This window comes from Centruroides sculpturatus, unplaced genomic scaffold, assembly GCF_000671375.1.
Source record: "Centruroides sculpturatus isolate CEXI.00-Female unplaced genomic scaffold, Cexi_2.0 scaffold456, whole genome shotgun sequence".
In the NCBI taxonomy this organism is placed as follows: Eukaryota; Metazoa; Arthropoda; class Arachnida; order Scorpiones; family Buthidae; genus Centruroides; species Centruroides sculpturatus.
In genome coordinates this window covers 1-72,089 of record NW_019384609.1, presented here as the reverse complement: position 1 = coordinate 72,089, position 72,089 = coordinate 1, and the positions used below count along the sequence as shown (strand labels likewise).

General features: G+C 30.9%; 3 protein-coding genes and 1 pseudogene across 8 annotated transcripts in view; 1 reads left to right on the top strand and 3 right to left on the bottom strand.

The window, feature by feature from the left end:
* The window catches only part of LOC111625207, a 2,578-nt pseudogene extending 1,303 nt beyond the window's left edge, over positions 1-1,275 (top strand).
* Positions 1-2,247, bottom strand: part of LOC111625190 (ras and EF-hand domain-containing protein-like) — a 13,109-nt gene extending 10,862 nt beyond the window's left edge. For all 4 annotated transcript variants that reach the window (XM_023368261.1, XM_023368260.1, XM_023368259.1 and 1 more), the window contains exon 1: positions 2,060-2,247. The gene's annotated coding sequence lies outside the window, so the exon portion shown is untranslated. The remainder of the gene's footprint in view (positions 1-2,059) is intronic.
* A 2,215-nt stretch (positions 2,248-4,462) lies between these two features.
* LOC111625189 (probable ATP-dependent RNA helicase DDX46) lies at positions 4,463-31,928 on the bottom strand. Its single transcript, XM_023368258.1, has 17 exons — positions 31,498-31,928; positions 31,006-31,068; positions 30,821-30,922; positions 29,945-30,110; positions 29,744-29,864; positions 27,597-27,772; positions 22,912-23,112; positions 17,877-17,959; positions 13,693-13,857; positions 12,393-12,620; positions 11,453-11,556; positions 10,446-10,608; positions 9,922-10,071; positions 9,586-9,849; positions 9,326-9,502; positions 9,048-9,239; positions 4,463-4,808 (listed from the first exon to the last, which is right to left on the bottom strand). The coding sequence occupies exons 1-17, from the start codon at positions 31,780-31,782 to the stop codon at positions 4,761-4,763; spliced, it is 2,688 nt and encodes an 895-aa protein (XP_023224026.1). The 5' UTR covers positions 31,783-31,928; the 3' UTR covers positions 4,463-4,760.
* Positions 31,929-40,061: 8,133 nt separating this feature from the next.
* LOC111625188 (probable ATP-dependent RNA helicase DDX46) lies at positions 40,062-72,058 on the bottom strand. Of its 3 annotated transcripts, none has more exons than XM_023368256.1 (10): positions 72,014-72,058; positions 71,356-71,385; positions 52,116-52,280; positions 49,300-49,362; positions 46,425-46,478; positions 41,838-42,351; positions 41,346-41,408; positions 41,161-41,262; positions 40,283-40,448; positions 40,062-40,202 (listed from the first exon to the last, which is right to left on the bottom strand). In XM_023368256.1, the coding sequence occupies exons 2-10, from the start codon at positions 71,370-71,372 to the stop codon at positions 40,078-40,080; spliced, it is 1,269 nt and encodes a 422-aa protein (XP_023224024.1). In that variant the 5' UTR covers positions 71,373-71,385; positions 72,014-72,058; the 3' UTR covers positions 40,062-40,077. The 3 variants fall into 3 exon arrangements, with proteins under 3 accessions (XP_023224024.1, XP_023224023.1, XP_023224025.1); XM_023368255.1 differs by lacking the exon at positions 72,014-72,058 and adding an exon at positions 71,478-71,954; XM_023368257.1 differs by lacking the exons at positions 46,425-46,478; positions 72,014-72,058 and having other exon boundaries at positions 71,356-71,953.
* Between the last annotated feature and the right edge of the window lie 31 nt (positions 72,059-72,089).

Sequence of the window (72,089 nt, the reverse complement as noted above, 5' to 3'; positions counted from 1 at the left end):
TAATGGCAAGAAGTCGCACGTGAACAGTTGCTAATTGTTTCTTTTTTTAAAAGAGGGAATGGTTAATGACCCTTGACCTATTTATGACGATTTTGTAAAGTTTATTATTAGATTTCATGGTTAAATTCTACAATTAAGCAATGATTTTCGCTTCCTTGACCACTGCTAGTGTGAGATCGTCGAGTTTTATCCTTGAGTGATAGGTTTTGTATGGATCGATAGAAAGGTGTAGTCATTCAAACAGACCACTTCGTGTACACACAAATGACATAATTTGAAGTAAATGTAGGGCGAGCGTTCGTCGAACCGGAGCATTCCACCATGTTTGAATGCGAAGAGGCACACGTTTACTTTCTCGCAGCGGTTGGGGTGACGTTTGCTAGTATATTGGCCATCTGTCTATTGAAAATCCTCGTGAGTGCCATTAGGTTGTTTATCATCTCGCGCTTCTTCCCTCCTAACGTGAAAAAGTTTGGAGAATGGGCAGTGGTCACTGGGTCGACTGGTGGTATAGGAAAATCCTATGCTAGAGAACTGGCAAGAAGAGGGATGGACATCGTCCTGGTCAGTAGAAATTTGGAGAAGTTACGAAACACGGCACGGGAATTGGAAGAAGATTTTAGAGTCAACGTGGATATCATTCAAGCAGATTTCACCAAAGGTTGGGAGATTTACGATAGGATTAAGGAGGAACTCAGACATAAGGAGGTAGGAGTGCTTGTTAATAATGTAGGATTAATGGCTCCCCAACCGTGTTACTTCTTATCCCTTACCAATCGTGATATCCTCGATATTATACACGTTAATATCACTTCGGCTATAGTAATGGCACGTGTTGTCCTACCAGACATGTTGGAAAGAGAGAGGGGTGCCATCGTCATCATGTCGAGTCTCATGTCCTTGTTCGTTACTCCATTAATTAGTTGTTACGGAGCTGCCAAAGCCGTTAGCAATTCTCTAGGCATAGGACTGTCGTACGAAAAGTTACGCGGGGTGGTTTTTCAAACTCTGGTATTATCTTGCGTTACCACCAATTTGTTGGACTATAGCCATAGAATGTGGAAATGGAACCCTTTCGCCACCAATGCGGATTCGTACGCTAGCAGCGCCATAAATACCCTAGGTGTTTCCAAGCATACTACGGGATATTTCGGACATTCCGTGCAACTATGCATGAAAATTGTACCCGACATACTACTAAGGTACATGTTGTACTGGTCTAATTTGTTCATGTACAAGAAGCAAATTGCTCGAGTGCGCCCGGAACAGTTTTAATTAAAGATGTTGGATTGTAGAGTACATTCCAAAGCACCCCAACACAAGATTCAACGTACTGGAATATAGTTTATCATCATTTCTAACCAGCTATTAGTGTAAATTCTCATTAAAAATGAAAGCTGCACAGCTATCGTGGCACTAATCCATTGCAGATAAAAATTGTTCTTGCAGTATGAGAGATTTTAAAGAATAGATCTTGTTCTACTTATTGTTTAAACTAGTGCAAACAGGAACAGCACATGTTCCAGTAACCTACTGTTTATATCACGCCATATTGCCTTACTAATGACTTTGTACATTTTATGTACAGTACAATTAGCTTTGTAGCAGAGTGATGCAGGTGAATGGGAGGATAATGTACATGTGCCACTGAAACTCAAATTTGTATTTAAGAATGTGTTCGAGATCACCAGGGGTAGTTGTTATTGTGATGATTTTCATATAATTTAATGCTGTTTTTTGCCATGTTTTTTTGTGAATAAAGTCCTATCTGTATGCATTAATTTCCATTGTTTCCTTTCTTAAACAATAATTAATTACAATTAACAATTATGTAGAAGGAAATTCAAGTTTTTTCTTAATTATTAACCAGAATTATAACATAATTTATTAAATTATTCTTGCTCTCTAGGCTTATAATATAAATTAGAATCTTAGATCAGTGTATTAATGTAGATAATTAATGTCATTAGGTAATAAATATAAAATCCGGATGTATTCAGGTGGCAAAATATCATAAAATTCTAATAAAGTTAAGTTTTAAAAATATTTATAGACTTACTAATTGCTACTAAGTTATCTTTCTGATTTTCTCCATTAATTATCCATCGCAGAAAGGTAAAATTTTGGAAAAACAGTCCTTTCTAGCATCAAACAAAGTTGTGTAGTAGTCTGTTCCTGTACATGACAGCTGTATACATGCAGCTGGTATAACTAATTAGAGAGGAAACAGTAAAAATTATCACAACAGACATCCTCCTAGTACTTTTATCTACTCCGCAGCATGGCAAAGAGTAGTTTTGGTTGAATTTATTTATCAAAAAGTCGTTATAATTTATTCTCTGTCGAGTCATTCGTACTGATTTTCGATGGTCGACGGCATGGAGACTGAAAAATCTGAGCTAGTTGCCTACAATATAATTTATTTAGTAAAAACAAATGGTTCTAATTCATTCTGTTGTTGATTTAAGCAAAAATTTAATAATTATGTAAAAAAATGAACTTATTCTAAATGATAATGTGCTTCTAAAGCTTAGATGATAATAGTTCCTTCCTGATTTTGTTAAATACGTCTTATGTTTTGATCTGTTTCTAAAAAAAGCAGTTTTATGAGCAATATCTTAAGACATTGTTCATCACATAAAATCCAATTACCATTGACTCTCAATGCAACAGACTAATAAAGAGAAGCAATGTATGATAAATGAGAGTTATTTGTTGTATCTGATAGTCTGGCCAATTAGAAAACAAACTTTATGAGAGAGATAAGACAGCCGGATGACCTGTACTATGGTAAATAGGAGGAAACCAAGCACCACTTACAAGCTGGGATGTAAACAGTGACTGTTGACAGACTGTCTAACAGACATTTCACACACTAACAGTCTGTCTGATATTGATATTTCAAGTCAAAGGAATGGAATTATAGTTTGATACTGAGATTTGGTCCATTACTTCCAAAATTAAAGACCAAGGTCTTCAGATAGTGAATATGTGAACAACTAAAGTATCGCCCATAAGTCAGAAATCATGAGTTCTGTTTATCTTTGTTTATTCTTTTACAGGTAAAGCTTGGCACTGGTAAGGAGAAACAAATTCAAGTTATTCTGATGGCAGGAACGTGCAATTGGCATGGAGTTGCCAAAAACAGGTTGCATCCAGACTGGTGTGCGATTGGTGGGAAGTCTGTATGAGCCTGTTAAACTCTTTGGCAACTCCATGCCAATTGTAGGTCCCCACCATCAGAATAACTTGAATTCGTTTCTCCTTACCAGTGCCAAACTTTACATGTATAAGAATAAACAAAATAAGCCCAAACTTCTACAGTAATTAAATCATTTAATGAGTTATAGCAATAATTTTACGTAATTACTTACATTAATACAAGTTGGCAATGTAACTACCTACTTTTATTACAAATTATTTTGAACATAATTAATAATTAGCCTCATTACAGTCCAAAATTATCCAAAGTTAATGATTTTATTAATGTAGAAAGTGCGCACACCATTAAAATCCAAATGAATTTGTTATGTAATCAAATTAGTTTGAAAGAAAAATAATTTGATAGTAGTAGCAACTAGAACAAATATAATAATACTTTATGATTCTAAAGGAAAATTACAACCTTTATAATGTATCTTTTGTTTAAGCTCACACACAAAATGTTGTATAAACTTGAAAATAGAATTAATAAAAACTAGATTAACTCAAACGAAAATAATTTAGTAATAAACTGATGACCTAATTTTTAACTACTTTTAGTAGTACTGAGTCTTACATTGTGTGTTTAAGCACCAAATCACATGTAAGAGTGTAACGCAAGCATCCGATGTATTCACATGCAGTAATATATCAATCGCACCTTCCGTTGCCATGGAATACAAAACTTCAGCATTACCAAAAGTAGTTAAGACCAGACTCCTGCACTTTTCTTATGTATTCTAGGAATTAAAATCTAGAAATTTTTTAACAGAAATAACAATAATACTAAAATTCTGATTGTTAATAAAAGTGTTATTATACGGCATGCACCTACGTCAACTTCTTTAAGTTATTATATATTAGTTCAGATAATGTTGCAGTTGCAATGGCAGTTTTATGTATAGGAAATTTAGTCTTGTGCATTAAGGGGTCCCAAGCATTCACAAATTCATGCTTGTTGATACATGAACTTGATCCAATACTTAAACTCTATACTAGACATTGTACAATACTAGCTACAGGATAATAGGGCTATGTAAAGTCCCTATTACCCTATAATCTACAGTATTTCACCCAATAAATATTCAAATTTGTCACTAAGGATTTTGTGTTGAATCAAAAATTCTGAAACTGCGAGACTTAATTTATCTATAACTGAAAGGTATGAAAGATGCATTCTATAAATCTTCAATATTCTTAACTGAGAATTTGTAAATTCAAACTCATTACAAGTTTATTCAAGACAATTATCTCTACAATCTGTCAAGGATGAACTATTTTATTGAATAAGAGACATAATTACATATTTTCTAATCAACCGAAAACTTTATGCCAATCTTTTAAGATTTAATTAATCGTTTAAGACAGAAAAAAATAAAACAAAAGTAAAAATCAGTTTTGGAAATGTACACTGGTGTAATTTCTTGTTTCTGTTACTTTAAAATAAAAAGGTGTCAGAAGGGTGCAAAAGAATATTTACACGGACAAGCTCGGCAAAATTAACGGTGTGATCATCATCGACCGAGTCAACAAATCATAAGAAAAGAAATTCAACCGAACTAAAGCACTTTGTAACGTCCTCTGTTGATGGGTTGATACGAATGTTGCTGCAAAAGAAAGAAAAAAACAATATAAAATGTAATTTGCATTCTTGCTCTAATTTTACAAATGAATTCATTAAAACTAAATTATTTTTCAGAAAAATTAATTGATAAAGCACATATATTAAAAGTAAATTAATTGAATGTACCAGTTACAAAAATTTCTATATTATTATCAATTTAATAATACTTCTTGCCCTTTTAATTAGTTAAAATTATAATATTTGTGCTATCACATATGATCACTATTAATATTACAAGTCTAAAACACATTTGGGCCTTATTTGGCTATTTAACTTTAAATGTATTTTTCTTATAATAAAAAATTGAATCCTGTTTTTACTGATGATACAAAACTAAATTCCGCCCCAATAAAATTAAAAATTGAGGGAAATTTAGTTTTTTAAAAGTACAATTATAGTTAAATCATTAAATTATGTTTAACCGAAGAGGGTCCAAAATGCATATTATTGGTTAATAAACTCCTTTTATTAAATTGTGTCGGTGTGATAGGTCCTACAGAACAATCGTATGTGATAGCGCAAACATTGCTTATTGGAGAATAAGCAAATTTTAATTCAATTAGAAGATAATTTTATGAGAAATATTCTTGAAGGTTTAAAATGCTTCTACGACACGTAAGTATACCTTTTCACCTTTGAAATGGATACATTAATTTGAAAGTGCTAAGACTAAAAAATGAATTCTTATTTTAACTAGAAACAGCTCCAACAGACATTTCATCCATTAATTAAGCATGAAAATTATGGTTTGAATTTCTGTGCTCTCTAATAGGAAATCCAAACTATTTATAATTTAATACAGTACACTTTTTCAGACATAGTTAAAGACATTCTATTGACCACAATCTATACAAACATAATTTTCACATTCTTTTAATCTAATTTTAAAATGTTTACAATTTTTTTCATGGAGTAATAAACAGTAATTACCTATTTTATATAATTTAATTCTTTGAGTTAAGATATCTACTATTTATCCTTTGTTGTATCAGAAACACGATCTAATTTTGAATATAAATTACAGTTGTTTTGCCATGTGTAGCAAGTATCCAATCGGTTACTGCCAAATATGTTCCATTTTGCTAAAAAAAATTGTCAAAGACCCATTTGTGCTAAATCTCTCAAACATTATAAAGAAGAAAATCAATTATCTAATCTTCTTGTCTGTTTTTTGTTAAGTACCACATATTTAAAGCAGGAATGCACAACCTTTTCTGAAGAAGGGCCAGGTTAAGATTAAGTTTACTGTCCAGGGGGCCGGACCATTTTTACAACCCTCTTTGTTGACAAGGAGTCTAAGTCTAATTGCTTTAGCTACGCGGGCAGTGTTGACAATCACACTGGCCGCGGGAAGTTTATGGCTTGATGTGGTTTGAAATAATTATTAAATCCAAAGCTTTTTAGTGTACTCGGCTTCCTTTTAGTCGTATGACTCTATTCCAACTATTAATTTTCTTCGTCCAACGTAATAATTAAAAATTTTGGTGCAAGACATGTTTTTTCTATTTTTGGTCTATGGAGAGACATTGTTGTAAATAATTGGTTGTTATAGCTTTTGTACATTCCTTTTTGAACTCTGGTTGGTTTTTTCTAGTTTGAATGACATTAAAGTGTCTTTTCAGAAAAGAATGATTCAAATTTCCTGGGAAGTACCACACCCTCTTCGACTATACCAATCAGAATCTAGAATGTAAACAAATTCTAAAAAATCGTTATTTTCATAGTTTTTCAGCACTATTTGCACTTATTTTTATGTTATTTGATGCTATTTAGACTAATAAGCAAGTTTTCCAAAGCATAAAATTGAAAATTTCCCGCCAAAATAGAAACTTCCTGATGACATAAAAATGGCACTCTAACATCACTTATTCTATTTGATTCTTCTAAAAATCATTATAATATTATGTGTTAGACTTAAAATATTCGATATCCAAGTACCTAGCAAAGTGAGTTTTGTGGGAAAAATTTTACAGCTAAATGTTTCAGATAAAACATTAATGATTTTATTAAATAGTCAACCAACATAAAAATTAGAAAAATTAGAGCTAAAATACAGAAAATTTAGCTATTTTAGTTCATTTGTTTACAAGCCCACTTTGATGAAAGAAGCTAGAGTGGGCAACAATTTTCCCAGACATCAGATTCTCGGTCACTTTTATTGGATAAAGCAGAGTCTTTCAAGCCTAAAAGTGCCAATCTCAACTTAAAAGGAGTGTGAGTAATAATTTTATTGTCCAATAAAGTGGAAAAGGTTCTCCGTAGACTTAACATAAGAAGGGTTTGTTTCACTGCATTAAGGTAACAGGACCCACATCGCAACAGAGCGAGTAATCCATAGACATACTTGAAAGAAGAAATTTGGCCTGTACCTTCCACAGGCCACATAAACATTGAAAGCGGGTCATATGCGGCCTCCTGGCTGCAGGTTGTGCATCCCAGTTTAAAGTTTAATTGCATTACAGTATTTAATGTTTACAACTATATTTAAAGGTAAATTCATTTACTCAAAATATAATGTAAAGTATACATGGAGAGCAAGTCTCCACATTATGTATAATGTTACATGTTGTGAGGTGTTTTTTTACAACCATTTTGGATATACAGTTTCCACTGTAGTAAAGTGTTGATGTGATTACCTTGATGTCGATATGAATTTATTTTTTGGGGAATAAAAAGAAAAAGTAAAATCTATCCAAAGGAAATAAAGATTCTAAAATACATCTGGAACAACATTCATTATGTAATCAACAATTGAGAAAAACATTTCCACAAAGCAGGACATTATGTAGAAAATTTAATCCTCACTAGTATAGTAATATATTTTGAAATAATTCTGTAGCCGGTTGATTGCTTATTTGACAAAATGCTTACACCCATACACAAATTTTATTCCGATTTTAGTGAAGACTAGATTGTTGTTGTATTTTGGAAATATAAAAAATAATAATATAATAATAATAATAAATAAAAAAAAGGACATATTTATCTATTATTTTAACTACAGACAAGCATCTGCTCTCTTTGAAACTGTTAATGTTCTATTTCTTCAAACTGAAATTTTATATACAATAACTTTTGTTATGCACAAGTGTTCCTGAAGCGTCGAAAAGGGAAAGAATATGAAGACTTCTTCTAATTTGTGAATATTTTTGTATTGTCATGGCCATTGTATTTATTAATAATGAGTATTGTTTCCTGTAACAAACTGCATGCTATAAATAAAATAAAACGACTTCAGATATTTAAAAATACATAGTAATTCATACAGACCCAAACTTTAATTCTTTATTGTAAATCTTAAACAAATTAATGGAAATCAACCAGATTTTCAGGAAGCACGAATCCACTTAAGCTTAACACACCGAGTGCTGGAACTGGTCACAAGGTGGCAGCAGAGGCACAATTTAGTCTCTTTTTCTTTACAGAAATGCTGAACACTGCCACATTTGTTCAGAATTTGTCGAACAATTTCATGATGTAGATCTGACACAGGATTACTTTGAGCAAGATGAAGCAACTTGCCATACATCAGAGGAGTCAATGGTAACAATCCAGATGTTTTTTTGAGAACCATGTCATTGCTAAGAATCTGTGGTTGCCACAATTGTCCAATCTTACCAGCCAAGATTTCTTTTTGTGGAGCTATCTTAAGAGTGTGTCATAAACCATTGATGTCTTAGAAGATAATGATAGGAATGAGATCCAAAACACTGATGATGCATTATAAACCATATGCAGCAATGTGTCGACATGTGTCTGACAGAAGGCAATGGCCACTTTAATACTTGCTGTGCACATCACAGCAAGTATTCAACATACATGGTATGTTGAATACTTGCTGTGATCAAAGTGGGCTTGTAAACAACAAGAATACACGGCAAGTATTCAACATACACGGAGGTATATTTCCTGGAAATTAAATCTATTTCCATCCATTCAAGATTTATAATAAAAAATTTGGGTTCAGGTCAATACAAACCACCCTGTATGTCTTTTGTAAATAACAAATTATAACAGAGAATCAAATACAGGTAACAGATTCTTTCCAAATTAATACTTTAGGAAGAATCTGTAACCTCAAATATTCAAATATTGACTGACTTAAACTGAGCACAAAGTGTAATGAAATTGTCAATAACCTTGCTCAATTTCCTACAGAAACTATGAATTAACAGCATACTCAATGTAATATAGAACACTTTTTTGTTAAAATTACACTTACCATTTTAATTAACTCCTCTTTAATAAGACGAACAATTTCCACTTTAGCTTTTGAAACTGCGAGTTCATTTGTGCTTTCGATGGCCAGGTACAGTTTTCTGTCTCCGTCTTTTGGATCTTTCCCAGGTGGATAATATGTGCCACGGACCGTAATACCAGCTTCAGAATATTCACTGATCTGAGCCAATGCTTCCTAAAATTTAGAAATGAAAACATAACTTGTTTTTTAAAACTGGAAAAACATTTTATGATTTTTCTAAAGAATAATCTAATCCTTACCTTAGAAGTAACTTTCCATCTTGCTTGTTGAGGAAAGTCATTAATTTCCAATTCTTCTTCATATTTTCGAAATGTTTCGACGCCACCGTCTTCGTCCTTGGCTTCGTCTTCCGATTTTGGTTGATAATTTAGTTTCGCATGAAGTTTTTCTGCGCGCTGTTCTGCTAAAGTTTTTGCCTAGAAATGTAATGATTTTTAGAGACTAAGAACTTTAAACAGTGGTCAATTATTTGCAACTCTTTATTTCTAGATATACTTACAGAGATGACAGGCGACGACAACTGTCCTTTTAAAACTGCTTCGGTTGCCTGTTGTGTCGCCCCTTTGGCTTCCAATCCAAGGTTCTTTTGGAGACTAATTCTGGATGCTAGACGTTTTGCGAGCTCAAGTTTTTCTGCACTACCAGCAGAAGGAAACAACACACCCGGTAATCCCGGTATGGTTGTACCTTGGCTGGTTTTCGCAATAGTGACTTCTTGTACACGTTTTTTCGGCGCTAACATGTTTTCTATTTCTTGATCAATCTAAAAAGAAATAAATAATGATAAACTGACATTTCAATTAAAACTGTTGATTATAAATTAAATTTTACTTACATCAGCTTCTGCATCTTCATCATCAGAATCTTGCAAACCAAGAGCAGCTTTCTGAAACTTCTTTTTCTCATTTGCTAGTTGGGCCTCAGCTTCATCAAATTTGAAACCTTTCCCTGTAAAACCACTGCTGCTTCTGATCTTCTTCCCTTCCTATAAAAAAAACATTAATAATAATCATCATCATCATAATCTATGACAGTTATATATGCTTCATTATATATGTTACTTCATTTTTACAATGATAAAGTGTATTTAAGTTAATCAAAATGACAGCAAGAGAACTGAAAAACTTCATAGTGCATTTTCAAAATGCTTCAAAATTTAATCACATAAAGACAGTAGGTTTGAACTTTATGAAGTATTATATATAATCTAACTATTAAATTCAAGATGTATTGTGTAGTTTCTTAAACAGCAATTCCCCAACCTTACTCACTGTTAAATTTAACAAAGTAAGTAATACACCTTTATTTAAAATAAGAAAATAAGAAAATTTTTCAACTTTTAGATCTTAAACTACTTACTGCTTCTTGTTTTGCTTTATATTCATCCCAAAGTTTCTGCAGATTCTCAGGAATTTGATTTCCAGACAACTCAAGAGCTTTTATTACATCACCAGAATATTTTCCTTGATCCGGCGTAATGAATGTGTAAGAGTAACCTTTATTGCCTGCTCTTCCAGTTCTCCTACAAATAAATAAAATATTTGAGAAATGCAAATATTTTATTTTCATATAGTAGTAGAAAGATAATTTAATATATTAAATTTTTAATGAAGAGTAAATGGTTTTTCACCTTTACATGTTTCCCAATGATATAAAAGAAATGAAAGTTTGAACATTCATAAATAGTAATTAACTAATTAGCATATTATTTGATTATATATTTATAACTTTTAAAACAAGATTTGTATCTCAATATTTAATAGTTTACTTTGTAACATACATCATGACAATGAGAGAAAATTTAACACGTGTATTTAAACTACAGTATATAACAACAAAAAGTGATAATTATTATTACTACTTGTGAAGCTCAGACTAGAACAGAAAATTTCTTTGAAAATGACTGACCAGGTTTTTCTTTAACATATTACAAAATGACAAGAAAATGTCTATTTGTATAGTGTCATTTTGTTTAACATTGAATGTCTACTTTTATAATGTAAACACAAATTGTCCCCAAGTTTCATTCAAGACCCATGAAAAATAACGATAATAAACAGGTATGATTCCAAATGTCATGTTATAAAATACATATATAAGTGACTCCTTTTTGCATTTACTAGCCTTATTAATCAAGTTATTAATGCAAAGATGATATTTTAATTAATTATGATATTTTATTAGCAAAACATTCATTAAAACTATGTTTGAGTCACTAAAAATTATATTGTAGTAGTATTGCAATTTCTTTATTTACTGTTGAATTAAATTTTCTGCATATTATATAAAATTTTTGATAATTCAAAACCATTACTTGCACTATAAAAAAATCCATTTTTATCAGTCACTAAAATGTAATCACTTACCCACATCTGTGAACATAATCTTCATAGTGATTCGGACAATCATAATTCACAACTAATATCAGATGCTTTACATCCAATCCTCTTGCTGCTACAGATGTTGCAACCTGAAAACAGTGAATAAGAGAATATTAATCCATAATTAAAGAATTAAATAACTATTGCCAAATTACATTCAGACTTTAATACGGGTAATTAATGATTAAACAAAATAATTAGCCAAAAGGTAGGTGATTAGCAGTCATCTTGTGTTAATAAGTTTAGATCAGATTAAATAATTTGGAAATTTCTAGAATAAAACATTGATGTTGAGTAAAACACAAACCTGCATCATCTGCATATCACTCAAATGTGTATATATATATTACCAGATTACTATCCAGTTCCATAAACTTACTTAATCACTATGCCAACTGGCAATATCTTGGTTTACAGCCCTCTATGACAAGCACACTAAATCTTTACTCCAGCATGGTGTGTATGTGTATATTGCTGTATATCAATATTTCCAAATAACTATTAGTCATTAATCACAACAGCCTGAATGTAATCTGGCTATAATAAGGCTAATTACTTTGTTTGGTCCTTAACAGAATATTATAGTCCAAATGTAATTTACCAAATTATTTGGGTTGTTTGAATTTACAGTAAGCTCTTGATTTAACAAACTAACAAAGGGAAGGAATGTCTGCTACTGCCAACAGTCTGTTAAATCAAATGCATTTTAAAACATATTAATAATGAATTTGCAATGCATATTGTGTAATTTATACTCAGTAACCATCTTTTAGCATGTTTTACATGCAAATAAAATACAAAAGTTATAAATTTTTCCATTAAATTGAAGATCTATTGTATTTTATTATGAGTAATTTTTATTTTATTTTTCTTCATGATAACTTTTTGAATCATCCATACATAACAAAAATTGTTAAACACTTACCAACACATTGACTTTTCCAGCTTTAAAATCGCAAATGGTTGAATCTCGATCAAACTGATCGATGCCACCATGAAGAGCCATAGAATTGTATGATGCTTTAATCAGATCTCGAAGGAGCCCGTCAGCATGCTCTTGTTTGTCGACAAACACCAAGGCACTTCCCTGTTCTTGATAATATCCAAGCAATTCCAGCAACTTTAAAAATTTCTCCTCCTCTTCGATCAGTATCTAAAATTCAAAATTAAATAGATATATTTGATAAATTATTTTTGTAATAATTTACATGGATGCATTAATGTGTATAATATATGTGAACCGCCGGGGAGGTCGAAATCCGTCGACTCTCCCTTTTCGGCAACAGGTCGTTAAACCTACTCACGTGTCAAGATGGCTAAAATTCGAATGCAGTCCCGAAGGGTCGGGATTTTGTTGTCAGGTCGAGTGGAGGAGGTGAGAGGGGTCGTCGACGAGGCATAGGCGATATACGAGTAAAAGGACACCATTTAACAATGAAACAACGATTTATTAGATAAAACGAAAAGGAAAAAAAAATATAGGTTACAAAATCTAATATCAGGNGAGTATTTCTGTGACAATTAAGAACAATATTCAGTAAAATTTCCAGCAATTCATTTTTATCTTGTTGAATGAAAAGATATTTTTGATAATAAATGAAAATTGTTTAACATGCAAACTGCTATTATTTGGTGAATTATTTCATTAAATCTATACAGTTCATATTTAAAAACAATATATTTTTGATCAAGAAACATGAGACTCTATTTGCGTATTGTTTTTAATTATCCAAAGTAGAGTACTGTGAACCATGTGAGATTACCACAGAATGTTTGATAAATTATTTTTGTAATAATTTACATGAATGCATTTTGATGCATTAATGTGTATAATATATATTCATTTAAAGTTGTTGCATTTAATAAATATTCTTGTAAATAAAATTTAAATTAAACAAAACATTATTACGATAAGAAATTTTAGGTGTAATTGTAGGTTCCTATTTAATTATTTTTTTTATCCTTCTATAGTCTTTTTCAAGTTCTGTACTCTACTACATTCTCATCCACAATTCACACTATCTAATGTGGAACCTTGGTTAAATGGGTCACAGTTAATTAAGACAGACAAATATATCACCACAGAAAAGTTTTAATATAAAAATTTCTTTTACGTAATACTATATCACAATGAAAGTTTTTGTACAATAGAAAAAAATGCATCTTAGATAAATAATTAAAGTTTATGATCATAAATAGTACATAATCTGACAGAATATACTTACAATGTGTTGCTCCACGTCTTTACAGACCACACTTCTTCCGCCAACTTGCACTTCTATAGGTTTAGTCAGTATCCTACGAGCCAGAGCTTCCATTTGACGAGGAAACGTTGCCGAAAACATCACCGTCTGTCTGTCCGGACGTATTCCATCCACTATTCTCATTACCTTAATCAAACAGATCAATAATTATTACTAATGAAAATATAGTCATTTTAACGAATAACGCAAAACCATACTTCTCAATTTAAAAAATGTTTCATAACCCAAACAGTTCACCATTCAAAATTGTTTAAGCCAAGTTACAAGTTTAACTTTTAATGCAGATATTTAATCTGTTAAATTAATCTGGAAGTTCATATCCAGTTTTAATAATATAATAGGATTCTCAAATGCATTTTATTGCTATTATACAAACTATTTTTTCTTATATTACATATTAACTTGATTGATATAGTAAAATGGAATAACTGATCTACCCAAAGTATATTTAACAATGTAAATTTATTCTAAAAGAAAAAGTTGAAATTGCTATCTTTATAAAGATCACATTAAGACTAATTTTAATGTTTAAATATACTAGTCCCATATACAAGTATCCAGATTAAGACCAACACATTTTGAAAAGAGTATCAGTAAAATTATGTGAGAATTATAATAAAAGCAAGGCATGCAATTTGAAGACAAACTGACCAAGTTTTATTGCAAAAATCATTACAGTTCTACCTTTACTCCTTTTTACACAAAATTATAAAATCTCCACATGCTCTTCCTGTTGCAAGAGAATAGCATAGTCTATATGATGCACCACAGTGTGAACAGTCAAACAGGAAAATTCAATTACCTATCTGCCAACGAATGGACTTTGCAGGTTTTGTTTGAAAGCCTTCTCAATCACCTTCATAGTCACATCTGATAATTGGAGTTTCTCATTTTTGCGACCTTTCAACATACTTCCCATTTACAGGAACTGTTCCTTCCAAACCACGATAATGTTTTGTGGTGACGAATCCTTTCCAAGCACATGAAAGTTTTGTTGCACTTTGCACTTCAACATACCACAACGCAGTTTGCAATTTCTTAAGCTGACACCATTTTGAGAATCATTAGTTGAGGCACTGCTGTGCCACAACTAATTAATCCATGCACCTCAATTAATTCTAAGAGAAACTTATACAACTACTCTTCCTCACACAAGTAAAATGAATTTATCTTTATGCACCAAATTTTGACAGTGTGACAATTTGACAATTTTAAAATGTGTTGATCTAAATCATGTCAAATCTCAACAAAAATAAATCTCTACTACACAATATTCTGCATAGAGAACTAAAAAATAAGCAAAGTTTAGTGCATTTAAGATGAGAGAATGTTTCGGAAGAGCTACAAAATACATAAGAATTGAGAATTTCAATATTTTAATGAAAAATTAAGTAATAAAGATGTATAAAATAAAAAAATCAGGTTTGAGAATCCAATGCTAAATCAAAGAAATATTAAAATAATGAAAATACAGCAGAATTATGTAAGAAAGATGTATAAAATAAAAAAATTAGGTTTGAGAATCCAATGCTAAATCAAAGAAATATTAAAATAATGAAAATACAGCAGAATTATGTAAGAGTGGTTTAGTTAAAGAATTCAAGCAGTGAGTTATCTCTGTTAATAAAATAAAAAATATTTTACAAAACAAAATCTTAAGTCATAGTTATTTAAAATTTAACCATTTGAATGACAATTTGTGTGTCAATGCTTATATAAAGACAGATCATTCACAACAGTTTTAGTATTTTGTTCGTGTTTCACACAGTGCAAACATAATTGATAGTATAACTGGTTCTTAGCAGAGTAAATGTCGAGAAAGTGTCGNTTTTGAATACTATGAAAATACTGTAATATGCACCTACTTTGTGATTGAAACCACACGCTTTTCAAAGTACAATGCAACGCTTTTTAAAGTATATACAAGACACAAGTGTCCACGTCGTTCTTCTCTGGTAGTTGGCCTGGTACTGGGACTGGGAACGTGAAGGCCAAGCAATGTGGTTTGGGCGAACTCATGACAAGTCGTGCGTACACGTAGCGTAGAACATTACATTAACATGAGATTAGTGATAGTTTCTTTGCTTACTAGATATCTCGTAGCAAAATAGAACTGACAATGAGTTATCTTGAACTACACTTAAGTAAATTTCCAAGAAAATGCCTAAAGGCTCTAAACTTTGCAACACCCCAATCGTGGCGCTGTGGCACCCTAAGGTGCCGCGGCACCCCGGTTGAAAAACACTGGTATAACTGGTTCTTAGCAGAGTAAATGTTGAGAATGTGTCGCATTCCTGGACATCATAACTTCCTAAGTACATTTTAATACTTTATTTAATTCAATAAACAAGTGCAACCACCTCATACTGAATAACAGATTTGATTAACGATTTCCAGTTAATGAGTGACTCTGTCAGACTGTATTATTAAATGAGGAATCACCGATCATCATATGAGCAGTCATTATAATAATTGTAGTTTTATAAAATAGATTTAATTAATAAATAGATATTAATTAAATAATAAAATTTTCTTCAATATTTATTATAAAAGAAAAATATTTTTGCTCCTTGAAGAAATGCACTATACATGAACCAGTCATTATGTAATGTGTGTATGTGGGATAATAGTTTAGATAACAAAAGAACATCTTGAGAGGAACAAGAAGCAAATTCTAATATATATGTAATGTTATTTAAGCTTAGAAAATTTATTTAAAAAATTTTCCATAACAGACAATATATAAAAATGTCCTTAACCTACATCCTTTTTCATGCAAGAGGAATTAACAGTCTTCCTGGCAGAGTTGACCTTTCCTTAGAGGCTACTCATCCACCTCAATATGCAAAACATTAAAATTGTCCCTCTGACAACAGCACAGCCAAGTAAAAATTATACATTCAATAATCAATAAATTGCCAGGACAATAATTATTAAAATTTAGACGATGATACATATATTGTCATTGAGCACCATGATATATATATATATATCATGGTGCTAACGATAAATATATATATATCGTTGTGGCATTCAACATTTGACATTCACATTTTAGAGATGATATATATATTAGATACTTTATTAAAAAATTTTCTGTAAAAGATAATACAATAATACCTTGACTTATAAGCTTATGAGTGTCCCAACTTACAAGTTTTTCAAGATACAAGCTATCTCTCGACTGATTTTTTGCTTTCAGTTGAAAGCTAAAATTCAGGTTACGAGCCAGCGTTGGATACCCCACTGCTACTTGGTGCAGTGAACCATAGGTTAAGAAAAAGATGATGGAAAAACTGCTATAATTTTATTTTTGTCACCCTTCCAATGTCTGACAGGCTAGCTTATAAACAAACACATGATAGAGTGATGTAGGCATAGTTTACTTCCTTGTTGTGTGCAGCATCACTGTCTCTCATTTCCCATCTTTTCTTTCTTTATCTGTGCAGTGAACACCACAACATCTAGTTTATTGCAGTACATTCTATTGTGTTTTTATACAATATTCATTATTTATAAGTACATTTTTCTTATTTAAAAAATGTAACAAAAATTTGCAGTGTTTAGGGATCTGAAACTAATTAATGGCATTTCAATTAATTTTAATGGGAAAAATAGATTTGACATATGAGTAATTTGAGTTACAAGTTCTGTCACGAAACAAATTAAACTCATAAGTCAAGGAACGACTGTACATAAAAATGTGTCCTTAACATTCATCCTGTTTTACGCACGAGAATTTTTAAATAAATTTTCTAAGTTTAAATACTTATAGTCCTGGCAAATTTTTTTATTAGTGTCGTCATTGCCAGAGGAAAGATTTTAATATTTTACATATTGAGGTGGTCTGAAGAAAGGTTGACTCCACCTGGAAGATTGTTAATAGGGAGGTTGCAGCTGAAGTTTTCATCTCTAAAATGTGAATGTCGAACGTTGAGCGCCACCATCTTGTAAGCCTAGAAGTCTGACAATGGCGTTTGGAACATCATTGGAATCATGCTTGATGTTCCAAATGCCAAATAATCAACTTACATAACATAGATTCTATTGTAATAAAACAAAAATGATTTTATATATGAACTCATATTACCCTGCATTATTTTTTCAGAAAGCGTTTTCAAGTAACATAAAATTGGCATACTAACCTGAGGTTCAAAGCCCATGTCGAACATTCGATCTGCTTCGTCTAAAACCACGTAAGTACATCTTTTCAAATTCGTTACTCTACCTGAAAAGATTTATTCATGAACGCATGAAATTTAAATATGTTAATAATTTTTTTTTCCACAAAAGAAGAAATACCTTATATCATCATTCGCCGATCAACTGTACTCGGTTGGAGACATCATCCATCAAAGCAAAAAACAGAAATATTTTCATTAATATTTTATTTTGCTCAGAAGGAAAATTGGAATGGTATTTATCATTCTTAATAATAATAAAAAATAAAACTAATCTTGTATATTTTGAAAGCCGAAAATCAAAAAAACAAAACTTAACAAATAAAAATATCAAAAAAGAAAAAAAAAAAGATTGATCGAATTTATTGGTTTTGACAGATTAACCTCCAATTTGATTGATTGATATTCATTTTCAGTACAGCTGATGGAGAAGTTTAATTTATCATTTTGATAGTTAAATATGATTAGACACTATTGTAGTAAATGCACTTAAATAATAATAATAACAATAATACTACTAATAATAATACATTCCTGATTTCATTCAAACATTGCAGACTCGTTAGTTCAAAATATCTGACATTAATGTTTATGTGTTCATTTAAAAGTGGATTATAGTTAATCTATCTGCCCTAACTGGATTGTCAAACTCACAGTCCAGTTAGGACAGATTGCAATTAATCCAGCATAACATTTTTCTGTCACTTCATGGTACAGAAATGTTTCAATTTAGATTCTACTAATGCACATATCTATCACATTGTAGGTTATATGGTCAATCTTACTTATAATGTAATCAGTTGGCATGGATGAGAGATAAAAAACTATGCCCTGATCTATATAACCTGTAATAACTTACAGAAATCTGGACTGGATTTCAAACCAGGTTTTCATTTTATACCTAAATGCAGTTTCATTTGCTGTCATAATATGAACTCACATATCTTCCTTGTAAATAATCTTTACCATCTCCGTTCTTTCAATGCCATGTATAATACACTTTGTTCCTTAATTATTGAAGAACAGGAATGCTTCACAAATGTTTTTAATGTTTTACAAGTGTGAATTTTGGTTTTTTTTCCTTTTTAAATAGCCTTTCGCATACAATATTGATATAACAGGCAAATATGGAACAGAAACAATCAAATAACCCTTGTCTGGATAAGCTATTTTTATAAGACAAATGGATAAGATGAGTCCAATGGACTCAGTGTTAATTCTTTGGAGTGATATACATCTTTCTTTTAAATTATTATTTTGAACTAATTATTAGCACAAAACATACATTATTAGCACAAAACATGTTTTTTATTAATCCCTTGAATTACATTATGCCAACACATTTTATTTGAACTTATTTTACACGTATGGCATATAAGTCTACCGAATGTTAAATGCATACAGTATCATTGCATACATCATCAAAATGTTTTTTCATTTGAGACATGTTCATAGGCAGATGAAGCATCATTTTTTTCTTTTATGGTTTTTCTCCACTACAGAGCAGAACAGTGTATTGGAGGTAACATGTCTTTCTTACAGCACTCTGATATTGTATTTTATTATCAAATCTAATGCATCATGAAAGACTCTTGAATGCAGTGTCCCATAGTATCTCTGAAAATAGGAGAACCATAATTTCACAAAACTTTGTAACTTGTGTTATTGAGTTTCAGATGTCTTGAAGCAAGTCCAAAAATAGCAGGATTTGTATTATGTCAGACAGTTTTCATTGGTGTATCAAATAATGGTTACTGTATCTATATATATATAATCAAGATGGGTTGATAATAATAATAATAATGTGCAGAGCCCAAATGGTTAGGAGTTGAAGGTTGGAATTTGGCACACAGGGTACGCCATGAGAACATACACTAAGAAGGGATTTGTCAAAATTCCTCCCATGGAGGAAAGGTTGTTAACACTTCCCCACAAGGGAAGTGTTAAGAGAAAGCGACGTACAAGATTTACAAGTGCAGATGCGGTTTTTTTGTATTTTTGCAGAAAATCGAACATATTTTTAGACCCATCTAAAAATTTTCTAATTAGTCTGGCAACAGGGGGACTTAATTCTTGCATTCTGTGAAAACGGATAATATTGGCTATAATGTAATAATCTTAATCTTTGCTATCGTTACTTTTTGCCTGAGCAACGCCGGGCTTATCTGCTAGTACTCATATACTTTCCTTGTTTATAAACCAAACAATTTGTAAAAGTATATCAGAAGTTACAAATAAGTAAAAACTGTCAAGTATCTCAGCAACATTTTTCCAGATTGAACAACATTTAGTGATATGTGTAAAGCACTTTTTATAATATTGCATAACTGAGATTTATTTTGGTGAGTTGAAATGGAAGACCATGTGGGTCTACCATTGTACCCAAATCTTAATCGTCCTTTTCAAAATCAAAAGCAATTATATCATCTGGAACACGTGATAATTTTGATTTGTGTCAGACTACTCATAATTTTCCTCCTCAACATTGTCAAATACAGTCGGTTCATCATCAGTGAGGTTATGTATAATTTCCTAAAGTTTTACTCAGACAAAACATGATACCAAGACATTTTAACAATTGAGATAGATGTTACCTGAAACAAAATACATTTCAAGTTACTTACTGCAAATACTTATTGCAAATATGTAATTTTGTAGCAAATAACTTGAAACTTTAGTAATTCACTAACAGCAAGAAGTAGCACCTTCAAACAACAACAACAATCAGTCTTCACAATGCTTTTTGCCTATCTCAACAAGAAAATTATATATCTGATACAGTGAGTCTAATAAACTCCCATTATCTGTTTGAAGATATATTTATTTTAATTTATGATATTTTAGGTCAATGTACACAAAATGCATTATTATTCTAGAATAAAGTTTTGTAAACCTAAATTGACAAATGCATAAAGCATCACCTTAAATCAAAAAAGAAATACAAAGATTACTATGTTGAAAAAAGTCTGACTGACTCACCTTATCTGGATAAGGGTTAATTAAATTTTATCCATGTGTCAAAAAATCCACATTAATTGAGCCAGTAAGAGAATATTTTACTGTGCATCAACAGAAATCATGCCTGAATTAATGTGTTACTTGTAGATGTACTTGTAACTATGAAAATATTGGCAATTCACATAATTAAACTAAATAAATTATTTTCATTTAATGAATTTGATAGCTAAGATGATTTAAATGAAGCAAATTTATTTACTGTAATGCCATTATTTTATTATATACAAGTTGTTGAAACAATAACATTTCAAAATAATTTTTTACAGGGTTCCAATTCAAACTTTTGTTTTAATTTCCATGACTTTCTCTGACCTCCCTTGACCAACTTTGTACAAATTCCCTGACCCTCATGACCCTTACAGTATGGCACATTGACAAAATAAAACAGCACTTGACTTCCTATGTGCATATATTTTGCTTCTCCAATGTTTTAATTAATTATTTTTTCTAATTAACAGTTATATATTTTTTATAATTGCCAACTTATTAAAATCAAAAATAAAATGTTTTATTAAAATTCTGTTATTTTGTTATTAATCCATAACCATAAATCTACATGGCTTTGAAAAAAAAAACAATTATTTTTTATTATTCATTAACAAATTCTATATAATCTATATAAAACAGTATATATTTAACAGATTTATCCCTTAATAAATTATCTGAACTTTATAAAATATTAAAAAACTAAAAAAAATCAAATTGTTTTGTTATGCAACCAAAATTATTAAAATGAAAAATGATAAATAATACAATTTAAATTATTTATCATTTTGTGTACTTTGTAAATTTTTGAGAAAATTTTGTGTCAGCTTGAGAGAAATTTTGGGTCCTAAAAGTACTGTTCACTCCTTTTCATAAGTTGTATTGTACCATATTACTTCTTGCTGCTTGCAGATGGTTATACATAGTCAAACATATTGTCAGCAAAAAATCAACAAGGCAGCCAAGGAAGGAAGCAAATTTCCTGACTTTTTGACAATTTTTAATAAATTTCCTAACATTCCATGACTTTTTTTGAACACAAATGAAAATCCCTGACTTTCCACATGCATAGGAACCCTGTATTTATGTATTCAAATTTACATGAATCTCAGAAATATTAAATCAAGACAGCATCTTATTAAAGCTTTTTCATTTGCATTATATCATTCTCATTCATGATTCATGTCAAACTATTTCAAAATTAATTATGCATTTGCTATAATTCTTCTATATTTGTATATTTGTGAGTATTTTTGGTAGTTTAAGCTATAATTACAAAAAATTTTACATGCTTTTGTTGCAAAGAAATTAACTGCATTGCAAAAAAGGTTAATTTCCTTATAAACTTTCCATTTCAACATTTATAAATTATTGTTATAAATTATAAGACTACAATCTTTAATTTTCCATTTGTTAAAAATTTAAAGAAAATAATCTTATTTAGTCAATTATTAAACTCACCATNACATCTCATGAATATATAGTGACTATTTTTATTATCTAAATATTTTATAAACAATTTGTTCATTAAAATGCCGTAAAAATAGTTTTCTGGTATATCTATATCATATTTTCAAAACGATAATTAATTATTGACTTAAATCAAGTAATATTACATATGCGGTGCAATTTCCGCAATGCGCCCTCTCGTCAGATCCTGAAAGGCGCATTCCCCGAAGGGTTAAAGCTTCTTCATTTGCATTATATCATTCTCATTCATGATTCATGTCAAACTATTTCAAAATTAACTATGCATTTGTTATAATTCTTCTATATTTGTGAGTATTTTTGGTAGTTTAAGCTATAATTACAAAAAATTTTACATGCTTTTGTTGCAAAGTAATTAACTGCATTGCAAAAAAGGTTAATTTCCTTATAAACTTGCCATTTCAACATTTATAAATTATTGTTATAAATTATAAGACTATAATCTTTAACTTTCCATTTGTTAAAAATTTAAAGAAAATAATCTTATTTAGTCAATTATTAAACTCACCATTATTGGCAGCCAACATGTCTATCATTCTTCCAGGAGTACATACTATAATTTCGGCCCCTCGTTTCAATTCTGCAATCTGTTCTGACATTCCAGTACCTCCGTAAACACATACTACTCTCAAGGCTAGGGCTTTACATAACTTTTTGCATTCCTTGGTGATCTGCATAGCTAATTCTCGTGTTGGTGTCATAATTATACCTAAAGATTAAAGAACATTAGTTAATTTATTAAAAAGCACTTAATTAAATCATCATATTTACTCGAATAATTTGCACCTCCATTCCTTTTGCTGTTCTGTAGCATTCAATATGACTATGCTTAGTTTATAAGTACATACATGTGGCATTAAAAGATTAAAATACTAAGGAAAAATAAATTATCTGTATATCTACAATTTTTAGTTATGTATTTTATAATGAATTCATTCACTAATTAAAGAAAAGTATAACTTTCTGATGTTTAATTTGAATCAAAGGAAAAAAAAAACTGCTAATAGGTAAATAGTTTATACTAAGAGATACAGATATGAAGATTATTTACTATTAGTCTTACAAGAGGATGACATGATATTGGGGTTACCAATTTTGATCAAACTTGATGAGGNCAAGGACTCAGTGGGTCAAATTCCATGGGAGATTACGTGATCGGCAAAGAAGTCTTTCAAAAACTGTAGACCAAAAACCAAAATATCCATGAGTAAGTACTAATGCCATTTTCTACAGAGTGGAAATGTAGAGTATACAATTTATTAGTCTTGTATGCCATATATATAACATTAATGTCATTACAAATTTCTCACTGCACAGCAACTTTTCAGACACCCTGTTTCATCCTATAAGAAACTTACGGAATGATACAAATAATTCAACATAGAATTAACATCAATCATCTCAATATAATAAAATATATGAGAAAAATCCAAAAATTATAATTTCTAGATTTAATCCTGCTTTTTAAAAATTGTAATTTTTCTAACTTACTTCTTTAATATTTCCAAAACTTTTTTGCTTACTCCACACTGTGCCCAATTTTTGATCGGTTTCGGACAACCTTTCCCTCGAACTTTGATACCTTCTAATTCATCGCGATAACTTTCAACCTCTGTAAAAGCATAATAAATAAAATGAATTTTAAAAACTCTGATGTGTAATATACATAATAAAGTTTTAAATCAAACTTACCATCAGGAGTCATCTTGGCTAATTCTGGAACCTCCACATAGAAATTCTTACGAAAAGGCAAATATGTAATATCATTCTTACTGATGGTGACGAGCTTTTTAGTTTTATTTGCCTGCAGATTTGACATAGCTGATTGCAGATCTTCTGTTTCCTCTTCTGAAGAATACATTTCTACATTATAGACACAATTATAGGCATATTTAGATTAAACAATGTCTTTGTTGCCAGAGTAAGTACATACTGTACATGAATATACAGAAAATGTTTTGTATTTAAATAAATATTGTTAGGTAGCATTTCTTAATTGCCTTTGACATCAACTTGCTACTTAAAATAGATGGATTTTATTGTTTAATTATCCTGTTTATTATGCATTTGTAGTTTTCTAAAAATAAACCAGTTTTTCTCTCTGATAATAGAATAAATTTAAAACTATCAACAATAAAATAAAAATTATAGTTTCAGGAAAAAACAATCAGATTAATACCACCAAGCCACTAGCCAATGTGTAAATGGTGGAAATTCTAAAGGTTTTAAGTGATTTGCAATTTTCAATCTCAATTATTTTTAAGTATTGTGCCTTACTGCTTGGCACATGTCAGTCATTAGGGATACACTATAATCTCACCAAGTTTGATCAAAATCAGTGACTCCAATGTCATGCCATCCCCTTGTTAATTGCATGTTTAACTTACTTTATTTATGCTCACTTTTATGAGTCTAATTGTACAAAAATGTTTAATAATATTGTTACTAGCTATCAACTACAGATGATCATTATATTATGCAAAGTTATTCAGTTAAAGTGAAATTTATCACTAGCAAAGTAAGTAAAATGCTAAGCACATAGATTTCGCTGGTTGCATCATATATTTTTGAATAAACTGTGCATTCAATTTTTGGAAAAAATGTGCATGGATTATTCAAGTAAATATGGTATTAAATTTATTAAAATTTATATAATAAGCTAAATCTGTAGCACATCCCCATGCAGAAATCTGAGTAAAAATTTATATACAGAAATGTATCTGATCGACTATTGTGTTTTAATCGAACTACACTAAAAACTATAAAAATATTTTTCTAATTCAAAATTAATAAAATGAGTAAACTTTAAGACAAATTACAAATTTGTCCTGCTTTACAGATATCCCTTAATTAACACGGTTAATTAATCCCTTGATGCTTTCACATATATCAAAATTACGTTAATCAAATAAGATATCTATGTTAAATAAAAAACTGTTAAAGCCGCATTAATTAAAACTTCTGCCACGTATATAAAGGGATTGTCACAATTAATTTCATGCATTAATCAAATCCCACATAAAGCAAGGGATACCTATATTTACTGGACTATCAAAAAGTACAAACTTTCATTTTATTAATTTTAATGAAAACTGTGCTCTTCAGACTTTAATTAAAAACGTTTTTATCTAACTACTTCATATTATCAAGAGATATTCTAATACTTTACATACTAAAGACTGATTTATAGTCCAATGGCAGCATGGAATTTTAAGGTCACTATCACTGGAGTTGATAAGAACATTGTCTGGTTTATAGTCAAACTCTAGCCAGCAGCTATCTTGACTCACTATGATGGAGCACATTGCAGCATTGGCATCAAGCATAAAAATTGATCATCATTTAACTTTAGAGTCGTATCACTAAACCAGAAGTGAGCGTGACTGTGTTTGTTTGTTCATCATCTAGCAAAGGGGAGAATAGCACATATAGCAGAATCTATTATCACAACAACTCACAGCCATTGCACTTTAAACCAATCCTAAGAATGTCTTCTAATTAGGTAATGACTTACCTAATTNATTCTAAAGGTTTTAAGTGATTTGCAATTTTCAACCTCAATTATTTTTAAGTATTGTGCCTTACTGCTTGGCACATGTCAGTCATTAGGGATACACTATAATCTCACCAAGTTTGATCAAAATCAGTGACTCCAATGTCATGCCATCCCCTTGTTAATTGCATGTTTAACTTACTTTATTTATGCTCACTTTTATGAGTCTAATTGTACAAAAATGTTTAATAATATTGTTACTAGCTATCAACTACAGATGATCATTATATTATGCAAAGTTATTCAGTTAAAGTGAAATTTATCACTAGCAAAGTAAGTAAAATGCTAAGCACATAGATTTCGCTGGTTGCATCATATATTTTTGAATAAACTGTGCATTCAATTTTTGGAAAAAATGTGCATGGATTATTCAAGTAAATATGGTATTAAATTTATTAAAATTTATATAATAAGCTAAATCTGTAGCACGTCCCCATGCAGAAATCTGAGTAAAAATTTATATACAGAAATGTATCTGATCGACTATTGTGTTTTAATCGAACTACACTAAAAACTATAAAAATATTTTTCTAATTCAAAATTAATAAAATGAGTAAACTTTAAGACAAATTACAAATTTGTCCTGCATTACAGATATCCCTTAATTAACATGGTTAATTAATCCCTTGATGCTTTCACATATATCAAAATTACGTTAATCAAATAAGGTATCTATGTTAAGTAAAAAACTGTTAAAGCCGCATTAATTAAAACTTCTGCCACATATATAAAGGGATTGTCACAATTAATTTCATGCATTAATCAAATCCCACATAAAGCAAGGGATACCTATATTTACTGGACTATCAAAAAGTACAAACTTTCATTTTATTAATTTTAATGAAAACTGTGCTCTTCAGACTTTAATTAAAAACTTTTTTATCTAACTACTTCATATTATCAAGAGATATTCTAATACTTTACATACTAAAGACTGATTTATAGTCGAATGGCAGCATGGAATTTTAAGGTCACTATCACTGGAGTTGATAAGAACATTGTCTGGTTTATAGTCAAACTCTAGCCAGCAGCTATCTTGACTCACTATGATGGAGCACATTGCAGCATTGGCATCAAGCATAAAAATTGATCATCATTTAATTTTAGAGTCGTATCACTAAACCAGAAGTGAGCGTGACTGTGTTTGTTTGTTCATCATCTAGCAAAGGGGAGAATAGCACATATAGCAGAATCTATTATCACAACAACTCACAGCCATTGCACTTTAAACCAATCCTAAGAATGTCTTCTAATTAGGTAATGACTTACCTAATTAGAAGACATTCTAATAAACTCATTCTAATAAACTCATCCTTACACTTTCAAGAAAATAATGTTTTCTTGAAGTGTAAGGATGAGTTTATGATGATGCTGTTATTTAGTCCTTTTCTAACATACTTTTTAATGTCTTTTTTAAAATGGAGCTTTCATTGCTTTAAGAGTTGAGTGGTTAAAATTGAAGGCTTTAATATAACTGTGTTCATGAATCAATTGAGTATTCTTAAAAATTTATCCTACTAAATGTAGAAAAAAACTTTTAATTTTTAAAACAATTCATGCACATAATATCAAAAATGACTGTTTTATCAAATCATAGACAGAATGAATTTAAAGATAAAAAATATTCAAAGTATCTTTACCGATCGGTCCTTCATCAGAATCAAGCTGTGGCTGATCGAGTATGTGACGCAGCATAGGTATGAGAAATGCAAGAGTTTTTCCAGATCCTGTTTTAGCAATGCCAATGATATCTCTTCCGGACATGACTGCTGGAATAGCCTGAGCTTGAATCGGTGTTGGTTTTTCATAACCATGTCTGTTAAAAAAAATGGCCTATCAGTTTTTTATCATCAATAACAGAAATAAATTTATAAAATAAACCTTTTTTTCTGACATTATACATAAAAATAACATTTTACTATGAAATGCCTCTTATGGGTTAATATCATTTTAATATCTAAATTTATTGAAGTGTCTGTTTTCTAAGAAATTTCTTTAGATACTAATTAATTAAAAAGTATTTTTCTTACTTCACATTTTACCAATAGTAAACTTTGAGGTTGGAGTAGTCCCTGGAATCAAAAGAATTTCACAGACTCAGACTCCAAAAACTGCTTTTACTTCAATTTCCTTACTTAATTGGAGTTGATGACACTTCATCAAATAAAAGTTTTGCAACATTTAAAGAATTAATTTTCACAGTTTCTTTATTGATATGTAATGCAAACTGAAACTAATGTTGTGCAGATCAAAACAATCACTGCACAAACAATTGTCAATGCATATTGACACATGTTTGTATGTTATTTTCAATCATTTTACGAGTACAGCGATACCTCATACTTCGTATGACTCTAACTTCAAATATTTCAGAGTTCAAATGCTAAATTCGACAAAAATTTGCATCAGAGTTTGAACAATGCTTTGAAGTTTGAACTGCATGTGCAGTAAAAAATGTGATTGAAGCATAAATGCAATCTGTTGTGTGCCTAAGTCATCTTAGGCTTATGTGTTTTCAGTGCTTTTTTCATTTTATTTTTGATATGTTTGGTTATATATATTGTGTATTATTTGCCAATTTTTAACAATTTTTTCTTGTAATTTTTCTTTGTTGATAGATTTTGGGTTCTCCATATATGTTTTGTATCCTTCAGTTGAGAATTTCTCAAATGGAACTTTTTAAACCACATTTGACATGTTCAAAGTTTAGGAGCATATTTCTCATACATAATACAAATATTTTTTATGTTCTATTATGGCATTATATACTTTCAAAAACTCATAAAGCATAATATGAGTGATGATTTTTATCCAAAGACATTACGACTTGATTTTATTCAGAGAAAATGTAGAGTAAAAGCTTAAAATAAACTTCTAAAGAAAAATACAATCTCATATTAGCATTAATGTGTTAAATTTCACAAATATTATAATTAAATGTTTAGGGTATAGGATGAAATAATTCCCTTTCCATTATTTCTAATGGGAAAAATTGCTTTGGACTTTAAACACTTCAGAGTTTGAACCTCTTGGAATGAATTAGATTTGAAATGTTTTTATTACTGTAAATTTTGCCAATATCTGGGAGGGCTCTCAAGGTATGATTCCTTGTTAGTCAATATCCTCTGAGTTAACATTTAAATTACTGAATATTAATATTACAAATGATAATCCTGAAAATTTTAAGCAATAAATCTTGATAAAAGAATTGAACTAAACTTCATATTTTGTATTTATATTTTTATAACAAACTTATACAGATAGGGTGTCCACAGTTCACTTTGGACTTAGGGTGTCCAAAGTGAACTGTGCAGAGGAACAGGTTTAAGTAAAGTTTTAATAAAAGTGAAGTTTTATGCACAGTATTGTAGTTTCTCCTACAGCAAATATCAGAAATGTTCCCCAGAGGTCCAAGGACTCAGTGTGTCAAATTCCATGGGAGATTACGTGATCGGCAAAGAAGTCTTTCAAAAACTGTAGACCAAAAACCAAAATATCCATGAGTAAGTACTAATGCCATTTTCTACAGAGTGGAAATGTAGAGTATACAATTTATTAGTCTTGTATGCCATATATATAACATTAATGTCATTACAAATTTCTCACTGCACAGCAACTTTTCAGACACCCTGTTTCATCCTATAAGAAACTTACGGAATGATACAAATAATTCAACATAGAATTAACATCAATCATCTCAATATAATAAAATATATGAGAAAAATCCAAAAATTATAATTTCTAGATTTAATCCTGCTTTTTAAAAATTGTAATTTTTCTAACTTACTTCTTTAATATTTCCAAAACTTTTTTGCTTACTCCACACTGTGCCCAATTTTTGATCGGTTTCGGACAACCTTTCCCTCGAACTTTGATACCTTCTAATTCATCGCGATAACTTTCAACCTCTGTAAAAGCGTAATAAATAAAATGAATTTTAAAAACTCTGATGTGTAATATACATAATAAAGTTTTAAATCAAACTTACCATCAGGAGTCATCTTGGCTAATTCTGGAACCTCCACATAGAAATTCTTACGAAAAGGCAAATATGTAATATCATTCTTACTGATGGTGACGAGCTTTTTAGTTTTATTTGCCTGCAGATTTGACATAGCTGATTGCAGATCTTCTGTTTCCTCTTCTGAAGAATACTGAAATGAAGTTTTATAGTACATTAAATTACCTAGAAAGGATATAAACTCATATTTTATGTATTTTCGACAAAAAGCACAGGAGTTATTAAGCTTCAAACAGGATGAAAAAAATTGTGCCCCTCAAATACTTACATCCGTACATACAGAAATTACCCCAATTTTTTTGCATTTCTCGACATTTCAAGGTATCCCGAGTCCAAAAATGAAAAATCTGTAAAGGTCATTTTTTGCTGGATTGACATACTTTCCCTCTGTATAACAACTGGGATTAAATGGGATAATTAAGCTTTTTGCCGTTTTATAATTATTAAAAATATTTTAAAAATTTTAAAATAAAATATAACAGATGATGCCACAAAAATTTTAAATGTTGCTGGGAAAGATAAGCAATTTGCTGTTGGAGTTTTTTAATCAGTACTAGTTCATACCATGTTTATCATGAAAACTTTCTGTAAATTTGCAGAATGGCTCATGAACTGTCACTAGTCTGCAAGCCACCACATTGTTTTAAACTATATTTATAAAAACACCATCTCAATTTATGATTCTGGGTTTATATTAACAATTAAATATAATAGTTTACTTAACAGTCATTTCCCAGGAATTAATTATGTCTTAGACATGAAAGTCTAGTATAAATTTGAATGAAAAAAATCAAATCATCATGTCTAAGTTTCAAAATATAAAAGTTATGGAAAATTTATTACTTCTAAAGCATCTTGATCCTGTTCCATCAACTCTCCTTTACGTGAAGCATCTTTCTTCTTAGCCACCCCCATGATGACAGTTACTTTTCCTTGACCTTTTTCCTGTTATATTTAACAAAAAATTTAAATTTTGAGACTAAACAAAACAGGCTAAATTTATATATCATATACATAAAAGAAAATACCTCGCCAGTTGGGTCTTTCTTCACATTCTTATGCCTTAATTGCCTCACTTCTTCCTGAATTCCCTACAAAGTAAAAAAAATAAAATGACTAATGTTTACAGTTAGTTAATATATAAATGCAAACTGATTAAATTACATTAGTAGATCTGTTACCTTACTAAAAATTACCTTACTATACTTACATATCTGGCCAACAATTATTAAATTTTATGAAAGATAGTAGTAAATTTACTTTAACACAGTAATAAAATTCTAGCATATAATTTATTCAAAAATTAAAATACCTACAACATATTCTGCCATTTCATACTAAATGGAGAATAATTAATATATTATGATTTGGGATGAATCATAATAAAAATGATGATAAATCGTAGTTATGTTAACCATTCATAACAGAAAATTAATTATGAAAATTATACTCAATTATCAATTAAATATATTCTTAATACATGCTACTATCTTTTGTATGCATAAATAATGTTGACATACCTGCATATATGCATCGAGTGGATCAACATCTTCCTCGTTACCTCCTGTTGTCTGTTCTGGTTCTTCACTTTTACTGGTTTCAGTTGTTTCCGTAGCTGGCATGTCTTCATCTTCGTCATCTTCTAGTGTCCATTTTTTTGTTGGAGGCAATATTATAATTGGTGCTGTGCCAGATCCTTCTTCTATTTCTTTTTTTCTGCGTTCTGCGCGCCATTTTTCTATACGTTCTCTACGTTTTTGCATTTCCATTTCAAGTTGTCTTTGTTGAGCTTCTTTGTCTAGCATTCCAAATTTGGCCTCATCAAAGTCCTCGAATTTGAAGCCTTCTTCTGCTTTTTTGTCATCATCTTTTTTTGAATCTTTTGAATCGGAATGGGATTTTCTACTGCGCTCGCCACTTCTGGAACGTCTATCCCTTCTGGAATGTTCGTAGGAGCGTGGCGAACGTGATCGAGAACGACGTCCACGGGAACGAGATCTTCTGTAGCGACGATCTCTTGATCGACTTCTTGATCTGTCATGTAAAATAAAGAAATTATAGCCTACACGTATGTCATAATTAAAACTTTTTAAAATTATTTTAAAGAACTTCATAAAAATTGGAATATAATAATATTTTTCCATAGAACTTATATATTTCTTTTTACTTCTATTTGATTATTATATCATAGATTTAAGTGCATTAAACACTGAGTGTCAAGAATTATATAATGTGCACATTTACTCAAATCCAAGCCCTAATGTGCATGGACTCAACATTACGTTATATTACAGGAAATCCTCATTAATACAAACTCATATAGTTCGAAATCTCATTAGTTTATAACTGTACTGTAACTGTATTTGTCCCAGATAGGGATATAGGGATTTATATGTTAAGGAATTCAGTTAGTTAGAAATATGGCTACTTTGAAATTTGAAGTGAAAATTCTATCTGAACTGTGATGTGTATGTTAACTTGTACATTCAGACCGAAGTTCTTGTGGCTCTAAAGTAAACAGAATAACAGACCACAAACAGCTCTAATGTTGCTTTGCTTTTACAGTAAAACATTTCTGGGTGAGCTATGATTCACCTTAACCATCGGCTACTTTTTTCTCTTATCCTTTAAAATTTGGCTGGATTTCAGCATGAAAGATTGAACTACAAGTAACAGTTTGAGATATTTGTGGGACTCTATGCTTAATTCAAAGTACAAACACTGAAACAACTAAATGTTTACTGAAGAAGGATAGGCAAAAATTCCAATCTGAAATGCACTTAAATAAAATATCGGAGAATTAATTGTCTTCTGAGTAATTCTTGAACTCAAGAGAGTATCAAATTCAAAGGACGTAACATTTCAGTTTATTCATCCAAAAGGAAAAAAAACCCGTTTTAAGTGGTTATAAAAGTGATTGATTATATCTGGCAAATCCTGCTAATTTTAGCTTCTTATTAAAATGTTTAATATAAATTTCACAAAATTATTATTAACTATAATTAAGCACATATCGGACCTTAATAATTTACATTATCTCTCTGTACAAAATGGCACTGCTCAATGAAACGATGGAATAATGTTTTCAATCTGCACAGGAGATCTTCATTGGATTGGTAAATTCTAAAATAGAATGCAAGTGAAGAATATGTGACATTTTTTTAAAAGAACTTTTAAAAACGATCATATGTTCCTTTCTCCCTGGTGAATAAAAGACAAATGCAATGATAAGTCTGCACAATGAAGTTAGTATTAGAGTATGCATAACATTATAGACATTGAATTATACAGTATTTATAATTATTAATTTAATTAAAGAAAGTAGCATTCTGTATACATAACCATATTCCATTTACTTAATAAATTACATCAGTTACGTGGCATTTGGCATATTTTACAGAAATGTGTAAATCTCGGATAATTCAAAACTCAATATTTTGATTATTTTGTCCACTGAATTTCGAACTAATGAGGATTTCCTGCATATGCATAATTCTCATGCCATGAGATAAGATAAGTACAGTAATACCCCAAACTTATGCGATAGGTGGGACCAAGCGATAACCACGTAAATTGAATTCACGTAAGTTGGGGTATAATTTCACAATTTGTGTAAAATCCAAATTGGATGTATGTAAGCTAATAAATGTTCTCGTTAATCTTATCTTGTCTTTTGATTCATTCAAAATTACAAGAAATCCCCACATAGAGTCTCTCAAGTCTCCGTAGATATAACAAACACAGAAATAAATAACACAAAATAAATTGTAGCTATGTGTCGATTCCACGCGACACGTCCAAACATATAAGCTGAACAATAGTGTGGAGGGAGTGAGTAATCAAGGGTTGCGTGGCGCTCAAACAAAAGACGAATCAACGAGATTTGAAAATCGCGTAACTCCAGGTTCGCATAAGTCAGGGTAGCGTAAGTCGAGGTATTACTGTAAATATAACTGATACTCAATGTATTAAGGCACGTATCCTTTATTTCCTAATACTATCTTGTTTATGTACTTTTATACCTCAATAAGAAATATTATGGTTTCAGTGAAAAAATTTTCTCGACGTAACAAAATGTGATCCATAATTAATATTCATACATAAGTTTTATAACTTCCATTGCTATTTGTTGCTGCATCTGGAGCTTGAGAGGTGCGATGGAATTTAAATCAATGACAAATCAAAGCCCCCATTTCGTGTCAAAACATTAAAATAAAACCATCTTATAATGCAAAAATTTATAAATGAAGTCTTATTACATGTGTAAAAACTAAAATTAATTAAATATGTTCATGTAAAGTTTAAAAAGACATGTACATAAATATTCTCAAGATACTGACTGTACAACAAACAGCACTTGTGATTGTTAACATTTCTACTACACAAAATACCTTTTGGTCAATTTTTAACAAAAGTTTTCCATACTATACACCTAACTCCTTGCTACAAAGTTTCTGTAAGTTTTCTCCTCTCTCTTTCCACCCTGTGGGCTGTCACAGGGCTCCTTTTCAGGCTAATTGTGAGTTCAGCCAGGCCCACAATGAGGTGGCTCTGTGGTGAAAGACAGGGCTCAATATACCTGGCACTGGGCATGAAGTATAAGATAAAAAAACATAAAAAGTTATTTAAACAAAATGTACCAACCTTATTGTGCTTAGCACATAGTTTTGAAAAGTATACACAAAGCACAATAAAGTTGGTAAGTTTTGTTTATATAAACACTTTGTTTAGAAGGTTGTTTTTTAAAAAGTTATTTTTAAATATCAAAATAATAAGTTTTCTTGTTAAAAATTGGTCAACAAGACAGTTCAAATGCCAGAAAATTTGCTGTGCTTGTTACTTGCCATTTTAAAAGTTGGAAATTGTAAAATGGACTTCGTCGCTGATGCATTAACAAATTAACAAATACAAATAGAGTAGAATCTGCTTATTGTAATAATAGTTATTGTTACCAGTTGGCATTAATATCAGAATTACCATGCCCAAGAAAATATAAAATTTCAAATACAGTAGAGCGTCGTTTATCCAAATCAATTGGGGACTGGGGTTGTTCGGATAACTTATTTTTCAGATAACCAATTATGTACGAAAAAATACATTAACCTATCCCGTGTTGAAATTTTTCTCCGTTGCATGTTGCTTCGCATTGAATTTTCGTCAATGTTAAGCCAAATGTAAACTTTTTAAAATAATAATCGTGGCTATTGTATCGTTAAAAATTATTTCTTTATTTTTTACAAACAAATTAAATATATTGAAAAATATAAAAACAAAAAAAATTTATACTTTACAAGTTATCTAGTATCAAAAACTTTCAATTCAGCATGACACACAGTCCTTAGAAAAACACCACACAAAAGTGACAGTGCTGCCAGCTAAAACACATACACAAACATAAAAAATATTGGAGTAGCCCAAGATATAGCCAAAGATTGCAGAGCCACAGCACTAGCGAAAATTTAAATTTGCCGACTGGAATTCTTTCAGATAACCGACTTTCAGATAAACCACGCTCTACTGTATTGCAATCAATGTTTCAGTTACAGTATCATTATACTTATGTAATTTACATTTTTCAGCTGTTCCATCAGACCCAACTGTTGTTAAAAATGGTACTGTAAGAAACAGCAAACAAACAACACTAGATGAATGGTAATTATGGTAATTAATCTATATCCATTTGTGGGTTATTTTGTTTGACAGCCCCATCTTGGCTGTGTTGCAATTCACAGAAGTTTGGGAGGTAGAAGGCTGGCATTTAAATTAATGGACCTCTCAAACACCTTCGCATTCTACAAGATGTTGAAGATCAAACTTTGACATCTGTAGAGACTTAAAATATTTGATTTATTTGATAATCTGTAATACCTTTCAACTGTTCCATACTGTTTTTTTAGTAAGATGTCTGCATCTAATCAAACATTTCACATAAGTGAGTCAGCAAGACCAATGTAGCTTTATAAAATTAAATAAATGAAACAACTGGAATTTACAGGATATATTTGGCAAGAAATGCTAGACTGTATGGTAATATTATAATTTCCAAATTTTATATGTCAGGACATAAAGATTGGACCGGAGGTAGATAGCGTAACTAGTAACAAACCTGATATGCGGATTCGAGTTCTCCTTTGGAGTGATCTTTTCTTCCGGATGTTTTCTACATTATTTATTAATTAATTTAATTAATTCTAATCACAAATTTATTATAAGATGGCAACAATATCTTTATCAATGCTAAATTATTTAATAATTTAACTGAATCATAACATATAAAAATAATTTATAAATTATAAACCAAACTTATCTTCTAAACCTACTTATAAACTAAACACACTGGTTTGAAGGAATTATAATTTTAAGGATAAAATAATAACCATTCTAAAGTTCTCACATATATAACATTTTGTATTAAAAATACATGAAGTCTTCTTTTCTTTTTTTTTTAATGATATCTATTGATCTTTTTATACCTGCAGCTTTTTACATATACAGCAATATCCCAGTATCCGAATACCCTACATCTGAATTCTGCTACAACAAATGACATTATTTAGTAATCATTGTGCCAACTGAATGAAATAATCTCAGTATTATAAATACTGGTATTATTTAATTTGAATTATTTGACAAAGAAGGAAATAGAGAACAAATGCAGACACAGGAAGCTGTCACCAACCTCTGTTTTCATTTGTTTTGGTGTTTATTTAATTACTTTAGAATATGCAAGTAAACTAAGTAATTATTAATATATATCTGTTTATGCACATAATTATAATATGCTTCATGCTATTGTAAATCACAGTAGAACATACGCATTTGGATAATAGGATATGACTATCATTTAGATAATTGCAACTTCCTAACTAAATTACTTATAAACCATGTTAACTCAAGAAAATTTGTTCATTCTATCATTGAGAGAACAGTATTAACAACTCCACAATCAAGGATAGCATTGAATTAAATAATCCTGTCAAAACTAAGATCAGTAGAATTATTGTGCATATACATTCATCTTCTGAAAGACATCTCAACTACTCTCCTTTAGGGAAATGACTATGTGAATATAAAAATAATGTAACAAGAATGCTGCTTGGAATTTCATAACATCAAGGAAACAAAAGCTATTGATGATTATTGCTTATACATTCTTTCATCTTTTATACATTAAAGGTATCCTCTCTCTCTCCCTCTCTCTTTTTTTTTTATAACACTTGTCCATTATTTATAAACAATTATTTTTATAACTATAACAATCATTTTTAATAATTGTATATGTAAAGCCACACAACTGCTTAAAACTTTTTATTTAAAGCTCTTTTATGTAAGACTATTTTGAACAAAAAATTTCTGACTTTTAAATTAATTAATTAACAAGGCAGACTCAGAAGTTCACTTGCATTTAAAATCATAGCAGTTTTGATAACCAATGAAAAGACAGGAATCCACCAGTGGCTAAGTGAATAAAACCACTGAATGCCAGAAGTTGATTACAAGTTGCAGATTTTCACCTCACCAACAAGTTGGCCATATGGAATTTTCCTGTTTTCCTTTATATGCCTAACACCTAAATAGAGACCAGCTTCACTTAAAAAGTCCTCCTGGGAGGCATCCGCTTGGCAGATCCCAGGTGTAACATAGCCTATCAAACCAAACCAAGAAATAGAATACACTTAAAAATGAAATAAACTATAAATATTTGTATAACAGACAAAATGTCAACTTCTTGGATATCAAATCCTGTCTAATTTTAAATATTTCATTATAAAGTTGTCTTGAAATTACTCAACCTCATTGAGAATAGATAATTACAACTTTTGATTTTATTTTAACATTATTTCTATAATTATCAGGTTGCTTAACAGTTTGGCATGGATTCCCAAATGATCCACCAAATTATTTATCAGGCTGTATTAAGGCTAATTTAATAATTAGATACAAAGCAATTTGGATAGAGGCAGGCAATTAAGCCACCATTTCAATAAACCTAGCCAAACTGATATATATCTAATTATTAAGTTAAACTTAATATAGTCTAATAAATAATCCATTGGATCATTTGGTAATACTAATTGAATTGGGTTGCTGTATGTTGTTATAATTTGACATGCCTCTAATATTCAAACATTACCGAAATATTGAACTACCTTTATTCTCAATGAAGCTGCTGTTAAGAATTTATTCTTACTGATCAACTCCTGAATGCCATTATGATTCATTTAATCCATCTATCNTATGAAATGCCTCTTATGGGTTAATATCATTTTAATATCTAAATTTATTGAAGTGTCTGTTTTCTAAGAAATTTCTTTAGATACTAATTAATTAAAAAGTATTTTTCTTACTTCACATTTTACCAATAGTAAACTTTGAGGTTGGAGTAGTCCCTGGAATCAAAAGAATTTCACAGACTCAGACTCCAAAAACTGCTTTTACTTCAATTTCCTTACTTAATTGGAGTTGATGACACTTCATCAAATAAAAGTTTTGCAACATTTAAAGAATTAATTTTCACAGTTTCTTTATTGATATGTAATGCAAACTGAAACTAATGTTGTGCAGATCAAAACAATCACTGCACAAACAATTGTCAATGCATATTGACACATGTTTGTATGTTATTTTCAATCATTTTACGAGTACAGCGATACCTCATACTTCGTATGACTCTAACTTCAAATATTTCAGAGTTCAAATGCTAAATTCGACAAAAATTTGCATCAGAGTTTGAACAATGCTTTGAAGTTTGAACTGCATGTGCAGTAAAAAATGTGATTGAAGCATAAATGCAATCTGTTGTGTGCCTAAGTCATCTTAGGCTTATGTGTTTTCAGTGCTTTTTTCATTTTATTTTTGATATGTTTGGTTATATATATTGTGTATTATTTGCCAATTTTTAACAATTTTTTCTTGTAATTTTTCTTTGTTGATAGATTTTGGGTTCTCCATATATGTTTTGTATCCTTCAGTTGAGAATTTCTCAAATGGAACTTTTTAAACCACATTTGACATGTTCAAAGTTTAGGAGCATATTTCTCATACATAATACAAATATTTTTTATGTTCTATTATGGCATTATATACTTTCAAAAACTCATAAAGCATAATATGAGTGATGATTTTTATCCAAAGACATTACGACTTGATTTTATTCAGAGAAAATGTAGAGTAAAAGCTTAAAATAAACTTCTAAAGAAAAATACAATCTCATATTAGCATTAATGTGTTAAATTTCACAAATATTATAATTAAATGTTTAGGGTATAGGATGAAATAATTCCCTTTCCATTATTTCTAATGGGAAAAATTGCTTTGGACTTTAAACACTTCAGAGTTTGAACCTCTTGGAATGAATTAGATTTGAAATGTTTTTATTACTGTAAATTTTGCCAATATCTGGGAGGGCTCTCAAGGTATGATTCCTTGTTAGTCAATATCCTCTGAGTTAACATTTAAATTACTGAATATTAATATTACAAATGATAATCCTGAAAATTTTAAGCAATAAATCTTGATAAAAGAATTGAACTAAACTTCATATTTTGTATTTATATTTTTATAACAAACTTATACAGATAGGGTGTCCACAGTTCACTTTGGACTTAGGGTGTCCAAAGTGAACTGTGCAGAGGAACAGGTTTAAGTAAAGTTTTAATAAAAGTGAAGTTTTATGCACAGTATTGTAGTTTCTCCTACAGCAAATATCAGAAATGTTCCCCAGAGGTCCAAGGACTCAGTGTGTCAAATTCCATGGGAGATTACGTGATCGGCAAAGAAGTCTTTCAAAAACTGTAGACCAAAAACCAAAATATCCATGAGTAAGTACTAATGCCATTTTCTGCAGAGTGGAAATGTAGAGTATACAATTTATTAGTCTTGTATGCCATATATATAACATTAATGTCATTACAAATTTCTCACTGCACAGCAACTTTTCAGACACCCTGTTTCATCCTATAAGAAACTTACGGAATGATACAAATAATTCAACATAGAATTAACATCAATCATCTCAATATAATAAAATATATGAGAAAAATCCAAAAATTATAATTTCTAGATTTAATCCTGTTTTTTGAAATTGTAATTTTTCTAACTTACTTCTTTAATATTTCCAAAACTTTTTTGCTTACTCCACACTGTGCCCAATTTTTGATCGGTTTCGGACAACCTTTCCCTCGAACTTTGATACCTTCTAATTCATCGCGATAACTTTCAACCTCTGTAAAAGCATAATAAATAAAATGAATTTTAAAAACTCTGATGTGTAATATACATAATAAAGTTTTAAATCAAACTTACCATCAGGAGTCATCTTGGCTAATTCTGGAACCTCCACATAGAAATTCTTACGAAAAGGCAAATATGTAATATCATTCTTACTGATGGTGACGAGCTTTTTAGTTTTATTTGCCTGCAGATTTGACATAGCTGATTGCAGATCTTCTGTTTCCTCTTCTGAAGAATACTGAAATGAAGTTTTATAGTACATTAAATTACCTAGAAAGGATATAAACTCATATTTTATGTATTTTCGACAAAAAGCACAGGAGTTATTAAGCTTCAAACAGGATGAAAAAAATTGTGCCCCTCAAATACTTACATCCGTACATACAGAAATTACCCCAATTTTTTTGCATTTCTCAACATTTCAAGGTATCCCGAGTCCAAAAATGAAAAATCTGTAAAGGTCATTTTTTGCTGGATTGACATACTTTCCCTCTGTATAACAACTGGGATTAAATGGGATAATTAAGCTTTTTGCCATTTTATAATTATTAAAAATATTTTAAAAATTTTAAAATAAAATATAACAGATGATGCCACAAAAATTTTAAATGTTGCTGGGAAAGATAAGCAATTTGCTGTTGGAGTTTTTTAATCAGTACTAGTTCATACCATGTTTATCATGAAAACTTTCTGTAAATTTGCAGAATGGCTCATGAACTGTCACTAGTCTGCAAGCCACCACATTGTTTTAAACTATATTTATAAAAACACCATCTCAATTTATGATTCTGGGTTTATATTAACAATTAAATATAATAGTTTACTTAACAGTCATTTCCCAGGAATTAATTATGTCTTAGAAGTGAAAGTCTAGTATAAGTTTGAATAAAAAAAAAATCAAATCATCATGTCTAAGTTTCAAAATATAAAAGTTATGGAAAATTTATTACTTCTAAAGCATCTTGATCCTGTTCCATCAACTCTCCTTTACGTGAAGCATCTTTCTTCTTAGCCACCCCCATGATGACAGTTACTTTTCCTTGACCTTTTTCCTGTTATATTTAACAAAAAATTTAAATTTTGAGACTAAACAAAACAGGCTAAATTTATATATCATATACATAAAAGAAAATACCTCGCCAGTTGGGTCTTTCTTCACATTCTTATGCCTTAATTGCCTCACTTCTTCCTGAATTCCCTACAAAGTAAAAAAAATAAAATGACTAATGTTTACAGTTAGTTAATATATAAATGCAAACTGATTAAATTACATTAGTAGATCTGTTACCTTACTAAAAATTACCTTACTATACTTACATATCTGGCCAACAATTATTAAATTTTATGAAAGATAGTAGTAAATTTACTTTAACACAGTAATAAAATTCTAGCATATAATTTATTCAAAAATTAAAATACCTACAACATATTCTGCCATTTCATACTAAATGGAGAATAATTAATATATTATGATTTGGGATGAATCATAATAAAAATGATGATAAATCGTAGTTATGTTAACCATTCATAACAGAAAATTAATTATGAAAATTATACTCAATTATCAATTAAATATATTCTTAATACATGCTACTATTTTTTGTATGCATAAATAATGTTGACATACCTGCATATATGCATCGAGTGGATCAACATCTTCCTCGTTACCTCCTGTTGTCTGTTCTGGTTCTTCACTTTTACTGGTTTCAGTTGTTTCCGTAGCTGGCATGTCTTCATCTTCGTCATCTTCTAGTGTCCATTTTTTTGTTGGAGGCAATATTATAATTGGTGCTGTGCCAGATCCTTCTTCTATTTCTTTTTTTCTGCGTTCTGCGCGCCATTTTTCTATACGTTCTCTACGTTTTTGCATTTCCATTTCAAGTTGTCTTTGTTGAGCTTCTTTGTCTAGCATTCCAAATTTGGCCTCATCAAAGTCCTCGAATTTGAAGCCTTCTTCTGCTTTTTTGTCATCATCTTTTTTTGAATCTTTTGAATCGGAATGGGATTTTCTACTGCGCTCGCCACTTCTGGAACGTCTATCCCTTCTGGAATGTTCGTAGGAGCGTGGCGAACGTGATCGAGAACGACGTCCACGGGAACGAGATCTTCTGTAGCGACGATCTCTTGATCGACTTCTTGATCTGTCATGTAAAATAAAGAAATTATAGCCTACACGTATGTCATAATTAAAACTTTTTAAAATTATTTTAAAGAACTTCATAAAAATTGGAATATAATAATATTTTTCCATAGAACTTATATATTTCTTTTTACTTCTATTTGATTATTATATCATAGATTTAAGTGCATTAAACACTGAGTGTCAAGAATTATATAATGTGCACATTTACTCAAATCCAAGCCCTAATGTGCATGGACTCAACATTACGTTATATTACAGGAAATCCTCATTAATACAAACTCATATAGTTCGAAATCTCATTAGTTTATAACTGTACTGTAACTGTATTTGTCCCAGATAGGGATATAGGGATTTATATGTTAAGGAATTCAGTTAGTTAGAAATATGGCTACTTTGAAATTTGAAGTGAAAATTCTATCTGAACTGTGATGTGTATGTTAACTTGTACATTCAGACCGAAGTTCTTGTGGCTCTAAAGTAAACAGAATAACAGACCACAAACAGCTCTAATGTTGCTTTGCTTTTACAGTAAAACATTTCTGGGTGAGCTATGATTCACCTTAACCATCGGCTACTTTTTTCTCTTATCCTTTAAAATTTGGCTGGATTTCAGCATGAAAGATTGAACTACAAGTAACAGTTTGAGATATTTGTGGGACTCTATGCTTAATTCAAAGTACAAACACTGAAACAACTAAATGTTTACTGAAGAAGGATAGGCAAAAATTCCAATCTGAAATGCACTTAAATAAAATATCGGAGAATTAATTGTCTTCTGAGTAATTCTTGAACTCAAGAGAGTATCAAATTCAAAGGACGTAACATTTCAGTTTATTCATCCAAAAGGAAAAAAAACCCGTTTTAAGTGGTTATAAAAGTGATTGATTATATCTGGCAAATCCTGCTAATTTTAGCTTCTTATTAAAATGTTTAATATAAATTTCACAAAATTATTATTAACTATAATTAAGCACATATCGGACCTTAATAATTTACATTATCTCTCTGTACAAAATGGCACTGCTCAATGAAACGATGGAATAATGTTTTCAATCTGCACAGGAGATCTTCATTGGATTGGTAAATTCTAAAATAGAATGCAAGTGAAGAATATGTGACATTTTTTTAAAAGAACTTTTAAAAACGATCATATGTTCCTTTCTCCCTGGTGAATAAAAGACAAATGCAATGATAAGTCTGCACAATGAAGTTAGTATTAGAGTATGCATAACATTATAGACATTGAATTATACAGTATTTATAATTATTAATTTAATTAAAGAAAGTAGCATTCTGTATACATAACCATATTCCATTTACTTAATAAATTACATCAGTTACGTGGCATTTGGCATATTTTACAGAAATGTGTAAATCTCGGATAATTCAAAACTCAATATTTTGATTATTTTGTCCACTGAATTTCGAACTAATGAGGATTTCCTGCATATGCATAATTCTCATGCCATGAGATAAGATAAGTACAGTAATACCCCAAACTTATGCGATAGGTGGGACCAAGCGATAACCACGTAAATTGAATTCACGTAAGTTGGGGTATAATTTCACAATTTGTGTAAAATCCAAATTGGATGTATGTAAGCTAATAAATGTTCTCGTTAATCTTATCTTGTCTTTTGATTCATTCAAAATTACAAGAAATCCCCACATAGAGTCTCTCAAGTCTCCGTAGATATAACAAACACAGAAATAAATAACACAAAATAAATTGTAGCTATGTGTCGATTCCACGCGACACGTCCAAACATATAAGCTGAACAATAGTGTGGAGGGAGTGAGTAATCAAGGGTTGCGTGGCGCTCAAACAAAAGACGAATCAACGAGATTTGAAAATCGCGTAACTCCAGGTTCGCATAAGTCAGGGTAGCGTAAGTCGAGGTATTACTGTAAATATAACTGATACTCAATGTATTAAGGCATGTATCCTTTATTTCCTAATACTATCTTGTTTATGTACTTTTATACCTCAATAAGAAATATTATGGTTTCAGTGAAAAAATTTTCTCGACGTAACAAAATGTGATCCATAATTAATATTCATACATAAGTTTTATAACTTCCATTGCTATTTGTTGCTGCATCTGGAGCTTGAGAGGTGCGATGGAATTTAAATCAATGACAAATCAAAGCCCCCATTTCGTGTCAAAACATTAAAATAAAACCATCTTATAATGCAAAAATTTATAAATGAAGTCTTATTACATGTGTAAAAACTAAAATTAATTAAATATGTTCATGTAATGTTTAAAAAGACATGTACATAAATATTCTCAAGATACTGACTGTACAACAAACAGCACTTGTGATTGTTAACATTTCTACTACACAAAATACCTTTTGGTCAATTTTTAACAAAAGTTTTCCATACTATACACCTAACTCCTTGCTACAAAGTTTCTGTAAGTTTTCTCCTCTCTCTTTCCACCCTGTGGGCTGTCACAGGGCTCCTTTTCAGGCTAATTGTGAGTTCAGCCAGGCCCACAATGAGGTGGCTCTGTGGTGAAAGACAGGGCTCAATATACCTGGCACTGGGCATGAAGTATAAGATAAAAAAAACATAAAAAGTTATTTAAACAAAATGTACCAACCTTATTGTGCTTAGCACATAGTTTTGAAAAGTATACACAAAGCACAATAAAGTTGGTAAGTTTTGTTTATATAAACACTTTGTTTAGAAGGTTGTTTTTTAAAAAGTTATTTTTAAATATCAAAATAATAAGTTTTCTTGTTAAAAATTGGTCAACAAGACAGTTCAAATGCCAGAAAATTTGCTGTGCTTGTTACTTGCCATTTTAAAAGTTGGAAATTGTAAAATGGACTTCGTCGCTGATGCATTAACAAATTAACAAATACAAATAGAGTAGAATCTGCTTATTGTAATAATAGTTATTGTTACCAGTTGGCATTAATATCAGAATTACCATGCCCAAGAAAATATAAAATTTCAAATACAGTAGAGCGTCGTTTATCCAAATCAATTGGGGACTGGGGTTGTTCGGATAACTTATTTTTCAGATAACCAATTATGTACGAAAAAATACATTAACCTATCCCGTGTTGAAATTTTTCTCCGTTGCATGTTGCTTCGCATTGAATTTTCGTCAATGTTAAGCCAAATGTAAACTTTTTAAAATAATAATCGTGGCTATTGTATCGTTAAAAATTATTTCTTTATTTTTTACAAACAAATTAAATATATTGAAAAATATAAAAACAAAAAAAATTTATACTTTACAAGTTATCTAGTATCAAAAACTTTCAATTCAGCATGACACACAGTCCTTAGAAAAACACCACACAAAAGTGACAGTGCTGCCAGCTAAAACACATACACAAACATAAAAAATATTGGAGTAGCCCAAGATATAGCCAAAGATTGCAGAGCCACAGCACTAGCGAAAATTTAAATTTGCCGACTGGAATTCTTTCAGATAACCGACTTTCAGATAAACCACGCTCTACTGTATTGCAATCAATGTTTCAGTTACAGTATCATTATACTTATGTAATTTACATTTTTCAGCTGTTCCATCAGACCCAACTGTTGTTAAAAATGGTACTGTAAGAAACAGCAAACAAACAACACTAGATGAATGGTAATTATGGTAATTAATCTATATCCATTTGTGGGTTATTTTGTTTGACAGCCCCATCTTGGCTGTGTTGCAATTCACAGAAGTTTGGGAGGTAGAAGGCTGGCATTTAAATTAATGGACCTCTCAAACACCTTCGCATTCTACAAGATGTTGAAGATCAAACTTTGACATCTGTAGAGACTTAAAATATTTGATTTATTTGATAATCTGTAATACCTTTCAACTGTTCCATACTGTTTTTTTAGTAAGATGTCTGCATCTAATCAAACATTTCACATAAGTGAGTCAGCAAGACCAATGTAGCTTTATAAAATTAAATAAATGAAACAACTGGAATTTACAGGATATATTTGGCAAGAAATGCTAGACTGTATGGTAATATTATAATTTCCAAATTTTATATGTCAGGACATAAAGATTGGACCGGAGGTAGATAGCGTAACTAGTAACAAACCTGATATGCGGATTCGAGTTCTCCTTTGGAGTGATCTTTTCTTCCGGATGTTTTCTACATTATTTATTAATTAATTTAATTAATTCTAATCACAAATTTATTATAAGATGGCAACAATATCTTTATCAATGCTAAATTATTTAATAATTTAACTGAATCATAACATATAAAAATAATTTATAAATTATAAACCAAACTTATCTTCTAAACCTACTTATAAACTAAACACACTGGTTTGAAGGAATTATAATTTTAAGGATAAAATAATAACCATTCTAAAGTTCTCACATATATAACATTTTGTATTAAAAATACATGAAGTCTTCTTTTCTTTTTTTTTTAATGATATCTATTGATCTTTTTATACCTGCAGCTTTTTACATATACAGCAATATCCCAGTATCCGAATACCCTACATCTGAATTCTGCTACAACAAATGACATTATTTAGTAATCATTGTGCCAACTGAATGAAATAATCTCAGTATTATAAATACTGGTATTATTTAATTTGAATTATTTGACAAAGAAGGAAATAGAGAACAAATGCAGACACAGGAAGCTGTCACCAACCTCTGTTTTCATTTGTTTTGGTGTTTATTTAATTACTTTAGAATATGCAAGTAAACTAAGTAATTATTAATATATATCTGTTTATGCACATAATTATAATATGCTTCATGCTATTGTAAATCACAGTAGAACATACGCATTTGGATAATAGGATATGACTATCATTTAGATAATTGCAACTTCCTAACTAAATTACTTATAAACCATGTTAACTCAAGAAAATTTGTTCATTCTATCATTGAGAGAACAGTATTAACAACTCCACAATCAAGGATAGCATTGAATTAAATAATCCTGTCAAAACTAAGATCAGTAGAATTATTGTGCATATACATTCATCTTCTGAAAGACATCTCAACTACTCTCCTTTAGGGAAATGACTATGTGAATATAAAAATAATGTAACAAGAATGCTGCTTGGAATTTCATAACATCAAGGAAACAAAAGCTATTGATGATTATTGCTTATACATTCTTTCATCTTTTATACATTAAAGGTATCCTCTCTCTCTCTCTTTTTTTTTATAACACTTGTCCATTATTTATAAACAATTATTTTTATAACTATAACAATCATTTTTAATAATTGTATATGTAAAGCCACACAACTGCTTAAAACTTTTTATTTAAAGCTCTTTTATGTAAGACTATTTTGAACAAAAAATTTCTGACTTTTAAATTAATTAATTAACAAGGCAGACTCAGAAGTTCACTTGCATTTAAAATCATAGCAGTTTTGATAACCAATGAAAAGACAGGAATCCACCAGTGGCTAAGTGAATAAAACCACTGAATGCCAGAAGTTGATTACAAGTTGCAGATTTTCACCTCACCAACAAGTTGGCCATATGGAATTTTCCTGTTTTCCTTTATATGCCTAACACCTAAATAGAGACCAGCTTCACTTAAAAAGTCCTCCTGGGAGGCATCCGCTTGGCAGATCCCAGGTGTAACATAGCCTATCAAACCAAACCAAGAAATAGAATACACTTAAAAATGAAATAAACTATAAATATTTGTATAACAGACAAAATGTCAACTTCTTGGATATCAAAGCTTGTCTAATTTTAAATATTTCATTATAAAGTTGTCTTGAAATTACTCAACCTCATTGAGAATAGATAATTACAACTTTTGATTTTATTTTAACATTATTTCTATAATTATCAGGTTGCTTAACAGTTTGGCATGGATTCCCAAATGATCCACCAGATTATTTATCAGGCTGTATTAAGGCTAATTTAATAATTAGATACAAAGCAATTTGGATAGAGGTAGGCAATTAAGCCACCATTTCAATAAACCTAGCCAAACTGATATATATCTAATTATTAAGTTAAACTTAATATAGTCTAATAAATAATCCATTGGATCATTTGGTAATACTAATTGAATTGGGTTGCTGTATGTTGTTATAATTTGACATGTCTCTAATATTCAAACATTACCTAAATATTGAACTACCTTTATTCTCAATGAAGCTGCTGTTAAGAATTTATTCTTACTGATCAACTCCTGAATGCCATTATGATTCATTTAATCCATCTATCATCTATTTCCTATTAAAAATTCTAAAATATCATAATTTTGAATGATAAAAAATTAATTACTTTAGAATATGAAAGCAAACTAAGTAATTATAAATATATATCTGACTATGCACACAATTATAATTTGCTTCATGCACTGACTTTTAGCTAAAACATAAGAAAAAAAAAGAAAAAGAGCCAATTCAGTTGAGGCTAGTTTACACAATACAACTACCGACCCCCAAAACAAACAAAATTTGCCTATGATTCAGACATTTATCAAAACTTCATCAAAAATGGTACAGTAAATAATAATTACCTCAAAAATGAGTCAAACACTACTTCCAGCAGATATCTTCTTCAGTATACAAATGCTTTGGTTTCTTAATATTTGTATGCTGAAGAAGATATCTGCTAAAAGTAGTGTTTGAGATTTTTTGGGATATAATTATTTCAAATGTTTACATGATCCACCAGAATAAGACTTATAAGTCATTATAAGCATGTGCAAGAGCAATCACTTCTGATTGGTGAGAATGCAATCTAACACCTGATTATGATCTTATCATTGATTTGATGATTCAACAATGAGCAAAAAAATCTGAGGTTATCTGCAACAGGGTTGTCAAAAGTTTCTTCAAATGAGGCAAATCCAAGCATTTTGCAGTTTCAAGTGACAAAATGTCGGTTGTAGTTGTATCGCATAAACTAGTCTTTACCGTAACTCTCATATAATAAAACAATTCATTTGCTCATAAACCACAATTGAATACCTCTGCTTAGAACTTCTTTGAGTTTTTCTATTTTCATTTTCTTCCGCTGATTTTCTATTATTTCTGTTGGGAAAATAAAAGCAGATATTACAGTAATCATTTTTAAATCAATTATTATAACTATATTTGGTAAATTCATTTATATTAATATATGTTTGTTTGTAGTACATATAAATCAAATTTAGCTTAAAATTATCATTAAAATATGATAAATAAATATAAATTTATGATATGTTCTAAAAAACAGTTTATGAAAATGTGTTCATAAACTGTTTTCCATAAACAGGAACTATGAATGATGATGATAAATTATAATCCCTTAATTATTTTTATATGAGAACCTCAGACTTTTCAATAAGTTAAACATTTTGCAATTCAAATTACACCAATTATTACACATTATTCTAAAATACACTGACTATTATTTACATAAAAATACTTTACATTATCTCTTATAGCAATAAAGCATGACTAGTAACTCAAACTCATCAACATATTGATACTAAATCTGAATTACCCAAATTTTCATGCAAACAATTTAATACTCTTCAACATTAAATTTATTTTACAATATTCCTTATGTGTGTATATGAATGGCCATTTTGCATTAGAGTTTTTTTAAGAGTTCTGCACCCACAAACATAATCTGTATATAATTATTTAAATATTTATTCAAAATAGTTCACCTCTGCTGTTTTTTAAAAGTCCACAGTCATTTAAATATGTTCTCTTTCATAATCTAGCACTTTCAGACTCATTATCCACCCATCTTCAGGGTGATCATGCAATTTTATTTGATTTACTTTTGTTTGTCAGCAGTACAAGATTTTCAAAATATTGAAACTGCAGGTAAACAAAATAAAATAAAATCCACAAAATTCCTCCTAAAGATGGACAATTAATGAGTCTAAAAGTATTGGAGCATGGAAAAGAAGAGATTGACTGTGAGCTCCAAAAACAGCAAAGTTAATAATTAGTTTAAAATTAATCTGGAATGATCGAGTGATTTAGTATTTATTAAAACTAACTTGGACATGGTTTTATTTACTTATAATTAAATTTAAAATCCATTGGATCAACAAATGTTCAAATACAGATGAAAGCTATATACATAGTGAAACTTCTTTACACATCTGATAGTATCTGAACCAAGTGAAATAAATTACTTACAGTTCCATTGAGTTTCGGGTTTAACAAGAAGTACGAAAATTCTCATGCAAGTAATTTCAAATAAATATCTAAGCAATTTATTACTGATTAAGAAACATACATAGAAATACAAGGACTGTAACAAAAGTAATGCAGAAGTGGGCATAACTTTTTTATTTACTGATATAGGTTGTTCAAATTGCACATGTTGATAGAGTAATTCCTCCTCTACATAAAGGTACTACTGAACGTATTCTCCATTATAAATGATGCATTTGTGTCATCACTAAACTCAACCCTGGAATCCTCTTTAAAAAAAATTCAGGTGTGCTCTGTTGTACCCACTTCTTCATAGTCACTTTTACCTCATCTGTCATCAAATCATTATCCCCAAACATTGTCCTTCCTTGGACTGAACAGATAGAAGACAGAAGACACAAGATCTGGGATGTATGATGAATGGAGGACTACTGACCAGCCAACTTTGCTGATTACATGATTTGTTGTCACGGATATGTGTGTTGTACATTGTCGTGGTGAATATGGATCCTTTTCAGATTCTTGTTTGGTCTCTTTCTTCTTACAGTTTCTCTAAGCTTCTTGAGTATCTCAATGTACTGCTCCCTAGTCACAGTATGGCCACATTCCAGAAAATCAATGTGAATATTGACCTTGTTATCCCAATAAACAGTCATTATGAATTTCTGTACTCTATGAACATGTGCAATTTGAACAACTTATGCTAATTAATAAAAAAGTTCAACCCACTTTTGCATTACTTTCAGTACAGCCCTTGTAGAAATCTTGAAGTTGCAATACAAAATCTCATCCACATATTTTTCACATAGAAAAATTATAAGAAATGCTTATACTTTCCTTACTTACTCAATTTAATTAATCTTCTATGACATTTAACTTACATATAATATCAAAACAAAGGCTTAAATTAAATAATGAGTTAAATTAAAAGTAAATAAAATTCTTCTCTGTGTTGAAACTGCACCCTCCTTTATGTTAAATTTTGAGGCACCATGAAGTGTTGACACTAGACACTGGACTTTTTCACATTCACTTTATTTTCTTATGTACTTTACAGTCTTTAAAATAATTGTTCCAAATGTCAATATGCATTTTGAGCTGGTGCCCCTCATCTGTTGGCTGATACACATTCTCATCAGCCAACAGATGAGGGGTACCAGCCTGAAAACTGTATTGGCACTTGGAACAATTAGTTTAAAGACTGTAAAGTATACATAAGAAAATAAAGTGGATGTGAAAAAGTCCAGTGTCAACACTTCATAGTGTTTCAAAATGTAAATAAAATTATTTAACAAGCAGATCAAATTAATTATTGCAGTTTACACAAAAATTTTATTAAGAATAGTTTTGCCAAGGTAAAGGTTCTCTGATCAAGAATATTTTTTAAAGTGACAAATTATAATGAATTTTAGCAATACCTTTGAAAAGGATGAATTAAATATAATTCTAAAATCTAATAAACTGCATAATATGTGCAGAATAGTGATATGCTATCAAAGTCTATGATTAGTCTTATAAAAATACTGCAATATTTGGATTTATTTTTGGTGGTTTGAGTGTTTATGTTTTGTAAAGTTTATTTTGAAAGTGTTTTTATATCTTAAAGAACCATAAAACTTTCAACTTACCTTCGTCTGTCTCTAGAACGAGATCTTCGAAATCTCTCAGGAGTACGTCGATCCCGACTGTGTGATCTACGAAAACGATCCCTGCTGCGGGATCGACTCCTCCTCCTCCTGCCACGGTCGGGACTGCTGGAAGTGCTGCGAGATCTAGATCTAGATCTCCTCCGTCTATTAAAAACACAATCATTTATTAAAATGTCATAAGATAAATATAATGCATAAAATATTTAGTGTAACATGAAAATAAGCAAAAATTATCCTAAATATTTTTCTGCAATTTAAGGAACAGCAAATATTTGCCATATCATTACAGCAAGACTGACAAACAAACATATACTTTACGATACTCTAGTTTTCTTAAGATTTTTACTCTCTTCTATCTTATAGGCACTAAGCAGACCTTTCCTTCACATTCATCATAGTTTCAGCCATGCCCACAATATGTATAGACAGATCATGAGAGATTTGGTACAAAATTTCAAATTCAAATCTCCTGTGAACATATCAGGCTCCAATTCAGACATGAACTAAAAAAAAGTGACACACTAATACCCTTACTGTCTTGACAATCGGATCACTACGTCATTTCTTTTACTAGTACAATACTAATACTAATAGTTGAGATAAACAGAGGATTGCCAAACACATGTGTAGTGGGAAGTGACATATGATGTAAGATGAAAGAACGGAGAGGGGAAGGACAGTAAGAATTTATATTTTGTAGAAAGACTTCCATGCTGTGGGGAAAGAGTTAACATCACAAAAGGTAATGATTGTGTTATTGTGGGTGGCCTTGTATATTTCCACTTGCTCCCATCTAAGCAACCTTTCCTTAATCATCTGGAGCAAGTGGAAATATACAGGGCCACCCACAATAACATGACCATTAACTTTTATGCTGTTAACTCTTTCCCCACAGCATGGAAGTCTTTCTACAAAATATAAATTCTCAATGTCCTCCCCCTCCCCATTCTCTCGTCTTACGTAATGTCAGCAGTTATTTGCCTGATGATGCCCGCTCAACACAGGTGAAAGCATTCGCAATACTAATAGATCATCTTCCATATTTTGTTTATAAAAGAGCAATTTCTGTTAAAAGTTTTTGTTTTTGTCAATATAAAGTATTTGGATGTATGAGCAGAGTGGACAGAACAAACAGAACAACATCAGTATGTGTTCACTCGATCAAATTATAGTGGAAGGTCGAATAGAATTTAGAGCAAAAGAAAGAGTGAAAGTATTCAGACAAAGCACTTGTTTTCAATATGAATAACACCTCAAAAAATTAGTGGTAGTGAGTGGTCTATTATTAGAAGAGGATGCTGTAAATTATGTAATTCTTCATAATTTTGCACTATGAAATTAAGTTTTTTCTACTATGGTAAGAGGAATAAACACAAATAACAAGTGCTCCTCTCAAAAAAAAAAAAAAGTAAGTGATTTCTGTTAATGAGTGAAGTGCCAGGAGGTTTCAATCATTAATCATTAATCCATCTGTCCTTCTCAGACAAACTAGGACAGATGAAAATGTTGCCTCCTTCAAGATATAAGACCAATTTTCTTTCATGAAACCTGTCCTCTCTATCTGTCCTAGTTTGTGCATGTCCATAACTTACAATGCAGGCAATTTTTCTCCATCTGCTCCATCTGCCCTGTCTATCCATCCAAGTGTATGCTAAGCTATAACTAACATTTTTTGTGTGATTATTTGTGAAAAATATTTAAAAAACTTAAGTTGTATAGATGTACAATGTAAATTATGAATCAATACAAAAATACACAGTGTTAAAAAATAAAGCATTTAGCCTTTATATGATCTATAGCAGTGACATATAACTTCTACATCCCAAATCAGATAAAAGTTAACATAGAAACTAGCACTGCTATCTGAAGCCAAAAAAAGTATGCACTGCCATAAGGCAAAAAGTGCATTTGCTGTGGACAGATTGTTGTGTGCTGACTTATGGTAGCTATTTCTGGCACAATTGCTATTTATTTAGACTTGAGTGTGTGAAAATTGTCTCAGGAGCATAACAAGAATGCCACCAAGTTGCTGTGCAATTAATTGTATGACAGGTTATAAAAAAAAATCTGGTATCACAAGTTAGATATAGGCCTAGGTTCTCTGATACTAAAATGTTGGTTGGCAGTCGAAATCTTGTAACTCCTCCTGAAGAAATATTTCTGAAGAAACATTAAACTTCCTTCAGAATTCTGTTATTACCATAAGTTGATTATTATTTTTTATTTACATATTGAACTAGGCTTGACTCGGGACCAGTGAGAGTTTTACAGATCGTGGGAAATTTGTTTTGTTATCCACTAATACTGTGATTCAAATTTGAGCAAATATTGGAGTTAGAAGGTTTTGACCACCAACTGATTATATAGTATCCTTTTTGTATTAAAATGATCACATGATCGAATTTTGTCGACAGGTTTCCTAAAATCAAGCAATACTTCAGTTGATGGTTTACAGCAATACAAATGGAATCCAAGCAATAGTAGTGGTTCTTTGCAGTCAGCACTTTGAACCTAACTGTTTCTACACACAAAACGGATACAACTATTTGCGTGAAACATTGGGTTCCTACAAAGTTTGATTTTCTCCAGCATCTACAGAGACAGCCAGTAGTGCCATGAAGACCACTAGGGTGAACATCTTTGACTAACATAGATGATGAGACCCAACAAATTGATGATACCTACAATGAACGAAGTATGCAGCAGCAAAATAAAGCTCAAATGCCTGACTCACCACATCAGATAATCAGACTCATCATGATGTTTCTATACAAAAAATTACACCAAACTTGTTCATATTAAAGATCATAAATTGTTATTTAATTTGAGTTAAGCACCTTTTAACACAGATTTGTGAATGTCATTTATATTAGGCAAATTAAACTTCTTCTAAACTTCTAAAATTTAAACTTCTTCTAACCGACGCTTCATAGTGTACGCGAGGAAGGCCTATTAAGAAGGCCGAAAACATTTGTACTCCTGTTAATACGGCTAGAAATTAGTGAGAAAGGTTTTGTGCTGATAATATTAGGCAAATGTCGATTAACATGGTTTTTATTAATTACTTTGATTTAAAATCAATTGAGCCGCCTACTGAAGTGGTACAATGGGTGATCAAACTGTGAACAAATCAGACAATGAATACTTTCATGAAAGATTTTTATGTTCAGAGAACAAACACATGTTCAGATAATGAACACCTCACTGAACAAACACAAGAAGCAATGCTGTGTTTAGATTTGTAAAACTATATTTTACTGGAATCTATGAATGGTTTATGGAACGAGACTTTCACAGTTGTATACATAACCTTTTTTGCACTAGTTGATTTGTGTTCTCTGAATTTTTGTGTGCTTTTCTGAACTTTTTATTTTAAAAAACTAATAATATTATGATGCCCAAAAAGTGTGTTCACTATAGAAACTAAACAAGAGATAATAGCCAAGATAGAGAGTGGGTAGAAGATGACTTATGTTGCTAGGCAGAATGGCTTCAACAGATCTACAGTAGATACAATCTTAGCTCTGAAAGATATAATCAAAAAGACTCAAGCAGATAAAGGAGTAACAAAAATCGCATTTGAGAAACAAAGGTGTGCCATCCATGAAAAAATGGAAAGACTGCTTTTAGTTTATTACGTGAAATAGACATAGTAAAAGTATATAATTATTTATTTACTTTTTGGGGTCTCCAGAACGAATTAATTAAATTCCCATAAAAATCTATGGAAAATTGATAATCGGTTAATGAACAATTTGGGTAGCAAACAATGTCTTTGAACGAATTATGTTTGTTAACCAATCACCCACATGCACATTAAAATCTAATTTGAATAACATCATCATTGACGATTCATGTTGTAATGTCTAATGAAATGAGGCAATCTTGGCACCACTAAGTTCTGAATTGGTAGTCCCATTGTTGATTGATTGGCCTGTCAACTTTCTTTAATACAGGAAGTATAAGGAGTTGACATCTGTCTCTCTCTAATCTATGACCAGCTCTTGCCAGATAGCTTGTTCAGCAATCCAGTTACTGTATGGCAACTGAAGCAAATATGACATTCAAAATCTTGTTTGTAAACCAAAATGTTTGAAAAGAGAGATGTTCAAAGCCAGAGTTTTGACTGTAATTTATATTTTTTTAACTCTACATAAATAACAACCAAATCTATTTCTTCAATATCCTTAATATATGTAGTTCTCTGCCACCAACATGCAGAGAACCAACTATGTGTTTATATAAGTACAGTAATACTCCTTTCATGCTGTAATTTTTAAGTTGGCTTAAGGTATGCAATGTGAATGAAACTAACTTAACATTAAACTAGTTTAACTACCAATAACTAGCTCAATTTAAATCACTTTCTCAAACAAGTTTAAGTCTCTTCAAGCTTTCCTCGAGATCCACCACAAGTTCATAAACAAAAGTGGCAGAAGCAATGTCGAAATGTGCAATATTTTTCTTTATTGATAAGTATATGCTGCTTTAATTTAAATATTTTGAATAACAGAAGCATACATTTCAGAACATCCATTCTTTTCATACTTGAAATAACAAAATTAATGTCATATTGCCAACAAAAACAATAAAAAATAAATATTGGATAAATATCTATCTGAAATAATTATTTTAAATCGACATTTTAATCTGAAATTATGCAAAAGAAATTAGTTTGCAATGGTTTATCGAAAATAAACAAAGTTTTAATTTTATTTAAAATGTAGCATAATGTACAAATGCTAGAGGGTGACATGAAATAAGTCACTTAACATTTCTCTATATATATTATTGTTTATTACAGTCTCACAATAGGTCTTAGAATGTAATAAAGAAGTATACAATCTAAATCAAAATAAATAAACAAACATTTTTTTTAAAAATACACTTGAATTTGAAAAAAAAACTGTTAATTTAATTCTGTATAAAATGCATTTTAAAATTAACAACAAGGTGTTTTCATATATGACATATAAACAGGAAATTTTATCTGTTAAATCAAGGCTTTACTGTAATGTATATATACTCTATATTTAGCTTAAAATCATTGTGATACTTTTTCCATTCCGAAAAAACAAAATAAAACAGATGGCACTGGGAATCGATAAACAGATATCAAATTTTTGTTATGAATAGTCTATATTGGGAATGAGTGGACCAAGTCCACAGGGAAAGTAATCAAAGGGAGCAGGAGATTGGACAAGAACCCCCTAGAACTTCTATATGTTTGCAGTGTTTAGATAAAAACTAATAGCAGTAATTTAAAACACTGTCATCATCATAAATAAAATACAGAATTAAGTTTAACACAATCCTATATTACTCATATAAAATTTAAAGTGTAAACTACAGTAATACCTCGACTTACGCTACCCCGACTTACGCGAACCCGGTGTTACGTGATTTTCAAATCTCGTCGATTCGTCTTTTGATTTGAGCGCCACGCAACTCTCGATTACTCAATCCCCCACACTATTGTTTAGCTTATGTACTCGGACGTGTTGCGCGGAATTGACACATAGCTACAATTTATTTTGTGTTATTTATTTCTGTGTTTGTTATATCTACAGATACTTGAGAGACTCTATGTGATGATTTCTTGTAACCGTGAACGAATCAAAACACGAGATAAGATTAACGAGAACATTTATTAGCTTACATACATCCAACTTGGATTTTACACAAATTGGGAAATTATACCCCGATTTACGCGAATTCGACTTACGCGGTTAGTGCTCGGTCCCACCTATCGCGTAAGTTCGGGGTAGCACTGTATATTGTTCACTTTAAAGCTGCACTTTATTTTATTTTATCATTTGCAATTGTGTGGTATTTGCTTGTGTATTTTAATCTTGTTTTTTGAATGTAAGTTGGTATCTTTATATTTTCCTTTTTTCACTTTTCACCATCTGCTTTTCATACATCATAATCCTTTAAAATGATGAATGAACTATTTGAAAGTTTGAACTCTTCAACAGTTTGTTTCCTCATTTCAAATATCTTTAAATTTTGGAAGTAATTTTATTCTATGGAATGACTGATGTTCAAAAATATTAATGGTTTGTGAATCTTATATGCAATGTTGACTGAAGATGGTCTCAGAGAAGCCAAAAATATTAGTGTTTCTCAACTTTCATTGCTGAAGCAATGAGGTTAGTGTGATCTATTTACAAGACTGGATGATTTTTTACAAAATTTTTTATACAGTTATCATCCATGGCTTGAATGTTTTCCATTTTATATCTGTACAATATGAGATAATTAAGTTGAATGCAGAACACATGACACAATTCTTAACCAATGGAATAATGCTGAATTTGATCACAAACCAAACATTCCATTTGACTGTTGAAAGATGTAGTGTCAAGCTAATGGTACTTAGTAACAGAACTGGAGAGTCAGTTGGTGAAAGCAGTTTAACTCTGTCTTTGAAAATTTCTTCTTTCTCTGTACTTGGAAATGAACTTGTTTTCATTCCACAGACTATGAGGGAAATTCATGTAGCAAAAACAGTCAAACAACTTTTCCTTTAGCTGATTTTGTTTCAATTAAGCTCTGTATTAAGCTGATTTTGGTTAATGTCATTTTTAGAGTTAAGGAGTAAATGTTGGCATTAAAGTTTGCCAACTCTGACTCTGTATTTCTTAATTACACTCAATCCAAAATCTACATGCAGAAGAGCAGAAAGGAACAACCCTCTATCACAATGAATCATCCAAATGCCTCTGAGACATGTTTGATAAGCTACTGATGTATCAGGAAAACTTCCTCACTGTTAGTGGTCCTAACAGACAACTATTCATCATAAGTGATTTTTCTGTATATATAGCACATTATATTCTGTCACACAGATGCATTATTGTGTCCGATTTGCACAACTTGTATGATAGGATGACACTTTGCTGTATTTCTTAAATTATATAATTTGATAAACTAAGAACTTATCATACAGAATTTTAAAGAGATGGACAAATTAAGTTTTTTAATTAGTCATTATGGAGAATGCATTTTGGGTCCTAGACCCCTCTTCGGCTGCATTGGTTCTGAGCAAAGTCAAAAGAAACAAACATTTAAAAAGATATTTATGTTTTCCTTTTGACAATGTTCAGAACCTGGATTATCTTATGGAATAGTCACTTTTTGACTTGCATACTCCCTTAGCAGTCCATTTTCCTAAGTTTAATTTTTTTTAAATTGAAAAGTGTTGAAGGAAAGACACAGATAAATATAATAAAAAATATAATTATATTTTTATTTAAAACAAAGCTTATAGTACCATGAAGTCGCCAAAAGCCTCAATGCAAAATCTGAATATTCTTACAGTAGGTCTAAGTCCATCATTATTAATTTTTATTTATTTCCATAGCCCTAAATCATTAAGCATGTACCTGCAGTTAGAAATTGCTGTTATAAAATATAATGTAGGAAAAGTATGGCAATCAGTCAAATTTTGACATCCAGGTTTTTTGCATTTTTCAACATTTTAACACTTCATGAGCCTAAAAATGTAAAAATTCCTTTACAAAATTCTATGTACATATGACTATATGAATCTAAAATTTTGAAACTCAGTAATGTTATTTCTATATATTATAATTTGTAACATGTAAATTTTTGTAATTTTTTTTTGTCTTTTGAATACTACAAACTATAAACTATAGCTACAATCTTATACATATCATAAACCATCAGTGCGTCAGCCTAATGAATTATATGTCAGCAATGAAATGGTGGATACATTAGAGTATATAAACACTAAGGAGTCACTATCAGTATCAGCAAGTTGAAAATACCACTTCTGGGGTCAAGGTCAGAAAAAAAAAGCCAGACTCCCAAACCCTGCTTAGAAGAATGTGACTGTTGGACACTATAAATGCTGTAATGGTATAAAACATTGTCAATGGACATGGGAAGAATAGAATACTGTGCACTATAAACACGCCTTTAGAGTTAGAATTTAATCAATAAGCATTTGTGTATTTAAAATAACACAATTCATAACTGATTAACTTCTGAGTCTAACTCAATTCTTTGTTATAAATACAGACGATCCGTACAATCATTTTGACTCATGTTTGAGGGAAAAAGCACAATTCCTTAATCCTTAAAATGTTACTGCTAATATCTTCATAAGCTTAATTAAACAATTAATTTCATGTTTTAGTCCATAACAACCTTCAATGATTTTAATAAGCATCATATATACATTTTTTAATGCAGATAACAGAAGTAATGGCTTTTTCTTTTGCAATTTGACTTTGAATTGAAGACAGCACAACATAGATTAAAGTACATATACTGTGATTCTACAATACCATAATACAAGTATCCCTTTAATTAATGTAGTTAATTAATCCCTCGATGCTACTGCATGTATCAAAATTGTATTAATCAAATACAGTATCTATATTAAGTAAAGACAGCTAGTAAAGCCATGTTAATTAAAACTTCTGCTGCATATATAAAGGGATTGCCACAATTAATTTCGCATGTTAATCAAATCCCACATTAAGCAAGAGAATAGCCAAAATCTAATATAAATCATCAAACTGGTTACTAGAAACTGATGACAAGCATAAAGCTTAAAATGCATCTTGCATGTAAATGGACAACTCAAATTTGATTATTGGCCAATGAAAGCAATGTATGAAAAAATCATACATTGCTTAATTTTTAACTTGAAGGCAACATAAGAAATAATAGTATTTATTAGTGTTGTAACGAATAGTATATTCAGCCTCAGGCCAAATACCGAATATTCGGCCAGGAGCGTGGCCGAATAGCCGAATATTCGGCCAAACTATTCGGCTCAATTATCGCACGTACGAAAATTGGCGCGCAAACCGCATTATGGCAAGGACCCCCGCTCTCTATTGGCCCGCTGTCACTACGCTTCGCCAATCGCGTTAATTCTTGACAGTTGAAGCGGACAGACATGAGTGTCATGGCAGTATGTGATAAGTGANACTCAAATTTGATTATTGGACAATGAAAACAGGATTTTAAAAAAATCTTACATTGCTTAATTTTTAACTTGAAGGCAACATAAGAAATAATAGTATTTACACATGCATGTAAGCAGTTGCACTTCCTATTTCCAAAAGAGCATTGTAATGGTAGTAGAGTGTATTTATATCACATAGCATATCTTTAACTATAAAAAAAAAAAGTAAAGTTTTTGAATCTGTTATTATTTTTTTATCTGTGCATTTTAATTACATAAGACTATTATATCTGTACTGTATAGATTTTGCAAGTATGTTGTATTAGTCATCCTTACATTACTCAGACCGAACAGACTGTTTAAACTTATTTGAAATTATTTAATTTAAAGTATAAGTATGTATTATTAAATTTAATAGAACATGTGTAATGAAAATTTAGAGTAAATTTGTAATGATGATTAACTCTTCTGTATTTTGTAGCAAAAGTAATTTTTAGTTAACTTGTTCAAATATACAGTAGAGCATTGATTATCCAAATACCGATCAACTGAAACATTGATTAACAGAAAGCATTTCAGTTAATCTCAACACTGGAGAATACTAACAAAAACTCTTCCTAACCTGTTACTGGTGCATTCTCCTTCTTCTATAAAATTGTAACCAACAAAAAATAGCTCTTTACTAATGTTTTCGAACTCCAACGATGGTTCTTCTTCAGATATTTTTGAATCTCTGATGGAAATGCAGCTTGTAAAACATCAAATTCGAAAATATGTATGTTCGAATGCACACTTCTTGTTTATATCTTTGTCATGTGCAGTCAATTCCGAATACACCAAAGTTGTTTGCCTTCACGAAAATCCACAAAGTAGGGCAGCAACTTTGTCCTGTTATAGATAAGGCCAGAGTGCCGACACACAAACTGGAGAAGTTCGCCCACAAGCTTATCATGCCCTACTTGAAAGATTATCCATACATGCTGAGTGACCCTGTGGACCTACTAGACACCATCAGGCAGATCACCATACCACCTAGGTTTCTCACAGTATTGGATTTCAAATCGCTTTTCCCATCAATCCTACTCCCACCTGCCTTTTATGCCATCAGAGATTTACTACTCTGCATCCTCAACGATAATACATTACACCAGAAAATTCTTGAGATGGCAGATCTTTTGTGTTACAATTCTTTTTTCCAGTTCAAGGGTAATGTATACATGCAAGGAAGAGGAGTCCCTATGTGTAGTCCAGTCTCTGGGGATTTGTGCGAGATGGTGATTAGACAACTTGTAGCTAAGGTCCTCCCACACCACCTGCACAACATCATTTTATATAAGAGATATGGAGATGATATCATCATATTGTGGAAATAAATACCGGACATCAAGGCTTTTGTCGACACAATGAATGATAACACACATGGATTAATCATAGAAATAGAACAAGTGCACCAGACAATGTACACTTCCTAGATATTGACATCAAGGTAGATGAGTCCGTAATCTGCACTGCAGTGTATTGAAAGTTAGAAACAAAGGGCATATATATACCAGTAGGGTCATGTGATCCACCAAAATATAAGGTTGCACCATTTAAAGTCCTAATTAAGAGAGCACACACGCACTCTTCTACTGAGCGAGCCCTACAGTCGAAGCTAAGGCTTACACATCAAATAGCTTGTGAGCAAGGATACAGCAAGCTCATATGCAAGTTAATACATGGATACCAAAACCCAGTTCAAGACCTANGAGCTAAGGCTTACACATCAAATAGCTTGTGAGCAAGGATACAGCAAGCTCATATGCAAGTTAATACATGGATACCAAAACCCAGTTCAAGACCTACCACAAAGAGTGGAACAATAAGATATGGATAAGATCATTCCAGTCACTTATAATCCGTATATTAAAAGGCTGTATGGCGAGATAGCTAAAAAGAACCACATACGTATCACCTACAGAAAATGTGCTTCAATATTTAACATCCTAACCAATGGAAAAGATCAACCAGATAAGGATAAGCTGTCAGGGGTCTACAGCATACCGATTATAGATCGCAGAAGAGATAGAAACCTTGTGTATGTGGGCTCTACCAAATGATCCTTAGAGATTAGACTGAAAGAACACGCTGCAGATATTCAGAAGCAAAGGAACATGATAGCTCTGGCAATTTATGTGTCTGATCCAAATATAGCCACCAAATTTAAGAAAGCCAGAGTTATCCATACCACACACCACATACACCATATCAAGTGGCTAGAAACAGCCAGCATATACTTAGCTAACCTTAGGAATAATCAATGCATCAATCATAAAGAATAGTAGTAATTCAAACACAAATAATTATCGTATTTATCTTCAGGCACTTGGCAATACTTATCATCAAGTTTTATTCAGTTGATACGTGTTGTTATTACACACGTTTCGGGCATTTATTGCCCCTCTTCAGCCAACTAAAAACAAAAGTTCAACACTATAAAATTACAACAAACATATTAGGTATTGTTTTTCTAAAAGCATACCTTTTTAATTACAGGTTATCAAGATATTAAAAACCACAGGTTTCATCGCTTATGTTTACTGGTTGTTACAAAAATTTCTTGGCGCTTAACACACTTTAATCTAAGAAAACATACGGTTTATGTTATCTAAAATATTTTAAAACCTTATTTTTTATGTGGATTTTACATGACAAATTTACAATGAAGTACGTACCTAATTATTTGTTTTTCGCNTTGTTGTTATTTAATATTTACAGATATATATCACAATATTTGATGTCTTTTGTTGCACCTGACTAACATTTATCACAATAATCTATATCATAATAGAATTATTGTTATTATCAGGACATTTTATCTTTGGTTTAATATAATCAAAAATAAATTGAAATACAGTAAAGCTGGTCAACCGAAGCGTCAGTCAACTGAACTCGTTCCAGTTGGCAAATTTAAATTTTTGCTAGTGCTGTGGCACTGCAACCTTTGGCTATGACTTGGGCTACTCCGATATTTTTTTGGTGTGTGTTTTAGCTGGCAACACTGACACTTTTGTGTGGTGTTTTTTTGAGTACTGTGTGTCGTGCTGAAGCAAATGTTTTTGATATTAGATTAACTTCTAAAGTATAATTTTTATTTGTTTTTATATTTTTCAATATATTTATTTTGTTTGTACAAAATAAAGAAATAATTTTTAATGATACAATAGCCATGATTATTATTTTAAAAATTTTCGTTAGGCTAAACATCGACAAAAATTCAATGCAAAGCGACACGCAATGGAGAAAAATTTTAATACTAAATAGGTTAATATATTTTTTCGTACGTAATCAGTTATCTGAAAAATAAGTTATCCGAACACCCCCATTGCATCGCTAAAAATTATTTCTTTATTTTGTACAAACAAAATATATTGAAAAAAAATATATTTTGGAAGTTAATCTAATATTAAAAATGTTTGAAATGCAGAAACATGTTACATAACGTAGGCCTACAGTTTAAGAAAAAAAGTCCAAAATTGTCTTTTGCTTCACAGCTTGGTGTCGCTTTTTTGCCGCTAAATCACACACACATCTTAAAGATAGCAATTGGATAGTATCACATTCTTCTTGCTGTTCTAACCACTTCAGAGCCATCTCAAGGCAATGAAAAGCTTCCTCACTGGATGGTCCTTTTTCAGCATAGTCAGCGTCATTTACGCTCTTCCTCATCATCGTAGGGGTCTTGGTTTTCGATGACACTGGCAACAATTTCATCGTCCGACAATATTTGATAGACAGGGTCATTGACACCACTCTTGAGTCAGTCTTATATTTTCCTTATCACATTCTTCAAATCCAGAGCAATCTTTAATGAGATCAAACAGTTGTGATTCAAATTGGCTCTTTTTTGGCTCTTCAGGTGCAGTGATAAGACTCATCTGATGGTAGGAGCTTATTCCAAGCTGTTGCTAGTGTACTGTACTGTTCTTAACAGTAGCCCAAGCTTCTGCTGCAATGGACATAGCATCCTTTAAGTTAATTTCAGCATACACTTGCTGAATTGTTTTTTCATGTTCTTCCCCAATTATTACCATATGCAGCAATGCCTTCCTGTAATATCATTTGAAGCTTTCAATGACCCCTTGGTCCATCAGTTGGAGGATTGAAGTAACATTGGGAGGCAAGTAAACAACTTTAAACTTTCCGTTTTCTCTTTCCAGTGAAATGTTTGAGGGATGACTTGGGACATTATCAATCAACAACAAAACATTTCCAGAATTTCCAGTTTTAAGCTGATGCTTTTTGACTTTAGGGTTAAATACATTCTATAAAAATGGTTGTATCCATCCATGAATTCTTTTGATTTTTGTAGGTCACCGGCAATTCTTTTATTCCTTTAAAGCACCGTGGATTTTTGGATTTTCCTACGATTAGCAAAGGTAGCCTGTGTGTTCCGGTAACATTTCCACATACCATAACAGTGATGCGTAATTTGCTTACCTTAAAATCAGGTGCTGACATTTTATTCTTAGAAACTAGGGTTTTTGTTGGCATTTTTTTCCAATACAAACCAGTTTCATCTGCATTGTAAACATTGGTCTTTTGTAGTAGTCCTTATCAATCATGTTCTCAAAAGCCTCAAACTTTCAGCTGATTTAGTATCAGTCGACAGTTTTTCACCCTGAATGTCCAATTCCCTAATTCCATGTCTAGATTTGAAATGCTTAAAGCAGCCGGAAGCTGCTTTAAAATCAGCATTATCCCCTAGTTTCTTGTTCATTTCAAAAGCTTTTTTGCAAATCAAAGGCCCACTTATTGGTTATCCTTGGTTATGTACCTGCATGAACCATGTGTAAACTGCAATGTCCAAATCCTGGTTTTCTGCCATTCTCATCATTTTTCTGTGCAAGCTTCCGTCTTCACTGTCAAGTACACTTGCAAATATTTTAATGGCATCACTGATCTTTTTAATGTCTGATATTGTGGCATTTTCAACTCCATATTTCTGAGCTAAGCTTGATCCACTAGCACCACACTTCAACTGATCTATTATTTTAAGTTTATTGGAAACACTGAAAACAACACATTTATGTTTAGTGGCCATTGCAAACATTACAACAACTACAGAGCAATCTGTTACAAGTAAAAAATTCACGGATCCAAAATTAATGTCCCTGATGAAAACTGATTTTGATTAAGCATAACACATGTCAGGACAGAGTGTCCTCAGAAAAACACTACACAAAAATGCCAGTTAAAACACATACACAAATAAAAAAAAAATATTGGAGTAGACCAAGATTGCAGCGTCACAGTACTAGCAAAAATTTAAATTTGCCAACTGGAATGCTTTTGGATAACAGTTTTGGATAACTGGCTTCCGGATAAATGGATAAATGACGCTCTATATATATATATATTTATTTATGACCCTTCTGCTGCTCTGTGAGGACTAAGAAGGCCAAAGTTAAATGTGACTATTAGGTTTTATTACTATCATTGTATTTTACACTTTTGACCTACAAGGGAGAGGGTTTAGTAAGGTAAGTTTGTTGTGTCTGTAGTTTCATTTTATTCATTCTGAACTTCCATTTCTTGTGCTTTATCAGTGGAATAAGTGAAATTCTTTGGAATATTATCTGTGGTTTTTCATATTGTGAAAGTACCAAAATTAATTGTATATTATTTGATGATAAAGTGGGGACAGAGCGTTAACATGTATTATTTAATTAAAATTTTTGAATAAATACACAAATAACATAATGTTTGAATTATAAGGGTTCTGTAACATAATTCTGTTGAACAATACCTATGTAGGTTCATTTTATTCATTCTATAGTTCCTTTCTTGTTTTAACTTGATTCTTTCATATTATGAAAGTACCAAAATTAACTGTATATTATTTAATGATAGAGTGGGGCAGAGCATAAACACCTCATTATTTTAACAGACTATTGACACTAATGATTCATAAAAAAATTAAAAACAAAGTTCCAGGACTAACTTGATNTGAAGAGGGGCAATAAATGCCCGAAACGTGTGTAATAACAACACGTATCAACTGAATAAAACTTGATGATAAGTATTGCCAAGTGCCTGAAGATAAATACGATAATTATTTGTGTTTGAATTACTACTAATAACTACAAGCACGGTTTCAAAAGTACCACATAAAGAAGAGATTACGCTATCAGTAGCGTGGCAGGCGCTTATGAACAGTAATTTATGATAGCTGTATTGGAATTGACTGCACATGACAAACAAAGACGTAAACGGGAAGCGTGCATTCAAATGTACATATTTTTGAATTTGATGTTTTATGAGCTGCATTTCCATCAGAGATTCAAAAATACCTGAAGAAGAACCGTCATTCAGGTTCGAAAACATTAGTAAAGAGCTATTTTTTATTGGTTATGATTTTATAGAAGAAGGAGAATGCACCAGTAACAGGAAAGGACAGGCACGGCCAGCATACGGCCCACGATTAATCTTTTAATATTAGCTACTCAAGTCAAAATATATCAATGAAAAATTCTAACGCCTAAAAAAAAAAAAAAAGGGTCAACAACTCGCTGTCTGGTTATAGTTAACAAAGCACAATAATGTGAAAAATGTATCTGTAATCTCTATGTACAATTTAGTCTTACCAGCTGACACTACAATGAGATCTCGCATCACCTCAAAATTTTCAGGCTCTGGTTCGGCCCATAAAAAAAGATTTTTTTCAATTTGGCCCAGGGGCAAAAACTGTTGGCCACCCCTGGGTTAGGAAAAGTTTTTGTCAACGGATAAATTATGAAATTACTTGTGTAGCAGCCTTAAAACTTTCCTAGAAAATTACTCTTTAAAAAGGAGAAAATATTTAGAACAAGAAATATTAAATTTTATTATTGTATATGTTTTTCTCTAATGAATCCTATTCTTCATTTTAGTCTTGTATTATTTAATTAAAATTTTTGAATAAATACACAAATAACATAATGTTTGAATTATAAGGGTTCTGTAACATAATTCTGTTGAACAATACCTATGTAGGTTCATTTTATTCATTCTATAGTTCCTTTCTTGTTTTAACTTGATTCTTTCATATTATGAAAGTACCAAAATTAACTGTATATTATTTAATGATAGAGTGGGGCAGAGCATAAACACCTCATTATTTTAACAGACTATTGACACTAATGATTCATAAAAAAATTAAAAACAAAGTTCCAGGACTAACTTGATACCAATTCCCTTTGTCTATGACCAATTGAACTTTGCATCTGTGCTATAACAGTGCTGGTCCATTTTATAATTATTTTTATTTAATTTCACAAAAATACTAGCCCAGGAACACAAAAAGTTTTAGAAGCAATGCTCTAACACACATTAAATCTATTGTTACATCAATAAAACATTTTATTATTTCCAAATGAAAAAGTCTTATATATATTATTATGTTACTTTAGTTCAAATTTTAAAATAAAACAATTTGTTACATAAAACACACACATTTGTAAATTTAGAGAACAAATCTATATTTATTTATTTAGGATTATAAGTATTTAATCTGAATTTTAAAGTAATTTGACAATTTATTTCTTGTTTTTTATGGAATTAACCCTTAACTGGTTTCGTAAATTTTACAATCATAACTGGTATCATGGGGGCTGCGCAGCCCCCAAGCAAAATTTGCCTTTAGAGAGCAAGTTTAACAATGTGACAGTTTAAAAGAGCATAAATGCTAAATGGAACCCTTCTTTAGTATAATCAACTTTTATTTATTTATATAATTTTCTTTACTTAATTATTACAAGAAATCACAAAATTGTTACAACTTTTGGTGTATGCTTTTTTTAACAATACAAAAATCTACCCTATTGTAAGTTTTTACCAAAGATATTTTGTTTTCTTATTCTTAAGAAACTAATCTTATAAAAAAGTATCTCTTATAGCCTCTAACTATCATTTGTTAAAAAACCACAGATAATATAATCACTTCTATTTTTAACACTCAGGATCATTTTAACGCAATTACGTAGTTCAGTCTTGACAGTTATCACATAGTATTTTTGTAGTACTATGCACTTTGCAAATAAATTTCAAACAACTGTTGCACTTAGTAGCATATTTACCATCTTTTTTTCCAGCACAAAATGACAACATACTCTTTTCAGGAGATTTCGGCTTGATCTAGCAATTTGTATAATATTATCTTCTATTAGCAGTTCAAATGATTCTTTGGTAGTCATTTTGAATTTTTGATGAAAGATTGAGATATCTTTGCTAAATAATTGTAAAAATAAAAAAAATATAAAAACACATTTCCACAAAAAACCAACGTAACTGGTATCGTGGGGGCTGCGCGGCCCCCAGAAGGTACGTAGCTCCATCCTTGTAAGTGCTACAGGGCCGAACATTTGGCACTAGCTAAGAGTCACGACGTAATGAGATTACATAAAATGGCAGCTGCGCACGATATTTAGATTTTTAGAAAATTGTAAAAATATGACACGTGGGGGCCGCGCGGCCCCCATAAAACCAGTTAAGGGTTAATATTGAAAAATAAAACACCATTACTATATCTTAAGTCAATGAGTTCCGTTATAGAATGCTATGGTATGACTGAAAACATAACAAATACAATGTTTATCAAGCTGCAGTCTGTAGTCTGTTCAGAGCCTAAAAAATACCCAGGAAATAAGTCAGAGATGTCACATGGATGAGGTGAGTGACATTTTGAGGTAGTCACACGACCTACTGACTTCAAAGTGAGGTCATGTGACACGTTTTGTACGCATCTGCCATCCAATGTGATACTCCACAACGAAAATGAGCTAAAGAAATGGCACCCAAACAGTGCAGTGTCTATAAGTAGTCCTATCAGTTTTTGTTTATAGCATTTTTTATATGGGTTGGCACCAAATAATTCTTATGTGTTTTGCAAATTAATATCATGTATTTCTCTTTTAAAAACAAAATTTAGAGAGAAAGCAATGCTATACTACTTCTATAATAGTATAGTAAATTGCAAATTTCACATTGATTTATGTCCTTTGTTACTCAGAAATAAAAAAAAAATTTTATTTTTTCTACCTGCCGCCAGACTTATCTTTTACAACTAAAACGGCAGTTCTCAGAAAAAAGATGGATACCCAGCACTGGAGACAGTACAAATGGAAGTGGTTGGGACTTTATCGGAGCTGTAGACCATAAATACAGAAGTAAAAAGTCAAAACAACTGATGGTATACACATAACACGAGACATGGCCACCAAAATCAGCCTTATTAAACACACATTCATTGTTTTGAGAAATAATTCCAGAAATTTTTACTCAAATTTTTCCCCATTTTTGAGCATTTTCAAGATACAGAGATAAGATTCGAGCTCTGAATAAGAGATTTTGTACCTCCAAAGAATCGTAAACCACTATATGTGACTCTGTGAAATATAGCTTCCCTCCCTCAAAATCAACCTATCCGGTATTGCTCAATACAATGATTGAAACATTTGGGATCTTATTGGAGCTGTAGAGCATACCTATATGAGCAAAAAAGTGAAAGAAACCATACCTGTACAGTACATAAAACCCTTTGCAAGATATTCGCCTCTAAAAAAAGGTCAGTTTTTAAAATGTATCAGTATACTGCCTATTCTCCATTCTCCGCATTGTCGTGCACTTCAGTGCTCTCTATCACTCACACCTCAGCGCCCAGATGGGGGCAAACCTCGCACCCCATAAAACTATATAACATCAAGTACTCCAAGAACAGTCAAGTATGCTACTGTTCATCGGCAAAGTCATCAGGGCTAAATAGTTAAACACGATAGTCTTAGCGAAGCAACATAACTCACAATCTTGCACAACCCAATTTCGGGGGGCTTTATCTGGAGAAGGGTTGCCGGTAGAGGTACGGTTCCTTTGACATTTTTGTTCGTATAGATATGTTCTACAGCTCTGACAAGATCCCAAATGTCTCATTCATAGCAGCATTTGTGCCATAGAGAATCCCATCAGAATTGTCAAAACAATCACATTTGGCTGTCAGCATGTTTTGCCTTATGAAACCAGCTTTTTACAATATTACAGGTTGAATGCTTTGTATACTGTTGATTTGATTCTTAAAACATGCTTGATGCTTTAAGATTCAAAATTTTCCATCACAATATTATTTTTCAAAAGATATTGACGAATGATTTAGCGAGTTTTATAATATAAAATCAATTTAAAACAACGTGTTTTATATAATATACGTTCATTCTTTGTTTTAGATAGTGATAAACATAAGAGAAAATATATAAGAATACTAACCGAGAATCTCTTGCCATGGACGTTGATCCCCTTAAAAACACTCAAATAATTACAATGTAATAGTTAAATATCTAAAATGACAAGAAATTTGAATTTTTTCTTTGAAAAATTAAAGACGTTACTATCAAGTCTTATCCCTTATGGCTGCCATTTTTAATTCAGCACAGAGACATCTAGAATTCTGCCAGTCATATCAAACAACCGCTCTGGAGGGAAAAGGTCCCACAAATTCAATTAAAAGGAAAGATCATGTTTCGGATTATCAACCGTATGTGACAACCTAATGGCCCGTCATTTCATTTCCAATATTTTTTAATAATAACAAACTTCTAGTTAATACTCAAAATTATTTTCGGAAATATCACCAACTCTTATAATTGATTTCCTCTCAGCTCCTAGGCTAATCTGAAATTTTAGGAAATGGAGAGGATGGACGTCAAGAGAAAAAGATACCTCTTCAATTTGTAAAATTTATTTCGCAAAGTTTTCAAAAATCTATAAGTATCGATACTATGATAAGCTATAAGAATATACTATCTCTATAGAAGATCGGATGACGGAAATTATGAAAAAATTTAACTACACCAGCACAAACTGAACTATCTCCCAAGTACTATCTGAAAAAATTCTAACTGGGTATAGAAAGCTCAGAACTTACCTGTTTCATTTGTTCTATTCTATTGCACACATTATAACAAACGTAATCGAAACGGAGGAAAACTGATCTTCTCTGC

Coding starts and splice junctions, on each gene's coding strand:
- LOC111625189 (XM_023368258.1), bottom strand. CDS start 31,782: ATGCTAGACAAAGAAGCTCAACAAAGACAACTTGAAATGGAAATGCAA. Junction 29,865..29,944: donor AGCCAAGATGACTCCTGATG/GTAAGTTTGATT, acceptor ACGCTTTTACAG/AGGTTGAAAGTTATCGCGAT. Junction 11,557..12,392: donor CTGGAAAAGTCAATGTGTTG/GTAAGTGTTTAA, acceptor CACTGTTTTCAG/GTTGCAACATCTGTAGCAGC.
- LOC111625188 (XM_023368256.1), bottom strand. Junction 41,409..41,837: donor CACTCGATGCATATATGCAG/GTATGTCAACAT, acceptor TTTACTTTGTAG/GGAATTCAGGAAGAAGTGAG. Junction 41,263..41,345: donor AGAAAGACCCAACTGGCGAG/GTATTTTCTTTT, acceptor TAAATATAACAG/GAAAAAGGTCAAGGAAAAGT.